This window comes from Mixophyes fleayi, chromosome 5 (genome assembly GCF_038048845.1).
Source record: "Mixophyes fleayi isolate aMixFle1 chromosome 5, aMixFle1.hap1, whole genome shotgun sequence".
NCBI classification, from domain to species: domain Eukaryota; kingdom Metazoa; phylum Chordata; class Amphibia; order Anura; family Limnodynastidae; genus Mixophyes; species Mixophyes fleayi.
Genome location: NC_134406.1, coordinates 166007472 through 166079560, shown reverse-complemented (window position 1 = coordinate 166079560; position 72089 = coordinate 166007472). Strand labels below are relative to the sequence as shown.

General features: G+C 43.2%; 1 protein-coding gene across 2 annotated transcripts; it reads left to right on the top strand.

Annotated features, from left to right (window-relative positions):
- The first annotated feature begins 30072 nt into the window (after window positions 1-30072).
- On the top strand, window positions 30073-67549 carry INO80C (INO80 complex subunit C). Of its 2 annotated transcripts, none has more exons than XM_075211313.1 (4): window positions 30073-30276; window positions 41217-41328; window positions 52032-52099; window positions 66509-67549. In XM_075211313.1, exons 1-4 carry the CDS (start codon window positions 30184-30186, stop codon window positions 66638-66640), a joined length of 405 nt encoding a protein of 134 aa, XP_075067414.1. In that variant the 5' UTR covers window positions 30073-30183; the 3' UTR covers window positions 66641-67549. The 2 variants fall into 2 exon arrangements, with proteins under 2 accessions (XP_075067414.1, XP_075067415.1); XM_075211314.1 differs by having other exon boundaries at window positions 52032-52112; window positions 66509-66585.
- Window positions 67550-72089: the final 4540 nt, after the last annotated feature.

The window sequence follows — 72089 nt, the reverse complement described above, 5'->3', positions numbered from 1 at the left end:
TTGTGGTACCAGGTAGGAAAGGGGGCCTGCCAACACATGTGCTAGAAACAGCATATAAAGAGCTCTGTTTGATCATATAATGTATTATACCAGCTGTACTTCTGGATGATCACTAGTACCTCCAACTAGTGTGTAATGATTCTTGTAAGGAGCCCTTGTGCAAATAAACATCACTGCTTGAAGATTCTGCCTGATGCCTACTGCTTGCTGCATCCTGTAACCAACAGATAACAGCTTACACTCTACTCCCTTCCCCAGTCGTCCTGTGTTGAACCCAGCATCTTTGTACCAATGCTCTGCCCGCTACCCAGCAGTCCTAATCCATAGTAAAGCGGTCAGGAGATATCAGTCAACCCACAGCAAATAGGTGCTACACCAGATATACCAGCTACCCCAGAAGTAAGCAGTTCTAGGTGCCACAAAGGAGCTTAGTGGTGGCAGCGACATTCTCCTACAACTACTGCGCAGCTGTCACCAAGTGTCTGGTGGCAAGGTGACACCAGTAGGAATGGTCAGTAACCATCTGTTACTGATTGTGAGAAAGAAAAACAGATAAACTGAGCAGGAAGAACATCCCTTCATCTTTCTTCACCCAACAGCCTGGGTGGCGAAGTAAGCCCATCCAGTCACAACTCCGCAGTCTCAGGGACTGGTATCTCTGGGATGTCTAACACCTGGCACACATCCCGTGTCAGCTCATCCACCTCCTGACAGTTAGAGGTGACTTCCTCCCCAAAGGAGGAGTCTTCCTTATCTAACCCAACAAGCACTTCACCCTCCTCTTTGGAAGAACAGTCAGAATCTGACTCATTGCCAGGCTGGGGTGCCCTCCTGCACATACCCAAGTAAGATGGCATAGCAGATTCCAACATCGTCTCCAAAGAGGAGAAAACCAAAACCAGGCCCTGTACCAAAGTCTCTAGAAATATGACCCTGCTTCCACAGGATCCGTAGGACCTTGGCCTGGCAATACAGGCACGGAAAAAAGCCAGACTCCTTGAAGAGTCAAGGGGAACGGACTAGCTGAGCAATCTAAGCCACAGAGTTGGCTAGTGTCCTAGCCCAGGCATTTAGACTTTCAGCTGGGACAGGTAAACTTCATCATATAAGTTACCCCAGCCATAGCCCTCGAGGATCTCCCCCTATCTGATATGATAAACAAAGATAGGAGAGTCATTTCACATCAAATCAACACAATTTTATAAAAAAATAAAAATCTACCTTATATTCTCTAATTTCAATTAAATTTGGTAAATTGATGCCATCGTTGTAAACAAAACCCCAAAATCTTAGGCTGATATGTACACTGGTTTTGAAGTTATAAGCCTTTAAAGCTGCAATTTTTTAACGAAAAACTTGCTTTTAATTATTTTTTAAATTACATTTCTATCTCACCTGATTGAGCTAGAATGTTTGGCAAGGTTTCATTTTAAACCTATTTTTATGGAATTTCATATGATATAACACTGCATTATGTTTCAATAAAAATTGCAAATGTAAAGTTTTGAAAATCTTACGTAAAATCCGTTTCTCTTAATCCATTGGGGGACACTGGGACCTTGGGGTATAGAGTAGGGACAGGCGAACACTGGCACTTTAACTTTAGTTAAATAAAGCTCTGGCTCATCCCCCTCTATACCCCACCTCCTGCTAGAGCCCAGTCTATGTTTAACCAAGCCCACAGAAAGGGAAATAGAGAGAAACCAAAGAAAAGAGAATAAACTTAACAACACATCATTCTCTTAACAACCAGACAACATGTCAAACAGAAGGAGAAACCAGAGCGTTAAGGGTGGGCGCCCGGTGTCCCCCAGTGGATTAAGAGAAACGGATTTTACGTAAGTATAAAAATCCCATTTTCTCTATCATCCTTGGGGGACACCGGGACCTTGGGGACATCCCAAAGCTGTCACGGGAGGGAACGCTCAGAAGAAACAGCATGAAGCACCTTTCTCCCAAAACTTGCATCCCTAGATGCAAATACATTAAATCTGTAAACCTTTGTGAAAGTGTGTACAGATGACCACGTGGCCGCTTTACACAATTGTTCACTGGAGGCACCATGGCGGGCCGCCAAGGAATTACTTACAGATATTGTAGAATGCGCCCGTAGATTATCAGGGACAGGCTCCCCAGCCCCGTTGTAAGCCTGATGGATAACAGCCGTAAACCACCTAGAAATGGTCACTTTAGAAGCTGGCCAGCCTCTTTTGTGAGCATCATAAAGAATCAAAAGATCCTCAGTTTTGCGTAATTTCTGTGATCTTTTAACATAAATTCGCAAGGCACGAACAACATCAAGATAACGAATAGACTCATCGTTATCGGAAGATGAGGAATCAGATAGAGCTGGAATAACAATGTCCTGATTCAAATGAAACTTAGATACAACTTTAGGGAGGAAGGAGGGCTTGGTTCGAAGAACTGCCCTATCCTCATGAAAAACCAGCAGAAGGCTTGCAAGACAAAGCACCAAGCTTTGAATCTCTGCGTGCCGTAGAAATGGGCAAAAGAAAAACCGTTTTCAAAGTTAGAAATTTGAAATCCACCGTATTCAAGGGTTCAAACGGTGGATACTGTAAAGCCCTCAACACCAAATTCAAATCTCATGGCGGAACCGGAGAAACATAAGGAGGTTGAACATGGAGAACACCTTGAATGAAAGTTTGCACATCAGGTATGACAGCAAGTTTTCTTTGAAAGAAGATCGAAAGAGTCGACACCTGACCCTTAAGAGAACTAAGACGCAAACCTGCATCCAGGCCATCCTGTCAGAACCTCAGTAACCTGGCCAGACAAAAAGAAGACGTAGGATATCCCTTCTTTTCGCACCAACCAATATATGTCCTCCAGACTCGATGATATATTTTGTCCGAAGCCGGTTTTCGAGCACGGAGCATGGTCTGCACCACCCGATTCGAAAAACCCTTAGCTCTTAGGATCCTGGCCTCAACAGCCATGCCGTTAAAGCCAGGCGTTGCAAACCTAGATGACGAAAGGGACCCTGGGTCAGCAGGTCTAGGCGTATTGGCAACCGCCACGACCGACCTCCTGCCATGAAGAGTACGTCATTTTACCAGGCCCTGCGTGGCCAATCCGGCGCTACTAGAAGCACTGGAACACCCTCTCTCTTCACCTTTTTCAGTACTCGTGGAAGCATGGCTATCGGAGGAAAAAGGTACACTAAGCGGTACCTCCAAGGGACGGACATAGCGTCTACCGCGACTGCCCCGGGATCTCTTGCACGGAAACAGTAGCGGGGAACCTTGTGATTCAACCGAGATGCCATCATGTCGACATCCGGCTGACCCCATTTCACCACTAACTGTTGAAAGACCTCCCGATGGAGGGACCATTCTCCCGGAAGCAGAGTCTGCCTGCTTTGGAAGTCTGCTTCCCAATTTTCTATTCCGGGAATGAAGATGACCATGAGTGCCGAAAAGTGAGCTTCGGCCCACTGAAAAATCCTGTGAATCTCCCTCATGGCCAAGGAACTCTTGGTGCCGAACTGATGATTGAGATATGCTACTGCTGTGACATTGTCCGATTGAATGTTCACTGGCTTTCCCTGCAGCAAGTGTTGCGCACTCCTCAGAGCATGAAACACTGCGCGTAATTCTAAGACATTTATTTGTAAGCTTGGATTCCTTCTGAGTCCAAAGCCCCTGAAACTGAGCATGAAGACAGACAGCCGCCCAACCTCGAAGGCTGGCATCTGTTGTTATCAGAATCCAATTCCAAATTGAGAACAAGCATCCCCCGGGCCAGCCCGCCCCTGCTGGCGGGTCTTGTTGAGACCCTGTATCAAATGGTTCGGGGATTGTCCGATCGTTTGTCCGCTCAAGAGGAGGACTCCCGGACTACACTAGCCATTTCCTGTTCCGCCGATGAACCCAAGTTAAATTTGCCGGAGCGGTTCTCCGGAACTTTAAGGAGAGCTGCAAGCTCAACTTTCGGCTGAAACCTTGGTCTTCTGGTTCAGAACTACAGAGAGTCGGGATTGTCATCTCCCTCCTACAGGGTGACCCCCAGTCTTGGGCCTTCACCCTGCCACAGACGAGTCCTATAATGCAATCTTTTGAAGCTTTCTTAAACGCATTGGGTCTGCTCTACGATGACCCAGATAGAGTTGCCTCCGCTGAGGCTCATCTACGGGCCTTAAAACAACGCCGGCGTTTGGCAGAAGAATACTGCGCTGAATTCCGCAGATGGTTGTCTGACAGTGAATGGAATGATCCTGCGTTACGCAGCCAGTTTCGCCTAGGACTGTCAGAGCAGATTAAAGATTCACTTGTGCAGTATCCTTCCCCCACCTCGTTGGAGAACCTTATGCAACTCGCCATTAAAATTGACAGGAGAATCAAAGAGAGGAAGAAAGAGGCATCTTCCTTTTCACCTGCAGTTATTCCAGTTCCCACGGATGTTGAGGAGCCTATGCAGTCAGGGGCGCATCGCCTCTCTCCTGAGGAAAGAGACAAAAGACGGTCACAAGGCCTATGTCTTTATTGTGGTATTAAAGGCCACTTCTCTCGCTCCTGTCCTTGCAAACCAGAAAAAGGAGCATGTCTGGGAAACGAGGGGAAGGTCCACCTAGGTCTGCAAATTGTTTCCTCAAAGAATGCTGTCCTGATTCCCACACAAGTCACTTTCGGTGCCAGTTCCGTGGCCCTGTCGGCCTTCATTGATAGTGGAGCTGCAGGCAACTTCCTCGACATCGGGTTTGCCCGCTCTGCTGGAATTCCGATTGTGAAGCTCAAATCTGCCATTACTGTATGTGGCTTAGATGTGAGTCCATTGCCTGGTGGCAAGATTACCTGGGAGACCCCACTACTACAATTGAACATTGGAGCTCTCCACTCAGAGTCCATAACCTTCTGGGAATCAAGGTTAGTCTTTCTTCTCCATACCACCCTCAGTCTAATGGGCAGACTGAGAGGGTTAACCAGTCTTTGGAACAGTTCTTACGTTGTTACACTTCAGAATTTCACAACAACTGGTCCTCCTTGCTACCCTGGGTGGAGTTTGCCTACAATAATTCATGTCATTCATCCACGCAAACCTCCCCATTCTTCTGCAATTTTGGTTTTCATCCCAGGGCCAATTCCTTGTATTCCCTCAAATCCGCTGGCATTACGGAAATTCGTGCTACAGCTGCCGATCTTAATGTCTTCTGGAGAAAAGTGCAATCCTCTTTAAGACAGGCCTCATTTTCCGCAAAAAAAAATTCGGATCGCCACCGTACCACCTGCTCCTTCAAAGTGGGCCAGAAAGTGTTGCTTTCTACGAGAAATATTAGGCTCAGACAGCCCTGCAGGAAATTGGGTCCTAAATTCATTTGTCCGTTTCTCATTGTCAAGCAGATTAATCCCATGGCATTTCGGTTGAAAATTCCTGGGTCATTGAGGATCCCCAACACTTTCCATTGCAACCCCAGCTTCCAAGTTCATATGGACAGAATCGGAATAGAACTAAAAAATTTGTTATCCAGAAGATTCTGGATTCTAAGAAGGTACAGGGCCAGGTGCACTTCCTGGTACAATGGAAAAATCGAGGTGTGGAGGAGCGGTCTTGGGTTCCGCGAAGACAACTTCATGACACTAAACATCTTAAAGAATTCTTTAAAAAATTCCCTAGGAAACCTGGGTGTCGGGGTTCTTTGACCCCTCCTCAAGGGGGGGTATTGTTAGACAGTCGCGGCGGCCGTGGGCACCGCCGCGACACACACTACTTCCTTCCGACATCCCGGCCGTCGCTAGGACGACCGGGACATCACTTCCGTTATTTCGGGCCAGGGCAACGGCCGGACGCCGAGAATAGACTGTAGGCGCTCCGGCAGGCTGAGTAGCCGGGCGCATGTGTGACAGGTCAGCCTGTGGGCTGATTAAAGTAATCACTACAGGGGGCGGTGCATGATTCAGAGCTAGGCTCTGATTGGTGGCCTTTTGTACTTAAGGCAGTGAGGTCTGCAGCCTCCCTGCCGGTTATAGCTTTTCTGTCACAATCTTGCTGACCTGCTTGATTCCAGTACCTGCCTTTGTTCCTGTCCCTGTCCCGTGGACACTCTATTGGATTTCCCGTGTATGACCCCCTTGCTTGGATTTGGACCCTGCCTGTTTGCTCGTGACCCTGACCTTTCTTGCCTGTATCTTGACCTTCCTACTGTGCCTGTGACCTCTGACCTTGGCTTGTCTATTGGATTCGCTGTCTGCTACCGGCCCTTGACCTTTGCCTGGACTTCACTCTGTTTTCCTGGGTTCTCCCCAGCCGGTACGCACTTCACGACCCTCTGCTAGTCTGCGGCCAAGTCTGTCCCCACCACTAGGGGCTCCAGTGAACACCTGACTGGCAGAGCAGACTCCGGGTTGTGCTATACCGGCTAGAGGGGTTCCTAACACACTAGAAGAAGCCTCAGTCGCCTAGCCAGGCAGAGAAGAGAAGGCACATGCAATGAGCCTGCTGCTGATCTCCACGGGTCAGAGGAGCATGTGATGGGCTACTCCAATCAGAGCTCAGCACATGCTCCTTTCACCCCTCAGGAATGTCATGGGAATTATTTCTCTGACTCCCTGGCAGCCCAGTCTGAGCCTGCTGTCTGGTGTTTAAATTGGTTTAAAGCAGTATTTGCAGTGGTTGGTTTTTAAATTGGTTTAGAGAAGTAAAGAAGAATACAAGTGGAGAAAATTGACAGGTACCTTATTGTTTCAACCCATTTAAAAAGGCTAATCATACTTCTAATAAGAAGGGGTTGAGAACTGTTTCAGAATGGATGTGTAAATTATTTTCTGAAGTGCAAAAGTTTGTGCCAGCTGCAGAAAACAACTTCGGACACTTTGAAAAGAGCAAAAGGGTCATTGTTCAGTTCCTCAAGATAATATAGTATCAGCTCCCACTTGCTGACATCACAGGGTATGTAATTGCTGTCTATGACAACAAATGGTGGCTCACATTTATTCTGGAGAAAGATGAAATCATTGATGAAGTGAAAGTGACATTTCTCAATCCAGCTGGTCAATCACCATCTTTTTCATACCCAAGGAAGCCAGATGTTTTATGGATTATTATAGTAGATGTTCTGTGTAAGGTGAATCCGTTAACTCCCAACAGGTCGAATGTACACTCTTTCGGAAGTGGAAATAATAAAAAATAAATGAAGCCTTAACCCAGTTCCAACCCATCAAGTAGCACCGTTCATCCAGAGCAGCAGCAAATGGTAATGATCTGTAGTAAGCTTTCTTAAAATATGTGAAAGACATAAAATTATCACAAATGTTTTAAATATTTCAGTATGGACATACTGTGTCATTGTATATAGTATACATCAAAAGGGATTGTTTAAGTTTTCATTTTCATTATTTTAATAAAAAGCCCAAAGTGAAAGCCCCTGTACCAGATGATTTCCATTATGATCCCAAAATAAAACTTTGGGGATATATTAACAACAGGAGGAATAATTTTTGAGTTTTTTAAAAATGTAAAAATATGGCTTTTTGAGAAAAAAATTGGGATTTTGAACATTTTACATTTTTAATTTTTATTGAAACATACTGCTGTGTTATGTCATATGAAAGCCCATGAAAGATATTTAAAATGAGACCTTTCCCAAATCTCTAGCTCAATCAGGTAAGCTACAAACACAATTTAATTAAATGTTCAAAGCAAATTTTTCGTTTACAAAAGTGCAACTTTATAAAGTGTGTAAATTCAAAACCAGTGCACATATCGGCCTAAGATTTGGGGGTTCTCTTTACGAACGACAGCATTTATTATACCAAGTTTCATTACAATCTGAAACGGTCAGTTTGAAACCCTGTGTTGATTTGATGCGGAATGACCCAGAAGAAAAATACAAGCAGCAGCACACAATCACAAAAAAGAAAGTAAGGCAGCCTTAGAGCCCAATAAATCTTTGGGACTAACCACTTAGTAAAACCCCAAAAATCTATTACTTTAAGATGAAGAAAAGCAATGCTGGTGATCTAAGACGCTGCTGTCCTGGTGACTGCACACAGGAGTGACAGACCACCGGAGAAAAATTGCAGGGAAATGGAAGAAGCACCTCCCCCCTAGAAATGCATTGGTAGCTGTTCAAAAAGACGCACCCTTCACTAGTCCAGGGGGCTTACATATACTTAGTAACCCCCACTTGACCCAGGCCCCTTAAGGAAACATGAAGCCTGCCCCAACAATAAGAGGTAGCTAGCTATTCCTGTGGTCCACAGCGACTTGCTAAACCTATCTTACAGCACTATGGTGGGAAAGGTTAAAACTCACAGTCTTGCCATCCTACAGAGCACTGTGAAGCACTGACTGCCATTTCTGCAATTACTGCCTGGGAACCCCTGTAGCGACTATGGCCGGGTCCTGCAGAGGAATCCAGCATTGTGAGAGGCATTAGCGTAAGCACCACCTTGCTACCTCATATCTCCCACTCTGAGCAGCGCACAGTCATCCATGCTGTGTGCTGTGACACTTCAGTCGCAGACTTTGGAGACCACTCCAGTAATAAAAAATATGCCCTGCCACGCTGGGCACTTAATCTAAACTGGCCTAACAAGAGAGAGGTAAAGAGCAGGAGGAGTGTCCGTGAACTTTTAGAATGTCTTAAATTGCCCTTACACTTTACACAATATACTCCAATGGTTCCTGGTGTCCCCCAAATAAATGCCTAAGAAATAACAAAATCTGAAGTTATGGATAAGTGAGAAGGCTGAAGAATGCCACCTAAAAATTGGGCGTAAAAAACTGGATATACTGATATTTTTGTGAGATAATTGAGATAAGTCTTTCATATACATTGTTATGACAAAAGCAATTATACTCATGATACGCCTGTAATGATAATATCATCTAACCAAAAATCTGACTAGATATAGTACGTTTAAAAAACAAAACCACATTTTCCACCACAATTCCCTCTCCATGCTAGATATGTGTTTTGCCACATTTTGATAGCTGCTAGGGCAACGTTGGCTCAAAACTGGAAAACCCCCGACCTGCCCACCCTAAACAAAGTAATTGCTAAAGTACAGTTTAGCTTCGAAATGGAGACGTGGGGGATGCCATATTCTTCATCCCCCCATCACCCTTAATAAAGTGGTTTTCCTGGCACGTGTATACTACAGAGGGTGAGGGGGCGACTAGAGCTCGTGCTGATTTGTTGCTACCCCTTTCACAGTTCACCTTGAGCAAACCCTTGCCAGAATCCACATAATTTTCTGATGGGAATATCCCATTGGGAGTGTGACCCCCTTGATGTTTCCGGTTTTCATTGCTGTATTACTGACCTACTGGCTTGTTAATATCTATTGTATTAAGTATCGTAAATTCTGATGTGATGTAATGTGTTTACCCTACTATGTACCCCCCCTTCCCTTCTCTTTTTTCTGGTCTTCCCTTCCCCATCCCCTTCATTTTTTTTCTGTATCTCTTAAACTGGAAAGAAAAATAAAAATAGTATTGAAGTTAAAAAACAAAACCACAACATCTATACTAATTAGAGATGGGCGGGTCCGGTTCTCCGAGAACCGAACCCACCCGAACTTTGGGTATCCGAGTACCGAGCTGAGCAGCTCGGTACTCTCCCGCCAATTCCGAATCCAAATCGAGGCCGAACGTCATTGTGACGTCGTCGGATCTCGGGACTCGGTTCTCGCGATACTTCAACTTTATAAATACACGCCTCCACAGCAATCCATCGCCATTTGACAGAGGGAGAGAGCAGGGTGTAGTCATAGGCTAATTAGAGCAGGGACAGAGAAAGAATACAATATTGTTCTTGCAATTGCTCTAACCAAAATCGCTAGTGCAGAGAGGAGGATAGAGGTTTATTATTTTTTCTTCATATTTGGCACTCCCCAGCGCTTTTGGGTTGTCCCCCATAATTGTGCATTAATATTTCTGGCTGTCAAAAGTCATATCTGTCAGCAGTATCTACTCAATAAATGTTAGCACTCCTCAGTGTTTTTGGGGTGTCCTCTCTAATTGTGCATTAATATTTCTGGCTGTCAAAAGTCATATCTGTCAGCAGTATCTACTCAATAATTTTAAGCACTCCTCAGTGTTTTTGGGGTGTCCTCTCTAATTGTGCATTAATATTTCTGGCTGTCAAAAGTCATATCTGTCAGCAGTATCTACTCAATAATTTTAAGCACTCCTCAGTGTTTTTGGGGTGTCCTCTCTAATTGTGCATTAATATTTCTGGCTGTCAAAAGTCATATCTGTCAGCAGTATCTACTCAATAAATTTTAGCACTCCTCTGTGTTTTTGGGGTGTCCTCCCTAATTGTGCATTAATATTTCTGGCTGTCAAAAGTCATATCTGTCAGCAGTATCTACTCAATAAATGTTAGCACTCCTCAGTGGTTTTTGGGGTGTCCTCTCTAATTGTGCATTAATATTTCTGGCTGTCAAAAGTCATATCTGTCAGCAGTATCTACTCAATAAATGTTAGCACTCCTCAGTGTTTTTGGGGTGTCCTCTCTAATTGTGCATTAATATTTCTGGCTGTCAAAAGTCATATCTGTCAGCAGTATCTACTCAATAAATGTTAGCACTCCTCAGTGTTTTTGGGTGTCCTCTCTAATTGTGCATTAATATTTCTGGCTGTCAAAAGTCATATCTGTCAGCAGTATCTACTCAATAATTTTAAGCACTCCTCAGTGTTTTTGGGGTGTCCTCCCTAATTGTGCATTAATATTTCTGGCTGTCAAAAGTCATATCTGTCAGCAGTATCTACTCAATAATTTGTAGCACTCCTCAGTGTTTTTGGGGTGTCCTCCCTAATTGTGCATTAATATTTCTGGCTGTCAAAAGTCATATCTGTCAGCAGTTATCTACTCAATAATTTTTAGCACTCCTCAGTGGTTTGCGCTCAGAATGGATTCAAAGCAGTCCACATATGATCTAAATGAGCAACCAGGTTCTGTCACCAGTCCTGATGTTAGTGTTCCCAGTACGTCATCTGGCCAAGGCGATGTCAAACAACAGAGTGTTTTCAAATTAGTGCAAAAAACAAAAACCAAAAAAAATTTACTGTATTGAAGCGAAAAAGAAGTGTAACTGAGCAAAAGTTAAGTGACGATAAAAAAAAAATTGCAAGCATGCCATTCTACACACGCAGTGGCAAAGAGAGAATGAGGCCTTCACCTTTGGCTATTAGTGGCAGATCCCAAAAAGTTACCCAGGCTACAATTGGTGCACAACTACTGTTACGCGTCAAAGCTGAGCTGCAAGATACCAGTGAGGCATTACAGGAGAATATTTGCTCTGATTCACAAATGACAACAATCCCTGTGGAGAGTCCATCCAACAGTGGGATGTCTAATCGTGAGCATTCTGCTGATGTGTGCCTTAATAGCCCGAGTGTAGCCGTGATACCCAAATTGAGGATGCCACTTTGGAATTAGAAGAGGATGAGGGGGAGATTTGTGTAGGCGACGAGGGCGCTAATGATGATGTTGATGATTATGATGCAGACAGATACCAATTGCCTTTCTCAATTTCTATTTATATTCTAGATTATATAACGGCTGAATAGTTTTCTATTTTACTCCTAGTGGAGAGAGGATCTGATGCAGACAGATACCAAACTGCCTTTGTCCATTTCAATTAATATTGTACAGTCTATAATGGCTGAATTTTTTAGTATTTTATACAAGTGGAGGGGGGCCTAGAGAGACAGAAACCAAACTGGCTTTCTCCATGTCAATTAATATTGTACAGTCTATAATGGCTGAATTTTTTGCTATTTTATACAAGTGGAGGGGGGCCTTGAGAGACAGAAACCAAACTGGCTTTTTCCATTTCTTTACATATTTAACTATAAGTGTAGGTGTAATATACATTCAAAGACGATGGCTGCATTGCCAATATGCATAGATGGAGAGGAAGACAATCTGTTTTGTGTGTAGAATAGGCCTACCAACGAAGAATTAAACTGTTTTTTTGGATGATTTATTACCTCAACAATTAGATTACTTGTCTCTAAAACAGTTGGAGCACTAAATTGGGGTTAATTTAGGCCAAAAACATGGATTTCCCAAAAATAGCAAAACAAAACCAAACAAAACCAAAACCAAAACCAAAACACGCAATGGCGGTTTTGCAAAACCAAAACCAAAACCAAAACACGACGGTAATCCAGATCCAAAACCGAATCCAAAACCAAAACACGGGGGTCAGTGACCATCTCTAATACTAATAAAGTTCTCTGTATTATCTCATTTGCTGGTAAGGCTCTACTCCTCTTTCAAATAAAAGGTGCCTCTTTCATTTTTAAGTAAGAGAGGTGTCGGGATTGAGGCAGTGGGGTATGTGAGGAAAAAGATAATGAACACGTGTCATGGGGAATATCAGAGAAAAGCTGGAGAGTGTTGTCAGGGGTTTGTTGGTTGAGGAGGGGCCGTGTGGGGAAGAGGCTTCTCCCTCACATGCCACCTTTCTGCCCTCATGCTTTACTAACAAATACCCCTGCTCTGCCCAGCACCTTCACACATGCCCCCTCTCTGCCCAGCACCTTTATCCACACATGCATTCCCTCTGCCAAGGCCCTTTATCCACACATGCACCCCCTCTGCCCAGCACCTTTAGCCACACATGCACCCTCTATGCTAAGCACCTTTAGCCACACATGCACCCCTTTCTGCCCAGCACCTTCACACATGCCCCTCAATGCCAGCACCTTAAGTGACGCATGCACCCCCTCTGCCCTGCACCTTTATCCAGACATGCACCCCTCTGCCCAGCACCTTCATCCACAAATGCACTGCCTTTGCCCAGCAGCTTTAGCCCCACATGCACCCCCCCTCTGCCCAGCACCTTCAGCCACACATGCCCCCCCTCTGCCCAGCACCTTCACACATGCCCCCTCTCTGCCCAGAACCTTCACACATGCCCCCTCTCTGCCCAGCACCTTTAGCCAAACATGCACCCCCTCTCTGTCCAGCACCTTTAGCCACACATGCCCCCCCTCTGCCCATCACCTTTATCCACACATGCACCCCCTCAGCCCAGCACCTTTAGCCACACATGCACATTCATCACACATGCACCCCCTCTGCCCAGCACCTTTAGCCACACATGCACCCCCTCTGCCCAGCACATTCAGCCACACATGCCCCTCTCTGCCCAGCACCTTTATCCACACATGCACCCCCTCTGCCCAGTACCTTTATCCACACATGCTCCCCATGCCTTGAAGCTTCACACATGCCCCCTCTCTGCCCAGCACCTTTAGCCACACATGCCCCCGCTCTGCCCAGCACCTTCACACATGCCCCCTCTCTGCCCAGCACCATTATCCACACATACCCCCCATCTGCCCAGCATGTTTAGCCACACATGCACCCCCTCTGCCCAGCACCTTTATCCACACATGCACCCCCTTTTCCCAGCACCTTTATCCACACATACAACCCCTCTGCCCAGCACCTTCATCCACACATGCACCCCCTCTGCCCAGCACTTTTAGCCACACATGCACCCCCTCTGCCAAATTCTTTATCCAGACATGCACCCCCTCTGCCCAGCACCTTTATCCAGACATAAACCCCCTCTGCCCAGCACCTTTATCCACACATGCAACCCCTCTGCCCAGCACCTTTAGCCACACATGCACCCCCTATGCCCAGCACCTTTAGCCACACATGCACCCCCTCTGCCCAGAACCTTCACACATGCCCCCTCTCTGCCCAGCACCTTTATCCACACATGCACCCCCTTTTCCCAGCACCTTTATCCACACATACAACCCCTCTGCCCAGCACCTTCATCCACACATGCACCCCCTCTGCCCAGCACTTTTAGCCACACATGCATCCCCTCTGCCCAACTTCTTTATCCAGACATGCACCCCCTCTGCCCAGCACCTTTATCCAGACATAAACCCCCTCTGCCCAGCACCTTTATCCACACATGCAACCCCTCTGCCCAGCACCTTTAGCCACACATGCACCCCCTATGCCCAGCACCTTTAGCCACACATGCACCCCCTCTGCCCAGAACCTTCACACATGCCCCCTCTCTGCCCAGCACCATTATCCACACATGCTCCCCATCTGCCCAGCACCTTTAGCCACACATGCACCCCCTCTGCCCAACACCTTTATCCAAACATGCACCCCCTCTGCCCAGCACCTTTATCCACACATGCACCCCCTCTGCCCAGCACCTTTAGCCACACATGCCCCCTCTCTGTCCAGCACCTTTAGCCACACATACCCCCCATCTGCCCAGCATGTTTAGCCACACATGCACCCCCTCTGCCCAGCACCTTTATCCACACATGCACCCCCTTTGCCCAGCACCTTCATCCACACATGCACCCCCTCTGCCCAGCACTTTTAGCCACGCATGCACCCCCTCTGCCCAACTTCTTTATCCAGACATGCACCCCCTCTGCCCAGCACCTTTATCCAGACATAAACCCCCTCTGCCCAGCACCTTTATCCACACATGCAACCCCTCTGCCCAGCACCTTTAGCCACACATGCACCCCCTATGCCCAGCACCTTTAGCCACACATGCACCCCCTCTGCCCAGAACCTTCACACATGCCCCCTCTCTGCCCAGCACCATTATCCACACATGCTCCCCATTTGCCCAGCACCTTTAGCCACACATGCACCCCCTCTGCCCAACACCTTTATCCAGACATGCACCCCCTCTGCCCAGCACCTTTATCCACACATGCACCCCCCTCTGTCCAGCACCTTTAGCCACACATGCCCCCTCTCTGTCCAGCACCTTTAGCCACACATGCCCCACTCTGCCCAGCACCTTCACACATGCACCCCCTCTGCCCAGCACCTTTATACACACATGCACCCCCTCTGCCCAGCACCTTCATCCACACATGCACTCCCACTGCCCAGCACCTTTATCCACACATGCACCCCCTCTGCCCAGCACCTTTATCCACACATACAACCCCACTGCCCAGCACCTTCATCCACACATGCACCCCCTCTGCCCAGCACCATTAGCCACACATGCACCCCCTCTGCCCAACACCTTTATCCAGACATGCACCCCCCCTCTGCCCAGCACCTTTATCCAGACATGCACCCCCTCTGCCCAGCACCTTTATCCACACATGCACCCCCTCTGCCCAGCACCTTTAGCCACACATGCACCCCCTATGCCCAGCACCTTTAGCCACACATGCACCCCCCTCTGCCCAGAACCTTCACACATGCCCCCTCTCTGCCCAGCACCATTATCCACACATGCCCCCCATCTGCCCAGCACCTTTAGCCACACATGCACCCCCTCTGCCCAGCACCTTTATCCACACATGCTCCCCATGCCTTGCAGCTTCACACATGCCTCCCTCTGCCCAGCACCTTTACACATGCCCCCTATTGCACTGCAGCTTTACACATGCCCCCCGTGCCCTGCAGCTTCCATCACACATGCCCCCCTCTGTGCCCTGCAGCTTCCATCACACATGCCCCCTCTGTGCCCTGCAGCTTCCATCACACATGACCCCCCCTCTGTGCCCTGCAGCTTTCATCACACATTCCCCCCCTGTGCCCTGCAGCTTCCATCATACATGCCCCCCTGTGCCCTGCAGCTTCCATCACACATGCCCTCTCTGTGCCCTGAAGCATCCATCACACATGCCTTCCCTGTGCCCTGCAGCTTCCATCACACATGCCCTCCCTGTGCCCTGCAGCTTCCATCACAGATGCCCTCCTGTGCCCTGCAGCTTCCATCACACATGCCCCGCTCTGCCCAGCACCTTCACACATGCACCCCCTCTGCCCAGCACCTTTATACACACATGCACCCCCTCTGCCCAGCACCTTCATCCACATATGCACTCCCACTGCCCAGCACCTTTATCCACACATGCACCCCCTCTGCCCAGCACCTTTATCCACACATGCTCCCCATGCCTTGCAGCTTCACACATGCCTCCCTCTGCCCAGCACCTTTACACATGCCCCCTATTGCACTGCAGCTTCACACATGCCCCCCGTGCCCTGCAGCTTCCATCACACATGCCCCCCTCTGTGCCCTGCAGCTTCCATCACACATGCCCCCTCTGTGCCCTGCAGCTTCCATCACACATGACCCCCCCCCTCTATGCCCTGCAGCTTCCATCACACATTCCCCCCCTGTACCCTGCAGCTTCCATCACACATGCCCCCCTGTACCCTGCAGCTTCCATCACACATGCCCTCTCTGTGCCCTGCAGCTTCCATCACACATGCCCTCCCTGTGCCCTGCAGCTTCCATCAAACATGCCCTCCCTGTGCCCTGCAGCTTTCATCACACATGTCCCCCCTGTGCCCTGCAGCTTCCATCATACATCCCCTCCCGTGCCCTGCAGCTTCCATCACACATGCCCCCCTGTGCCCTGCAGCTTCCATCACACATGGCCCCCTGTGCCCTGCAGCTTCCATCACACATGTCCCCCTGTGCCCTGCAGCTTCCATACCACATGTCCCCTCCTATGCCCTGCAGCTTCCATCACACATGCCCACCCCCCCATACTCTGCAGCTTCCTTCACACATGTCCCCCTGTGCCCTGCAGCTTCCATCACACATGCCCCCATGTGCTCTGCAGCTTCCATCACACATGCACCCCCTCTGCCCAGCACCTTTAGCCACACATGCCCCCTCTGCCCAGCACCTTTAGCCACACACGCACCCCCTCTGCCCAGCACCTTTAGCCACACATGCACCTCCTCTGCCCAGCACCTTTATCCACAAATGCACCCCCTCTGCCCAGCACCTTTATCTACACATGCACCCCCTCTGCCCAGCACCTTAATCCACACATGCACCCATGCTCTGCAGCTTCCATCACACATGCCCCCCTCTGTGTCCTGCAGCTTCCATCACACATGCCCACCCCCCCATACTCTGCAGCTTCCTTCACACATGTCCCCCTGTGCCCTGCAGCTTCCATCACACATCCCCCCCCTGTGCCCTGCAGCTTCCATCATACATGCCCCCCTGTGCCCTGCAGCTTCCATCACACATGCCCCCCTGTGCCCTGCAGCTTCCATCACAGATGCCCTCCTGTGCCCTGCAGCTTCCATCACACATGCCCCGCTCTGCCCAGCACCTTCACACATGCACCCCCTCTGCCCAGCACCTTTATACACACATGCACCCCCTCTGCCCAGCACCTTCATCCACACATGCACTCCCACTGCCCAGCACCTTTATCCACACATGCACCCCCTCTGCCCAGCACCTTTATCCACACATGCTCCCCATGCCTTGCAGCTTCACACAAGCCTCCCTCTGCCCAGCACCTTTACACATGCCCCCTATTGCACTGCAGCTTTACACATGCCCCCCGTGCCCTGCAGCTTCCATCACACATGCCCCCCTCTGTGCCCTGCAGCTTCCATCACACATGCCCCCTCTGTGCCCTGCAGCTTCCATCACACATGACCCCCCCCTCTGTGCCCTGCAGCTTTCATCACACATTCCCCCCTGTACCCTGCAGCTTCCATCACATATGTCCCCTGTACCCTGCAGCTTCCATCACACATGCCCTCTCTGTGCCCTGAAGCATCCATCACACATGCCTTCCCTGTGCCCTGCAGCTTCCATCACACATGCCCCCCCTGTACCCTGCAACTTCCATCACACATACCCCCCTGTGCCCTGCAGCTTCCATCACACATGTCCACCCCCCCATGCCCTGCAGCTTCCATCACACATGCCCACATGTGCCCTGCAGCTTCCATCACACATGCCCCCCTGTGCCCTGCAGCTTCCATTACACATGCCCCCCCCCAATGCCCTGCAGCTTTCATCACACATGTCCCCCCCAATGCCCTGCAGCTTCCATCACACATGTCCCCCCAATGCCCTTCAGCTTCCATCACACATGCCCCCCCAATGCCCTACAGCTTCCATCACACATGCCCACCCCCCCATGCCCTGCAGCTTCCATCACACATGCCCACCTGTGCCCTGCAGCTTCCATCACACATGCCCCCCTGTGCCCTGCAGCTTCCATCACACACGCAAGAAATGCAAACTGAAAGGTTAACTCAAAGTAAAGGATAATGTGTAGATATTAGCCCATGAGAAAAGTTATTTACAATTATTATTCTATGCACATCAGCATGCATTAGATATATATGAAGAGCCCCCTCTCCCTCTCTATTCAGAGAACTTGTTTTCACTAGCAGACAATTATAGTTGCCAGCTTATTTTTTTGGTGTTACTTATTATTCTCTATGTCTGGTGCATGTAGATTTGCTTACAGGAGTTGACTATTATACAGCATTTGGGGCCCCCGGGCAAAGCAGTGCACCGGGGCCCCTATATATATATATATATATATATATAAAAAAAAAAAAGATTATATATATGGGCCCTGCAGCCCAGGGGGCCCGTCAGAGGCAGCAAGAGAAAAAAGTTCCTGAAAAAAAGAAGAAGAAAATACTTACCTTGCTCTCAGCTGGCGATCCGGCTCCCTCCATGGTCTCCTCCTCCGTGCTGCGCTCCGCAATGGATGTCGGGCGGGCGTGATGACATCACGCCCGACATGCACTGCGAGCGCGACGGAGGCGGAGATTAGGGAGGGAGCCGGATCGCCAGCTGAGAGCAAGGTAAGTATTGTCTTCTTCTTTTTTTCAGGAACTTTTTTTTTTTAAGCTGCCTCTGACGGGCCCCTTGGGCTGCAGGGCCCCCGGGCACCTGCCCATCATGCCCTATGGAAGAGACGGCCCTGCTATTATACTTGTACGCTTTGTAGTGGATGCTTTAGGTTATGTTTTAATCATACTTGCCCACTATCCAGTTTTGTCTTGGAGACTTCCTAAATCTGCATAGGTCTTCCACTCCCAGGAGAGCAGTTCCTTTTCCCGCATCCTTCCACTTCCTAGTGAAGTGGGCAGGATGGGCTCCTCTATGATGTGAGTCATGGCAATCCGTGTAATGTAGGCTTTCCCACCTGGGTGATATATCTACACAGTGTTAACAAGGATCTTTTTTTAACTCCCAGCATTCCACTATTCTGATGTAATATAAAGCATTAGAAAACCATCGACATGACAAAGATTAACTGTATATAAATTAAATATAAAAAAAGCAACGACAACAACTGTGATAAACTTTTTTTATTTTATTTTGCAAAATATACAAAACTAAATGTAAATGCAATATAATACAAAGTTCCTTTCAACTAAAAATTGCAAGGTAATTTTGATTCACAATAATGACAATGTAATTAATACATTGTAGCTTATCTCTTTTTGTCTTTACATTGTGGACAGTAAAACATTTTTATTTTTGTTTTAACACATTTGTCATCCTTTGTTAAGCCAACACAAGTGAAATGATACCACTTTTTACAAAGGTCACACTCCACCATTCCTTCTTTAGGCTTGTGGATCTTGCAGAGGCAATGTGTTGTGAGTTGTATTTTTTTTTTTAACATTGTTTTGGCCTTGTTTAATTTAATATGTGGAAACATGGTCATGTTATTTTCTTCAATGCATTTGACTAAATGTTTCCTCATCTTGTGTTGTTCTAAATGTATTTTATTTAAATTGAACCCATTTGCCAGTGACACAGCATTGGCCAAGGCAAATACCCCACAATCATTTGCACCATCCTGTTTTTGGCAACATACCAAATTAATCTCAAGTACAGAATATTCACCAGTAAATAGTGGAGCATATAAACACAACATCTGTTCTTTAAGAGTCTCTGGAATTGATGGTTTTAGGGAGTCATAAACAGTCACTGAATTCTGAGACCTGTGTGACACCACCCAGTGAGCACCCAAATGGTGTATTTGCAAAATATTATCACAGTCAATCGTAGAAACACTCCCATGAGCCAGTAACACTGTATCCTGCAGGCCGTAGAGAGAAGGGAATTTCTTTGATATTAAATACTGCGAGACATTCATGACATTGTCATCTAACCGGGTGTCATTGGATACAGCTTCTTTATCAGCAGTAGTTAATTTTATCCCATTGACTGTGACCCATGGGCTCTCAGTATCTGTAGTGCCTGAGTGGACAGTGTCCAAATCTTCTGATTCATCAATTTGAGGATCTACTTCTACCGATTGCCAGACATCTACTCTAAGCATATCAGCTCTTGATCCAACCCTCTGGGACGCTGGATTCTTAGGTTTTCCATATTTTCTTTTTGGAAAAGGCTCAAATTTTTCAATATTTTTTCTTTTCTTGTGTGTTTCTATCAATGGTAAGCCTTGGTCTTTTGGGATGTTGACTTTCATTTCTTCAAATAAAGTATTAAGTTTGTTTTTCAAATTTTCCAGATATGTTTTGTTTTTCAACAGATAAACTGTGTCTGTAATATTTTTTGTGATCTGGACATGTAATAATAAGTGTTGGCATTTTTGTTCTCCTTCGTGGTTCAAAGTCCTGCAGATCTTCAAGTGGTGACATCGTGTGCATGATACCTTCAGAGGGGTATTCAGCTTCATCTCCCTCTCTTACAGTATGGTCAGAAAAACAATCTGTGTCTAGTATAAATAATGTATTGTTTGAGTAAGATGGGTTAATTTTTCCCCATCCCCATCCCGCTACAAATTTCAAAATATAACACATGTTTACAAGGTAAGAGAAATTTTCTCCAATCTTCACATGTACATCCTGGACATTCTGCTCCGAGATTTACTGTATAGTACTTTTCTTTATCGTATTCACTGTTGACTTTGAAAATGCCCCTTGTGTGATTTATACAGGAAACATGGGTTCCATCGAGGTTACTTGACAATCTCCTCATAACGTGGTGTATATATTCCCTTGGACGATTTTTTAGAAAATTTGGAACATCTTCATGGTATTTCCGGAAACTTTCGGAACTTCTCAAATTTAACTGTACATACCTATGTAAAAAAAAAATGAAAATCTATCTTACAACTAAAAATTCCATTTCTCAAAACGTTACAAATGAGGGCATGTCTGGCTCTTTTTCAGCATTTTGGAGGTGTAAGTGTCATGTGTTTGAATTTAGTATAAACTAAGGTCATTTTTGGGTAAGTGACGTGGACGTGCCCACCACATTGTGGATACACCTCCTCTGCTGGTGCATTTAATTCCAAGGAGGAGTGCCTGTTTAATTTGTACTTTGCCCCACATTTATAATGACAGCCCTGCACATGATGTAATAGAAATTACCCATGACATATTAGAAAGCAAGATGTATTTATACCTTGAAATACATTTTCCGAATATAGTTAAAAAAAAGATGTAATACACTTTTATGGCACAAGCCATTACTATAAATATCATAGCAAAAATGTACTGAAAACACAAATCTTACTTCTTGTAAGTATTAGGAAAAAAACTACTGTGAAGCACTGTAATCATGTCACTGAGAGTGCAATTCTTGTAGCCATCCAGGTATGTATATTTAAGAGTCTCGTTTTGGCGCTCAAGTCCATTGTTTGTGTTAATTGCAATATGTAGTAATCCAGACCTGAAAACATGTGCCCATTTCTGTAGTGAGGGGGAGAGAACATCATAAAGAATTCATATTAATTTTAAATTGACAAAATATTATGGTTTTTACCCCCTCAAAAAATATAACCTTTATTAAAAACATTAAAACAAACAAGTCAAGGATAGAACTGTTATTGTAATGATAAATTATCAACTTATGAGGAATGTTAACAATGATCGTAGAGTTTTCCAACGATCATATTACCTTCAACTGTCAGGATTTGTGTTTTATATGTGTTTTATATCCTGTCATTTGTGTATAAAAATAAACATAACACGTATAGGCCAGTTCTAACAGAAAAGTGGCGGTGTTGGATATAGCAGTCACTAAAATTCTAGCTATCATGTAGCTACTACTTTCTAGAAAATAAAAGATTGAAGTTTATGGGTTGCTACGGGCAATAGCTTCACCTTTAATTTTTAAATAATTGTGGAACCCCCCCTCGTTATGTATTATCCTTAAGACATTTTTTACCTTTATTTCAGGCATCCACTTGTTTGAGAACCACTGCCTTAGTGCATCACAGTTTTTCCAAACCTGACAATTAGTCAGTGTATTGAGAGCAACATTGTGTTCCTCCATGTTTGTAGCAAGTGCTACACTGCGAAGCATATTCAATATAACACTGCGACAACTGTGTACTCCATGGTTTTTTTTGGTCACCCATTCCATCCAAGCTTTCTCACGATGAAAACCACAAAGTAATATTTGTGTATCTAAAATGTAAGAACAGTGTTTTATTGCAGTGAATGTATCAGATATGCCAGTTTAAATGATACTCCAAAATCATTAAACTTAGTTGATATGGACATTTTTTCTTATTATTATTTGCTGAGATTGGGTAAATGAAAAGTTACTTATAGGGTTCACGTTTTAAAGGTAACTTTAGTTTAGAAGCTTACTAGGTTTGTAAAATGGTTGGTGGTACTTTGAGCCTAGTTGAAAGGCTAATTACAACCAAAACTAAAAAATAAGTTTTTGTTTGTGTTAGATGAGACCAATTATTTTTTTTTAGATTAATTGTTTATTTTGTATCACACTTACCTGATTTGTTTGGATCCCTAAACATTTTAACCGAGATTACTTTTATTTAATGTAATAGATGCAGTTTACAAATAAAGCTATTTATAAAAAAAACTAGATGCATAGTAAAAAATAAGTATACAGTAATCTGACTAACCTTTAAATAACAGAGATATAGCATTTATCTCCTCTAGGCAAAAGTCGACCAAAAAACATTTTGGATTCCAGGTTACGTTCCACTTTTTGAAAATTTCCAAGGCCTCCTGTATGCATGCTGATGTTTCTTGTTGTATTACGAATGCTCCAACTATTGCATAGCATACATTTGTCTGAACACAAAGAAAAAACAGTGGAAGTGCATACCTCGTTGTTCTGTATGTAGCATCTAACAGTGTGATCTGGTTTCCATACATTTGCAATAAATTTTGTTGCCATTCTGCTTGGTAACATAATATAAAACTTTGTTTATTTATCATTTCCTGTGAGGTTGTATTAGGACGACAAAAGATGTTTAATTGTGGTATTTGTTCTTTCCATTCTTTTAACTGGTTCAAAACATTTTCTTGATCCAAACTTGAGTTTCGAACTTCCTGTTTAGCTTTAAACATGAGATTGGCTAGGTCTTTTCTTGTGGGGTAAAAGCGTCTCCGTAAAGCTACAGGGGGATCATCACCAGGGAAAAGTTCTTGAGTCACAAAAGCATTAATGTGACGTATCATCTCATTTATTTTTCTAACTTCATTTCTGTTCAAACTGATTACTTTTTGTTGAACTCTTCTGTCGACCTTTTCCTGTAGGTTTGCTAACTGTAATAGATGAAAATTTTACTTTAAAATTTATAAAACACAATAAATATTACTGACGGAAATAAAGTTTAACATTAAAAGCATAGCAATAAAATTTTTTAATTATCACTAAAACAAAATAACAATGACAATCTTACCTCTCCACTAGTTTCATGGAATTTATGTTCAGATAAATGTGGAAATCTAGCATGATTGCCTTGTATTGTGTCACTTTGAAAGGCTTCTTTTACTTTCTTTGATGCATTACGTCTTCTCTTTTGTGTATCCGTTTGGATCTATTAAAAAATAATAATTATTTGTTAGGCCAGTGCGGATATGAACAGACATATCTCAATCTCTGTTTTTATGTTTATATACTATATATGTAGAGTGGGTGTGTGTAAATATATATATATATATATATATATATATATATATATATATATACATATATACATACAAACCCACACATTTTATTTAGCTTTGCCCTTTGAAAAATATATTTGCAAAATTTTATTACGAATATTTAACATTTTATTTGTCTATAACAATAAAATTGGAACAATGTAATACAATGTAATGTGCTAAACACCGATTTCACCTTAAAATCTGGGTATCTGATAATGTGCAATACATTGATTTCAGCTGGACAGACCATTTTTTTGGTATGCTGTATAATACGCCTCCTTTTTTTGAAGGTATGATCTTCTCCCTATTAATAGAATAATTGAAAACAGCACTATATTAAACAATATATGTATGTATGTTGATTTTATTGTTATAACACCTCCTGTACTTCATTAGCTATGACCATGCTAAAGAGGTTACCTCCCCCCATTACAACTGTAAGACAGAGAGAGTGGTTGATGGCACCGTAGTAGAATTCTATCTTACCTTTTATTGTACTGCCTCTGTTAGTGTTAAGCATAGTTCTTTCCTAGTTCATTGTCAGCTAATTGAATGCTTGTAAAATAATCCTCGTTTGAGGACACAAAGTCATTGATTGCAGAGCTTCAAATAAATGATATTGGACAGCACTATTTAAAGACAGGCAATGTGAGAAAAACATTTTATTATTTAAAAAATAAAAGAAATACCTGTGTGATTTCTCTTTGATCTCCATATTTCTTATTCTTCACAAGCCTGAAGTCTTTAGCCAAATGGCACTGTAGAGTTTTTCTCCTAACCACCACGTATGGAATTCCAGAAAACTTAATTAGTTTACCATGCTGGATATCATTACTTTATGGTAGTGAGAAAAAATAAAGTATTGTATTGTACTTTTTAAACATGAATCATAATGTATTAGGCTTTTTTCGATATAAATCTATATACTGAAGATAAAAAAGCAAAGCATAATTATTACTATACACAATTGCAAATAATAAATCTAGATTGTAAATTTTATGTATATTGCCAAATTCTTTACTATTCTGATGAATAATGAAGTTAGATTGTGTATTTTCCTCAAATTCACATATTGTTCTCTGCAACATGTACAATGAATGAAAGATTTCACTTTGACAGCTTTCACTATCTCCACCTTTACAATGCATATCCTAAAAAAAAATAAATGATGTTCATCATGTAAAAATAATATTAAATCCAATGCTAGGTTTTAATTGCCAACTTGGATACAGACTGTGTCATTTTAGGTTACTTCTGCAAATTAACAACAGAATGAGAGTGAGCAGGTAGAATGTCAGCCATTTGGGCATGAAAATATTGTACTGTAAGAGCATGGTTTGATAATTAAGGGGAATATAGTCATTGAACTGTGATAGTACAACAAGTTATGACTTAGACAGTCGTGTACAGGGCCGCCATCAGGGGGGTACGGGGGGTACTGTTGTACCGGGCCCGGGCTCACCAGGGGGCCCGGTACAACAGCTCAGCACAGACTTACCTGGGGCCCGCCGCTGATCTCCGCTATTCTGTCTTCAGCCTGGCTGTCACCGTGACAGCCAGGCACCAGGATCCGATCGCAGGGGTGGAGGATTCATTCCCCCTGCGATCATGTGCTCTGCTTGTGACAGATTACATGATTGCAGGGGGAATGAATCCTCCACCCCTGCGATCGGATCGTGGTGCCTGGCTGTCACGGTGACAGCCAGGCTGAAGACAGAATCCTGTAAGGTTATCATAGCTAAAAATGCAGACTAATTATATATATATATATATATATATATATATATATATATATATATATATATATATATACTTATATTAATTAAAAAACAGCCATAAGACAAGTAAAATTCCATTTTTTTTTTACCTTTTTTTCACATTGCTTTGATAATTCAATGTCTTGCATTTGTTGGATGTCAGGTGTTACTAGTTCAGGTATTTCTGCACTAGTAGCAGAATGCATTTCTACAATAGACTAAACCTATATCAAATAAGAATTATTTGATAATCACAGATAATTTTAAACAAATGTAAAAAGTTTAATTTGGAAAATATAAGCAATATGTGATATAACTTTGCATGGAATTATCATCTAACTAATGAAAGTACTTACCTTTAGACAGAAAAAAAGACTGATCTGGTCTTTCAGTTTACAGAGCTTTTTTTTTTTTTTTTAAAGTAGCTTTATTTGTATAAAGTACAAAAAACACAGGACATACATTACATTCAAATGTACACAGTACACCGTAAAACATAATCATGCATACATTTTAGTACAATACAAGATATAACATCCTACACTATACATCAAGTACTGCACTAACCATTCAAACTTAAACATCATAACATTCATCACCATCATCACCACTTCATCACCACTTATTTATATAGCGCCACTGATTCTGCAGCGCTGTACAGAGAACTCATTCCCATCAGTCACTGCCCCATTGGAACTTACAGTCTAAATTCCCTAACATACACACACAGACAGACAGAGACTAGGGCCAATCTTGATAGCAGCCAATTAACCTACTAGTATGTTTTTGGAGTGTGGGAGGAAACCCACTCAAACACGGGGAGAACATACAAACTCCACACAGATAAGGACACGGTTGGGAATTGAACTCATGAACCAGCGCTGTGAGGCAGAAGTGCTAACCATTTAGCCACCGTGCTGACCATTGCTATAAAATAACATTGGATGTGAGGGGGAGGTAGGTGAGAGTGGTAGGGTGGGGAAGTCACGATCCCGAAGCTTTATTGTGGGGCTTCTACTCAACCAAAATTTCTTTTGGGATCTGAAGACACTACAGAACATTGCAGGACAGAAGTTTTGTAGAAGGTGGGATGAAAAATAGGGGTCAGTGTGAGACAGGTCACCAGCTGTAAATTAGGGCTCATTTGTTATAGAAACAATTCAGAATGAAACATAGAAACGAAAGGAAAATTAAAAACAAATCTGAAGTCTCTAAGAGTTCCACATTCACTTTTAAGGATGTCCTAATAATCCTTATCATTCTTCAGTCGCCTAACAATTTATTTCTGTGCAGTGAAGAGGGGTCAGGTGAGGTACAGGTCAAGGGCCATAAATTAGCTCTCAATTAGCATAGGAACACATTTAAAGGAAACATAGAAACAAAAAGAAAATTAACAACAAATCTTAAGTTTTTAATAGGTCAACATTTAATTGTAAGTATGTCATAATCATCCTTATTAGTCAGCAGTTGGATCGGAATTGATTTGTGGTCTGAGGTCCATATTGACATTTTCATTGTGAACATGTATTAGTGTTTCTCCTTAATGACTACATAAAATATAGGATATTAATATTTAACATTCAAGATTGTAAGCTTGACAGCAGGGTTCTCTTACCTCTCTGTATTACCCAGTATTGTTTTATTAATGTTTGTTCTCAATTGTAAAGCGATACAAAATTTGATGGCGCTATATAAATAAATGTTGATGATGTAAGTGTAAGTGATTGACAGAGAAAGAGGGATGAAGCTTGCTATCCATTATAGAAATATAGTGGTGTAGTTCGTGTGACTTAAGCACCTTATTTATCACTTTCTTATCCCCCATATCTTAAACAACGAGATTGAGACAGGGGATGGGGTACTCATTTTTAAAACATGACACTGTGCAATGCACCACCAACACAGGGAAATAGACACTACTGACAGTGGGTAGGCAATACTGTTGATGTTCCGCTTTAAACACATGAAACTTACCTCATTATTCCACAGTAACAGAACAAGAGTGGGAAAGTCCGTTGGTCATGCCATCCATTGTCAATTTGGAAACTAAAGTTTAATTCAATTAATGGATTTTTCTTTTTTTACCCAAACACAAAACTTCTTATTCTGGATCATATGCAAAACGCTGTACAAGTTTGATATTCCGAATATAGGTGCACAATTATAGTTTATTATGCATGGGCCCTTCTTGTCATTAGATGTGGCGTTATAGACGTGGCGCTACACGCTAATATTTTTACAATTTGAAGACATTTTATAATTATTATTATAACAGCTGTGAAAATTTAATTATTGTCAGGCTAAAGAAATGTAGGCATTGAATAATACACTCTGAATGTGACACCTAGTTCTCATAATATAAAGACATACAATATTGTCTTTTTTTAAAAGATAATTAGGAGAATTGATAGATGTACATTCTTTGTTTTACAATGTTTGTTAGAGCTGCTATACCTATAAATTTTTTAACTATTTTCACATGTTTTTAGGACACAAGAGGAACGTGTGAAGGTCTCTTCTACACGGGTCGTATATACACATGTAAGAAATATCGACTTTACATGGGGTGGGTGGAGGGTTGCTTTAAGACTACTCTTCCAAGTCTGCTGGTTTGTAAACAAGAGAGAATGTGCTACATAAAAAGCAGTGTGTCTGGCCAAGGTGTGGACAGTGCTCCTATCTGTATAAGTTAATGTACATTCAGAATTATTGTGCACCATTTTCACAGACAGGCGTATGACACTCAAGACTATGAGTTTGCTGGTCCGGGCAGCCGGATGGATCAGTTAGCCCCTTCAGTGTCCTCCACTTCTGGGGCAGGGGGGACCGTCGTTGGCATAGCAATTACAGACTTGCAATACAAAAAATGCTGTTGATTTTGTAAAAGTAAATAATTTAAACTGAAAATAAATATGTAAGATTTTTAATGTTGAAATTAATAACTAGTTTATTACACATACCTCAAATACACTAAAATGCTGCTTTCAGTATGTTTTATTAATATCACATATTAAATTATTATTATAAAAGAGTGAAATATATATTACGAAATTCAGCTATATGTAGTATAACACAGTACACTCAAAATGTCGGATAATGTTCATTTACAGTGTTAGGTAATATATTCCACTTCCTAGCTCTTGACATAACAAGCGAGAACACAACTATCACTCTTTACATCAAGCATTATCATGTGGGATAATAAAATGAAGTTCGCGAGTAGAAATAAAATGTCTTCATGTTTCTTGCGTTCTCCTTTGTTAATATCGCTTGCTGAATGGATGCTTTCAAGAAGAAAAACCATAACAATCCTCCAACACGTGTCCTTTTAAAATCTGTAAAGTGGCTCTGGGAGAAACAAGTCAAAAGCAGTAATTTAACTAGTCAATAAACAGCTGAGCATTCAGCAGGATGCAGCAGTAAGAGATACTTGACAGACAGACATTCTGTTGAAGAGTTACAGGAGCAGCTTTGAAGAAGGGTCGTAGTCATGAGGGCGGAAGTAACCTGGGAGAAAAAGATTAAAAAAAAGGTTCAGCATGAGGAGAGTGTTGGTATGTACAGTGATAGTGGTCATAAATATAACAAGTGTAAATGGATTTCACAGCACCAAATAGTTTTTTATTGAAAAGAAAAACAAAAGGGAAGACAACTTGATTTTAGTTGGATGACAGTAATTAACCCTAGAGTGGTTATTCCTGCAGCAGATAGTTGGATGAATAGTAGGGGTCCAAAATTTCATTGTACATGCCCCCCTGTGCCAGCGCAGCTTCCATCACACATGCCTCCTGTGCCAGACCAGCTTCCATCACACATGCCCCCTGTGCCGGCGCTACAACCATCACACATGCCCCCTGTGCCAGAGCTGCAACCATCACACATGCCCCCTGTGCCGGCGCTGCAACCATCACACATGCCCCCTGTGGCAGTGCTGCAACCATCACATGCCCCCTGTGCCGGCGCTGCAACCATCACACATGCCCCCTGTGCCAGCGCTACAACCATCACACATGCCCCCTGTGCCAGCGCTACAACCATCACACATGCTCCCTGTGCCAGCGCTACAACCATCACACATGCTCCCTGTGCCAGCGCTACAACCATCACACATGCCCCCTGTGCCAGCGCTACAACCATCACACATGCCCCATGTGCCAGCGCTGCAACCATCACACATGCCCGCTGTGCCAGCGCTACAACCATCACACATGCCCCCTGTGCCAGCGCTACAACCATCACACATGCCCCTCACTGTGCCAGTGCTGCAACCATCACACATGCCCCCACTGTGCCAGCGCTACAACCATCACACATGCCCCCTGTGCCAGCGCTGCAACCATCACACATGCCCCCTGTGCCAGCGCTGCAACCATCACACATGCCCCCTGTGCCAGCGCTGCAACCATCACACATGCCCCATGTGCCAACGCTGCAACCATCACACATGCCCCCTGTGCCAGCGCTGCAACCATCACACACTCACACACATTTGCTCCCCTTCTACTTACCTTTTTCTACACGAATGCAGCCAGGAACTGAAAGAAATGATGGAGCTCCTTCCACCGACTATCATAGACTTTCAGCAGCCCGCCTAACACTATGTACCATGTGACCGCTGCGGTCACATGACCCTGTGATGTCATATTGACGTGACAGGGTACCTACACTGAAGGGGATTGAGCTGCTAACTAGTTGAAAGGGATCTAGCGATTCATAGTCATTTACTGGTGTATATGTTATGAGGATTATTACAGTATGAATGACAACAGAATTGTAGCTGCTGACGCCACAAGCACTCAAACAGATGCAGCTGTCCAACCGCTACCGTTTAAACAAGCACATTTTCTTGTAAGTGTCGATCTTGTCTACTCCTCTCTCGCTGTGTGAAACTTCCTACTATGTCCATATTATGTACAGTTGGCTATCGTAAATTGACTGCCATGGGCTTATTTTTCATCTAATTGGTTGTCTGTGCTACATTAAGTAGTAAGGATGCATTGTTAATACTTTATTATATGTGCAAATGAATCTGTAGATTGTGGACCATGGACATTTTTATCATAGTTTACAGTTATATTGTGTTTCATTTATAAACGTCTCAAAAATAGTGCATGCCAAAAGTTAGGGTTCATGAATTTAAATGTAATCATGTCTGGTCAACTGGTGCTACTCTTTTTCACTGCATTTTGTGGAATTATGTCAATGAAATTATGTTTTCAGAAACGTGTCCTGCACATAATAGACCATGAGAAAATCATAAATACCTGGCATTCACAGTGGGTGAATTGAGTTTAAGTAAAATGAAGAAATGGCATTGATATCTAGAGACTGATTCTGTGTTTTGTGATTTAAACAAGTAAGGCTGTGGATTAACGAGGGAATCAACTAATTAACTTGCACTGAATTTGATATTTCTACAACAATGGATTGGCTTTGAGGATTGATGCATTGGAATTTTTTTTATCTTTTTTTTTTTTTCTTCATGATTTGGTCTGAACTTGAATTCAAATAGACATGTTTTAGTTACTTGTATATTGATTTTTTTTTTCCAGACTGTGCTTTTTTTAGTAGTTCTTTTTTTTAGTAGCATATTGGAATGAAATTAATTTATTTTCCTTGATTTCCTTTTTTAATCCATTTTTTTTCCAATAAAAAGACAAACACTTTTACAGGATTATTCCCAAATTTAATATACTAGTTATCATGAATATGTTCAAGATCTGTCACAGTTATAATGCACAGAAATAAAGTTATGCATTTTACTTTAAAATGCCTTTTTTTTTTTTATCATGAAGGTATATTGTAACTGCACACAAATGCAAAACACTGTTTTAGAGTAAGTCAGGATAGGGCTTGGTGTGGGCATGCAAAATGTGGGGTGATAGTTACCGCCTTTTCCATAGCTTTAAGACCACATGCATTTGCAGAGATGTGAACCTGACCCATTTCATCAGAAGATAGTTTGCTGCTCCTGAGCTTAGCACTGCCTTTGAGAATGAATTAGCTTAGCTCAATTATATAAAACATGTCATTTATATCAATCCATTGATTAGTTAGAAAGGCCGTTTAACATTTATATTGCACTAGCATACTCTGCAGTGCTTTACATTTGTGAATAAAGTACTAAAACTAGCCTGAGTATTCGCAGACATAGGTAAGAAGGCCCTGCTGACAAACTTACAATCTGTAGGAAAACAGGAATTTGACACATGAAATTAAATTTCACAAATTGGTCCAGCAAGATAGCAATGGGAAAAAGTGCTTACAGGAACTATATGATCCACTCGCACAGCAATGTCGGTTTGGTGGTCAAAAGGTATGGCTGAGTATAGATAGAATGCAAATTAATTTTTTGAGTGAAATGAATAGATGGGTGGTAATCGGGTAGAACAGCCCAGGGCAGTGACGATTAACAGATGGCACTGGTGCCGCATGTGGCACACAGCTCCTTCCTGCTTTATGCCCAGTCAGTCCTTTTCACTTCTGTAGGCTTTCATACTTTATTAAAACAAGGAAAATCCTTTTTAGGAAGGGGTTTATTGTCAGTTGATTAGTAGTGCACCACTAGTTCTCTCATTAAGGGGAAGGGAATATGAGTAGTATTTTGTGTGGAGTTGGACATTGTGAATTTTAGGGCAATTGGTAGGTATAAGAAGCATTTGGGGTAAATAGGGGTTCAAATGGGGTTTTGGGTGAATGGGCATTTTCTGGTTTGGAATGGTGATTTGTACGTAAGGGATCTACTGTAAAGGTATCTGGTGTCTCTAACTTGTTTTAATGTACTGAGTTTATTGAAATTAAGGGTCATTTGAGATCCTTTTAAAAGTGACAGAGCCACACTTGGGGCTGTTGAAGTGTATTGGGTTGCCCATCACTGTCCTCGGAAGATTGAGAAGGAGATCTTGGCCAGAACAGAGGGGCTCAGTTGGAAGATATTTTGAGTGAAGAAATGTATGTTGGTGCAGTTTTGTTAATTTGCTTGTATGTTCGTAAAAGTAGTTTGTGACAGGATGAACCACCTATGCCAACCTGTCTGTTGTTGCTAGGAACCGGCTGGGCTTACTTTGCCACCGTTCCCTTTTGTTATCCCAAATGCGCCTTCTTGCCGCAGTAGGAGGGGCTTACACGAGCTGCCACCACTGGACTCCGTACCGGGTTTCTTCTGGGTAACTGACGCTGCTAGTGTACCTCGTTGCTGGTGTACCTGGGCTGGTACTCCTGACCTTGTACTATGGATCAGGGTTGCTCTGAATGGATCCCCCCTGGCCTATCACACTGACCAGGTCTGCATGGGTAGCAGGCAGAGCGGTGGTATTGGAAAAGCTTGGGTCCAAACCTCAGAGACAGCTGGAGAACGGATTAGATTTTGGGTCTAATCTGCAGATCACAGGAATACAGCAATATTGAAGATTGTTTCAAGCAGGTCTTGAAGCAATATGTTTATTTGCTCTCACACTAGTTGAAGGAACTAGTGTGATCAGGTCAGATGAAAATCGGAAGAACAAGTTTCAAATACAAGCTAGTGTCTTTTATAGAGTTCAGAAACAGGCTATTTTAGCATCAGAGTGTACCCTATTTACACAAACATGGATTTACATGCTTTGCAAAGCTAACCAAATTTGCGCTTATCTATGAAATTCACTCTAGACACAAGGCCACACAGTAACGACCCCCTGCTGGGCCTTTGCCCAGAGCAGGCATGATGCTTCATCACAAAACTTAGTTAGCAATTCCTGCTATCAGACTCCCTTCCACATGTACCTAATTGGAGGTTTCCACTAGCAACCTTACAAATCCCACACAATGACACTTCCATACAAAACACATCCCAATACACAAAAGACCTCCATCCACAAAGGCCTATTGTATCAGATATATACATCAGAAATAAGGCATATCATTTAGTAAGGTTAGAACAGGAAAAACGAGTTTCTACCCTGGTCTCAGAAATGACTAAGTTTTTTTGAAAGATTGTGTTTGAGGTGGTGGCAGAATATCCCAGTAAAATGGCAAAAAAACTTTCAGTAATGCAGGATAATACAGATAGTGAAAGGTTTGGTAGAAAAGATAAATGTGGGTGCCACCTGCATAGATATTATGGTGAAATCCAAAGGAGTTTATTTTTACAAAAGAAGTGGTATAGATTAAAAAAAAAAACGCAAAAGGCCCAAAAACTTGACGTATGCAAACTGGTCAAGGAAGCGGAAAGGAGGTGGTCCCAGAGAAACAAAGACTGATTAAGAGATTTGGAAAGCATGATGAGAACCAGGCTAGGTCTGTGTCCTAAACACCTTGTGAATGTAGCATTTGCATGAGAAGTCAGCGGTCAATAGTGTTAAAAGCTGAAAAGAGGTCAAGGACACTTGGAAGCAAAAGATTTAGATGTTGTCATATAATTGACCATTTTAATCAATTCAGTTTTTGAGGGTGTTGTGAATGAAAGCCAGACTGAAAAAAGGTCCAGTACGTTGTGCAAGAAAAGGAAGCATGTGAGGCGAGTGAAGGCAGGCTTTTCAAGAAGCTTGGCTCGAGACAGAATGGTAATTTTAGAGAGTGTTTAAATCAGAATCTTTTTAATTATTTGTTTTCATAGTAAAAGTAGTAACCACATGCATGAATAATGATAGAAATATACAGGGGTTTGTGAGCGTTAAGAAAGGTTGGAATGAGCACACGAGGTGATGATCAACTGATTTTGTAGGGGACAGATAGGGTACCTTGGACAGGTAGAGTGGGAGTAGAAGAATCTTTATATGTTTCATCCAGTGAAGAGACCATATAATAAAGGAATTGGGCAGGTTGCAGTTCGGGGAAGGGGATGCCAAACAAACCCGAAAAGATGGAGCCAAGTTTGGTATATATGATAAAAATAAGTAAATAAACTTAATCACTCTAAAGAGTATAAGTATGTATATAATGCACCGACACAACATTCTATGTGTAATTTGTGGTGGTTGAATTCAGAAGTGGCTCAAAAGGTATATTAAAATAATAGCAAAATGTGTTCATCAACAACCCTAAAAATCAATCAAGCTGGTCAAAAATATTATTAAAAAGCAACTAAATGAGGAACTAATAATATAAAAGAATTAGTAACAATACAATGTGTATAGATCCTGAGTCCCGCTGATTGCAATAGCACTATTAATATAAACAAATCTGATCTACTTTAAAGCATAAAAGTATCCGCTCCGTACTCAAGGGCTGAGGGACTGTATGGAACGGTAAATCAAATTGGCCCTTCTGAAGAAAACCTACTAAATGCAGAGTAAAGTGAAGCTGAGGGACTGTTTTCCTCCCAACAGAGCTTTTGGTAGATCAATTCTAATTGTATATACTGTAATTGTATATACTGTAATTAGATGGCGCCAGGCTAGCTCACCTGAATCAAAAGCATTTTATTTAAGTACTAACTAGTCTGAATTGGAAACAGAAGGTGAAATTTAAATCTTCTGGAAAAGTTGATCCCAATCAGAAGCAGACTGTAACAACAATACAATGTGCTTTGGAACGATAATCGAATGGTTGTTTATCGTTTGATTGGCCAGACAATCTGCTGAAAACACTGTAGTGTTTACCCAGCCTTACAAGTTGGATATCTGAACTTTGGTGCCAAATGCACATCTATATGAAACCATTTTCCTGCATCTGTTTGACAGGAACCTTGCATAACTGTTTTGTGCTGTTCTGGGACATTGCTACTTACACTAGGGGGTAAATGTATCATACTCCGGTTTCTTCAACTCGCGGGAGTTCGGCGAGATGACAGCTAAAATTTAAAGCGGCGCTGCTTTGTAAAGGCAAGTTTCCCTTTACAAGGCAGCACTGCTTTAAATTTTAGCTGTCCTCTCGCCGAACTCCCGCGAGTTGAAGAAACCGGAGTATGATACATTTACCCCTAAATCTCATTTTGTGACTTCCCTCTTCTCACCATTCCCTTGCCCATATCATGACACTGCCCCTGCCACATGCAACCCAGTGTCACTCCTATCACTTGAGTGGACTGAAGAAGTCATGGCATCCCACAGATCAGCACACTCATTTTCTCAATACATTGTGATGATGTGAAAATGTTGATGATCTGATTGGCCACAGGTTTCTCTATCCCATACTTGCCTACTTTTTAAATCTGTACTCTGGGAGATCGGAGTACAGATCATGTGGCAGAGGGTAGGAGGGGGCGTGTCCCTACCATAAAATACAGACATTCAAGGCATTGAATAGCGGGGATGGGGCTTAATGACTCAATTAAGCACCGCCTCCCGCTATTCAATGCCGTGAATTTCTTCACTTTACAGGGTCCGGGAGGTTTGCCTACTCTTCTGGGAGGACTCCCTGAAATTCGGGAGCCTCCCGGAAATTCCGGGAGAGTAGGCAAGTATGCTCTATCCCCATCAACGTCAAAACTGAAAATATAATAGATGTGTGGGAGATAAAGACTTAATATAAAAAGGTGGTCTTACTGCAGTTAACCACAGTTTTTATTTCGTACATCTATATGCTGATGTGTCATTGTTAACACCTTCAACATAATTCGCGATTATGATATGAACAGATGCTTCAGTTATGTACTTTACACAAGAACTCCACTTCTGGGAGTTTGGTATAGCCCTTGCTTCAACTTCTTTCTACAGGGCAAAAACACTGCTTATACTGTTTTTAGTTTTTATGTGCACCTTATGTATATTAGCGAAATAGGACATGCTAATTATCTTTGGAATTGTTGCACCTTGACAGATGTAAAACACATTTGTGGGTTGTTTTTACTAAATTCTGTTAATGCAGTTTGGCACATTGTACATGTGAGGTCCTTCATTGGGAGCCTAATAGATGATAGTGAATATCAATTTTATGTGAACTCTGAAGCTTTTGATGTCACAACAGAGTAGGGAGCCATTATTGCTGATGGCTATAGCATGGGCCATTGAGTTGGGTGATTGTGCACTGTAATTCTTTTATTCTACGACAGAGGCATATTGTCTTTTGGTTTTTGTTCTTATGTAATATTTATGGGTATAAAATAATTGTTGATTGTCTTGCAGACATTTTTCGTAAATTTATCTACAAAACTGTTATGTATTTGTCTTGGCTGCATGAGGTTAAGGTTGATATATTTCTAATACAAATAAAGGCCAACAATGTAGTACTGTCTGCTTCTTCTAAACATGGCATTAATCCTTCATTTGTGAGGAAATAAATTATTTGCTTCCTCTATGACACTTCCCAACAATTTGTAATTTTTGTCATGGAGGTGGTGGGTAATCTTTTCCATCCGGGCAATGAACCAATTATAGGACTTCCAAGCAGAAAGGCAAGGGGGGTGGGGATGGGGGGTTGCACTACCTACAGATTTTGGCAATTGCACATTGAGTGGTAGCAACAATTTGAGAGGCCAATTCTCAGAACACTTATCAGCATCTGGAAGTGGATAGCAGAGGAGAAAGGTCCAAGGATCCTTACGAACAGGACACTGGAAGAGCAAGAAGAGAAGGGACATGACCTGATTCTAGGAGGAGATTTCTGGCACGACCACCTGATGTGTAAGAATGACTCCAATTGTCCACAACCACACCAGCAAATTGAGGGGCTAGAAGGATACATTTTGGCAACTTTATCACGGGTGAAGTACCAACTATAATAAACTTTATAAGTGTTCTACTTAATCAGTGTAGAGATGGAGCTGGAGGCCACCTTTTCCCTGCCAATTTCCCAATAGTCTTCCTCCGGGGTGGAAGAGGGCCAAGGCCCCTATCCCATACTCTCTCATGACTATGCCCAGTGGTCAAAGCAGCATCAAGAATCATACCGTATAGTGAGAAGATCATGCTCATCTGAACAGGTGAGGAGATGCATAACTGGGACACGGGTGGAGAGGGGGCGCATCTGGAGAGAAGGTCATTTACAAGGGAGGGAGGTAGAAAGGCATTGAGGGAAGTCAGAGATTCCCCAGAGGGGTAAGATGTGACGGGAGAGTGGTTGGATGTTCAGGTTGGGTCTGCAGGTCTCCCAGATCTTAGCCGAAAAACTCAGGGTGTTGATTTGACAATAATGGATGTAGTTCGTTTATGTAGGCCCCATATGCAGGAGAGAGAAGTCTGTGTGAGATATCCACCCAATGCAAAGAGGATAGGGAGGCAAACGCGGCTGCAGTTTGAGTCAAGTGAGGAGCCTAGTAAAAAATCTATAATATAGATCTGGAAATCCTCTGTCACGATACCAACGAGGGAAAGCTGGATCCTGGTGGTTTAGCCGGGATTGGCGTGACTTCAGCTAGAGGAGCGGAGTCTAACAAGGGAAAGGTGTTCACCAGTGATTCCCGCAAGGGAATATGAACTTCATGGCTTCCACTTTCAGATCGCGGCCCCCTAGGGAAGTTCCCAACGAACCACAAGAGAATGAGCGTGGTGTTTGGTAGGTGGTAACACACGGGAGAAATATAGAAGAAGTAGAGCCACTGGAGATCAGTGACCATTACTACTGACAACTGGAGTAGAGATGCTCTGTGAAATACCGCTAGGGAGCGATAGTAAGGATGGTCTGCAGTGTTGCCACTAGGAAGTGGCTTGTAGGGATGGTCTGCAGCGTTGCCACTTGGAAGTGGTTTAGAAGAAATGTTCTGCAGCGTTGCCACTTGGGAGTGAATAGCAGAGATGATCTGCAGCGTTGCCACTTGGAAGTGGTCAGTAGAGATGATCTGCAGTGTTGCCACTTGGGAGTGGTTTTTAGACACAATGTTCTGCAGCGTAGAAGCCCGGAGGAGCGGGAACAATGGAATGCAGAGTATGGACCTCACAGGAACCAGGATTATTAAAGCACAGGAGCTGCTTCTAGGACAGTAGCCAGGAACTGACTGAAGAACCAGCCTAAAAACTAGGATAGAAGGGCAAGATATAGGGCTGATTCTATTAGGCAGCCAATAGGGGGCAGCAGAAGGAGAGAAAAAGGTTTGGAAGTTCTGCGCATGCGCAGAACGCCGCGGAAAGAGAGACACAGCGCTGAAGGACTCAGGACTGCAGCTGCGAGGATAAGGTAAGACAGACTTGGCGGGGACGGAGCGAGAGAGCAGAGGGTGCGCACGCCAGCTCCCGGGGAGGCACAGCGGGAGCCCGGCGTGTGACATACTCTACCTCTGCATTTAGTAGGTTTTCTTCAGAAGGACCAATTTGATTTACCGTTCCATACGAACCAGGCTCTGCAATTCTGGATGGAAGGAAGTTCTCTTTGGAGCTTGCTCATTGCAGCAGGTTGCAATCCTAAAGTGAAGCAGTTTGAATACTTAAGTGAATTGTGAGTTTGAAACAGAATCTTGCAAGTTAGAATACAGAAACAGGTACACAATTAGACACATCCAAGGATACTAACAGAGCTTAAAGGGGTGCTGGTAACACCAATAACAGAATTATTTAACCAGTCACTAGCTACAGGAGTAATACCAGAGGAATGGAAAAGAGTGAATATAGTCCCACTGCACAAAAGTTGAAGCAAGTAAGCAAGCCTTACATCTGTAGTATAGAGATTGATGAAAACACTCTTAGAAGAAAGAATTGTAAAATATCTCAAATCCAGCAACTTACAAAATCTCAAACAGCATGGTTTTACTGGCTGGAGGTCATGTCAAAGAAATCTTATTGACTTTTTTGACTGGATGACTGAAGTATTAGGTCAAGGGGGATTTTGACACTGTCCCACATTGCAGACTGTTAAATAAACTCGAAAGCTTGGGATTGGATTCTAAGATAGTTGAATGTATAAGATCTTGGTTGTAAGATAGAAAACAGAGTTGTAGCAAATGGAGTGCATTTACAGGAGGGAAGGTTACAAATTGAGTACCCAGGGATCTGTACTTGGCCCAGTCCTTTTTTAATATTTTTATTGGCGATATTGCAAATGGTATTGAAGGGAAAGTATGCCTTATTGCAGATGACTCAAAGATATGTAGCAAGGTAGACACACCAGGAGGGGTAAAACAAGGATTGACGATCTAGGTTGACTAGAGGAATCGTCAAGAGCGTGGCAACTACAGTTTCATTCCCAAAAAATGCAAAATCATGCACTTGGATCTCAAAAACCCAAAGGCAAATATAGTATTATTGGCACTATAGTGGAAACTACTGAGGAGGAAAGGAATCTATGAGTCACTATTTAAGGTGACTTAAAGGCAGGTAAGCAATGTAACAAAGCAATGAGGAAGGCAAGTCCGATGCTTGGTTGCATAGGGAGAGGAATCCGTAGAAAAAAAGTAATAATGCCATTGTATAGGTTATTGGTACGGCCTCATCAATAATTCTGTGTTCAGTTCCGGAGGCCATATCTCCAGAAGGATATAAATACATTAGAGACTGTACAAAGAAAGGCAACTAAAATGGTGAATGGCCTACATCACAAAACCTACTTATAAGGAGGGGGGGGGGGGTGGGGGGTGGAGCCCGTCCACAGAGACCCTCCAAAATGTATAAGCTGAAAACTGAAACTGGAGGGAAGTAGGCTCAGAGGAAATTTGAGGAAAAATTGCGTTACAAAATGGGTTGTGGATAAGTGGAATAGCCTCCATCAGAGGCTGTAGAGACTAATACAGTGGAGCAATTAAAACATGATTGGGATAATATTTTGACTTATTAATTACATGTTTCTACACTCCTGAGGTTTAACCAATTCAATGCTGCAGTGTCGGGTATTATCCCTCCCAGCGCCGCAGTGTACATCTAAACACATTTTAGATAATATAGCCTACGCGAAGCACCTAGCGCCGCTTATTTAACGTCTCTGGTATTGGGTATTAAACCTACCGGCACCATAGTCCATTTAAAGATGACTGCTGCACATGTTCGATGGATGGATAGTTGGGGAAAGAGTAGAATGAGTCAAGACGCCAGAGATTGAAACCAAGAATGGCGATCCGGAGCTGTGGGAAAGGTCAACTAGCAAAACAGAAGCAGGTTGTCAAGGGTGTACATCTCCTCTCTTGTATCAAAATATCTACCAACTCGGCAACTCCGTTCTGCACAAGATCTGAGTCTCTCATCCACACTCATTACATCCTCCCATTCCCGGTTACAGGACTTTTTTTGGGCTGCACCCACTCTATGGAATTCTCTCCCTCGCACAATAAGACTCTCCTCTGGTCTACAAACTTTCAAGCGTTCTCTGAAAACCCACCTCTTCAGAAAAGCTTATAATATTCCTCAACCACCCTCTTAACCTCACTACATTACCCTATTACCACCCGTTACACAATTACACACAAGACAACTACCCCCTGACCAACATTGTTGTGTGACAGGATCATTTAGCTTATGAGTCACATTTACCTTTGCAGTCTGGCTGGGCCGAAATGCAAAATGTAGACTTAACCTCATGTGTCAAACTTCATTGCCCCATAGATTGTAAGCTTGCGAGCAGGGCCTTCTCACTTATTTGTCTCTTTTACCCAGTTTGTTTATTAGTTTACTATGTTTGTCCCCAATTGTAAAGCACTACAGAATATGTTGGTGCTATATAAATAAATGATGATGATATCTCCCCCAAAAAATTGAAAAGTGATTTTGAAACTGCATTCTTTTTAATTTGCCTTTTGAATGTGATATCAATTTTGTTTTTAACTAGGGCTATTAACAGCATGTCATCATTTCAAGTGTAATTATGTAAGGTCTAACAGTAAAATGCAACAAATTGTATTTTTTTCCAGGTGTGAGTGACTTTCTGTAATATGAACAGTAATAATAATACACCTATTATAGCACATAACTTTAATGTTAATTGATTTTGTTATGCTTGTTTTTATTTTCCAGCATTCAGGAATTGGAGGAGCAGCAGCTGGTAAAAAGAACAGGACCTGGAAGAACCTGAAACAGATTATTTCATTAGAAAGAACATTGCCATGGCAACTAAATGATCCGAGCTGTAAGTTGCTGAGCATGCATTTATAACTAATAAAATCCACACAAATATCTTTCAATGAACACATGTCGACTTACACTTCTTTCTTTACGGTTTGGCTAATGGCGCTTATTTTCCTCAGAGTATCAAAAATAAAAAATAGAAATGCCAATACTGTATTTGCCATAGATATTTTTGTTAAATGAAATAGTTCAGCTTGCAAAATGATTCTGGTTGTTCAACAAGCGTTATACATTAGTAAAGATTGGGTTAGAAATGCAAATTTACAGATTCGTCAAGCAAGCAAAGCTAACAGACTTTGTCTGTAAGCAAAGTGTTACAGAACTAAAAATACTTTTAAATGCTAGCCTTTTAAAAGTACTGGAAATGATGTGTTACACTACTGGTTCTTGTACCACCTAATGACCCAATAAAATTTGCTTACCGGCCAGTTCTGTAAATAGATATTTAATGAGGCAAGTTGAGTAAGGTATTGGTATTCTTTATTGGGCACCACAGGACTACCATAGCATGAAGATTTTTGTTTAATTTGTTAGTTGTTGTTGTGTTTTTTTTTTTAACCAATATGGCTGTGTCCAAAAATGCCAATTCTGTTGTCTTCCAGTGTAAGGTTACATTGATATCGGTGCTAAAATTCTGTTAAGACAAGAGTTAAGCACATATTCCATAGACAAAAAAAACCTTATGGTTTAACATGTCTGATTAAGGTTCCTTACACTTACACACCATTTAATATTCAAGAACACTTTTGAAACTCTTCCACTCAAACTCCAAAAAGCAATGAAATTAGAACGATTAAGGCAGAAACCTTAATGGACTTGTTCCTTGCGCAATACAGACATGGTATGGCTTCACATCCTGTGGTTAGCTGCAGATTCTGCACTATCATGGAGTGAGATTGCTGTCACTCACAAAATGGTGGGGCTGCTAATTCACAGATTTGTGTGTTTACTGGTATACACACATACAGTACTATTACATTTTCTAAGTTTACCTTTATCATAGAAAAAAAGTAGTACTGCAAATTAACAAAGGCAGCATGGTGGCTAAGTGGTTAGCACTTCTGTCTTATCTGTAAGGAGCTTGTATGTTCTCCCTGTGTTTGCATGGTTTTGCTCCGGGTGTTCCGGTTTTCTCTCACACTCCAAAAACATACTGGTAGGTTAATTGGCTGCTAACAAAATTGACCCTAGTCTGTGTATACGAGTGTGAGTGTGTGTGTGAATTTATACTGTAAGCCCCAATGGGACAGGGACTGATGTGAGTGAGCTCTCTACAGCGCTGCGGAATCAGTGGCGCTATATAAATAAATTTTGATGATCATCATTTATTTATATAGCGTCAACATATTCCGTAGCGCTTTACAATTGGGGACAAACATAGTAAACTAATAAACAAACTGGGTAAAACGGACAAAGAGGTGAGAATGCCCTGCTCGCAAGCTTACAATCTATGGGACAATGGGAGTTTGACACATGAGGTTAAGTCTACATTTTGCATTTCGGCCCAGCCAGACTGCAAAGGTAAAATGATCCTGTCACACAACAATGTTGGTCAGGGGGTAGTTGTCTTGTGTGAAATTGTGTAACGGGTGGTAATAGGGTAATGTAGTGAGGTTAAGAGGCTGGTTGAGGAATATTATAAGCTTGTCTGAAGAGGTGGGTTTTCAGAGAACGCTTGAAAATGTAGACCAGAGGAGAGTCTTATTTTGCGAGGGAGAAAATTTCATAGAGTGGGTGCAGCCCGAAAAAGTCCTGTAACCGGGAATGGGAGGATGTAATGAGGGTGGATGAGAGACGCAGATCTTGTGCAGAACGGAGTTGGCGAGTTGGGGGATATTTTGAGAAAAGAGAGGAGATGTATGTTGGTGCAGCTTTGTTGATGGCCTTGTAGGTTAGTAAAAGTATTTTATATTGGATTTGGTAGAAAACAGGCAACCAGTGTAGAGACATACAGAGTGATTCAACAGAGGAATAACGATTTGCAAGGAAAATCAATCTTGCCGCAGCATGCAAAATAGATTGTAGGGGTTTGAGTCTGTTTTGGGGATGAATTAAGGTTTTTGCAGTGTCTTGCGTGAGATCTATGTGAAATGTGTGAGAATTCTGGAAATGTTTTTTAGATGTATGTAACATGATTTAGATATAGAGTCAATGTGGTGAACAAAGGATAGATGTGAGTCAAGGATTACACCTAGGCAGCGAGCTTGTGGGGTGGTATTTATGGTCATGTTATCAACAGAGATAGAAATGTCAGGTATGCTCTTGTTGGTGGGTGGGAATATTATTAACTCTGTTTTAGAAAGATTAAGTTTGAGTTTGCGAGAGGACATCCAAGATGAAATGGCAGAAAGACAGTCCGTTAAACGGGACAACACAGATGTCGAGAGATCAGGAGAGGATACATAAATTTGGGTATAATCCGCATAGAAATGATACTGAAATCCAAAGGAACTTATTAGATTTCCAAGAGAAGTGATATAGATAGAGAACAGCAGAGGACCTAGCACTGAGCCTTGCGGTACTCCAACTGATAAAGGAAACGGAGCAGAGGTGGCCCCAGAGAAATTAACAGTGAAAGAGCGATTAGAATGGTAGGATGAGAACCAGGATAGAACAGTGTCTTGAAGACCTAGGGATTGCAGCGTTTGTAGGAGAAGGGAGTGGTCAACGGTGTCAAATGCAGCCGAGAGATCCAGGAGAATTAGCAGAGAGTAATGGCGTTTAGTTTTAGCAGTGATCAGATCATTGACAACCTTAGTCAACGCAGTCTCTGTGGAGTGTTGAGAGCAAAAGCCAGACTGAAGAGGATCCAACAGGTTGTTTGCGGAAGGGAAGTGTGTGAGGCGAGTGTAGGTAAGTCTCTCTAGAACAGGGGTAGGCAACCTGCGGCTCTCCAGGTGTTGTGAAACTACAAATCCCAGCATGCCTTGCCACCTATCTGCTGGTTATCTACTGGCAGAGCATGCTGGGACTTGTAGTTTCACAACATCTGGAGAGCCGCAGGTTGCCTACCCCTGCTCTAGAAGCTTGGAGCGGCACGGGAGCTGAGAGATGGGACGGTAATTTGAGAGAGTTTGGGTCGGAATCTTGTTTTTTTTATAATAGGAGTAATCACTGCGTGCTTGTATAGTGATAGAAAGATGCCAGTAGAGAGCGAAAGATTACTGATTTTAGTTTAGAGGTGAAATGAGCACAGGAGACAGGGATCTACCAATTTGCGAGGGAATAGGATCAAGAGGACAGGAGGTAGAGTAGGAAGATAAGAAGAGAGTAGAAATTTCCTCTTCATTTGTGGGGTCAAATGAAGAGAGGGTGTAGTGGGAAGGAATTGAGCTGATTGCTTGTCGAGGAAGAGGATACCATTTCTAGTCTGATCTTATCAATCTTGTCCTTGAAGTAGGAAGCAAGATCCTGGGTAATGATAGTAGACGGAGGGTTTGGGGTGGGAGGATTGAGAAGAGAATTAAATGTGTTAAAAAGGCGTTTGGGGTTAGAAGCCTGAGCATAGATAAGAGATTGGAAGTATGTTTGTTTTGCAGTGTCCAGAGCATTTCGATAGGAGCGGTAGATATAAGTATATGTGAGGAAGTCATTAGAGGTGCGAGATTTACGCCAGTAACGTTCTGCTTTACGGGAAAGTTTTTGAAGATTTCGCTTTGCTGTAGTGTGCCATGGCTGACATCGAAGTCGACGTGTAGTATGTAGTGTCGCTGGAGCCACTTGATCGAGGGCTGTTGTTAAGGTTTGGTGAAAATGAGGTACTGCCATCTCAGGAGAGAAGAATGTAGAAATAGGTGAGAGAAGGTGTTGGAGAGAGGTGGAAAATTGTTGAAGATTAATAGAATTAAGATTTCTGCGGTATGAGGAGGCTTGGTAGAGTTAGACAGTAGAGAGGTTAGAGCAGTGGGGGTTGAGTGTGTAGCTAATAAGGTGATGATCCGAGAGGGGGAAGGGTGTGTTAAGAAAATTAGAAAGTGAGCATAGTCTAGAGAAAACAAGATCAAGGCAGTGGCCATCCTGATGAGTAGATGATACAATCCACTGGGAGAGATCAAGTGAGGAGGTTAGAGAGAGTAGTTTGGAAGCGGCTTTGGAAGGTGGGTTATCAATAGGTATATTGAAATCACCCAGGATGAGGGTGGGAATGTCTGAATATAAGAAGTGAGGGAGCCATGCAGAGAAATCCTCAATAAACTGTTGGTGTGGACCAGGGGGGCGATCGATGACAGCAACACACATAGAGAACAGGTTAAAAATCCTAACAGCAAGTACTTCAAAAGATGTGAACGTGAGTGATGGGACATTTGATAGAACTGTGAACATGCACTGTGGGGAGAGAAGTAGTCCAACCCCACCTCCTTGTCTGCCTTCAGGTCTGGAGGTGTGGGTGAGATGGAGGCCACCATGTGAAAGTGCTGCAGGTGAGGCAGTGTTTTAATTGCATGAGCCATGTTTGATGATGATATTTCAAATACATGTAATTGGTGTAGAAGCCTCTACTTAGTTTGGTTTTCAGTAAGCAACGTTTGCATTACCTTCCCTTATAAGGCTTACGCTGCCTTTTAACAACAATTCAAGGATACATAAAGCCAACAAGAATTTACTAATAAATTATTTCCTGGTAAACTGCTCAGTAGTGTAAACCGAGGGCACAGGGGGCGCTAGAACAAAGCTGCAATACATAAAATTAGAATATGATCCCACATTAAATGTAAAATGAAAGCTAGTTTATTTTAATATAATAATAAAGCATATCAGATGTATTTATTAATATAGTAAAAACTTCATGCGAATGGTGTGCCAACAATAATACAAAGTATGTTAAATATGCAGTAAGTGCTCAAATCAGCTTTTACAGGTAGACACAGATCTTATAATTGCTCAGAAAAAATTAAGGAACCAAAATTAGTCCAGCTCTGGTAAAAATGAAAGGTTCTCCATAGGATAAGGACTTATTGCAGAAGTAACCAGCTGGTTTACTAATTCCTCAGTTAACAAGGGAGAGTACTGATGCTCAAACTTGAATTAAGCACCAGTAAATTCTCAATATGGGGCTCTGTTCAGCCAAATCTCAGTATATTCAGAAACCCAGCTCTAATATGTAGCTCCATATTTGCATACACTCTTATATAAATTACCATCCATAAATCAGGACTAAGGGGGAGGCTGTGGGGACCATTATCTGTGTATTCCAGTGAACACACAAATCTGGGAATTAGCAGCTTCACCATTTTGTGAGTGACAGCAGTCTCACTCCATGATCGTGCTGAATCTCCAGCTAACCACAGGATGTGATGTCACGCCGTGTTTTTATTGCGCAAGGAACACGTCCATTAAGGTTTCTGCCTTAATCGTTCTAATTTCATTGCTTTTTGGAGTTTGAGTGGAAGAGTTTCAATGGTTTTCTTAAATTTTAGATGGTGTGTAACCTTAATCGGACATGTTAAACTGTAAGGTTTTTTGTCTATGGAATTTCACAGCTTTTTGTAAAGTGATAATATTTATAATTTTCAAATTCTATGTATCTAAATGTGAAATCACCAAGCAACCCACTAATCACCCACCCTCTGCCCACCAACATTTCTCTCACATGCCATCCTGCCCCCTAAATTATTTCATGCCCAACCCACTGCCAACCAGGTTGTCTGACATGACACCCACTTTTCTCACATGCCATCTCCTGCTCATCAGCTTTTCACACATATGGGCCCTTGCTGACCAGCTACTTTTTCATATGCCACCACCTATCAACTAGCTTTTCTCTCACATGCCATTCCCTTACCATAAGCTTCTAATATCTGCCCTGCACACCAGCTATTCTATCACATTCCACCTCATAACCAACAGCTTTTAGCTCACGTTACCACATGTCTACCAGCTTTTCCCTCACATGCCACCCATTTCACCAGCTTTTCCCTCACATGCCACCCAGTTCACCAGCTATGCTCTCACATTCCAACCTCTGCTCTGCCAGTGACACCTTCACAATTCAAAGAGATTTCTCCGATCTCTGTACAAAATAGAGTCTTTTAGTGAAACCTGCACCATACAAAAAATCTTCTAGTGACCCCTACACATGATAGAGAATCCCCAAATAAACCATAATAAAGAGAATCTTCATCTGACTGCTGCACAATAGGTAGAGCCTTCACTTATCCATATACACAGAGAGCCATCCTCTGACCCTGCACAATACATAGAGCCATCCTCTGACCCCGGCACAATACATAGACCCATCCTCTGACCCCTGCACAACACAGAGAGCCAGTCTCTGACCCCTGCACAACACATGGAGCTATCCTCTGACCCCTGCACAACACATGGAGCTATCCTCTGACCCCGGCACAACACATGGAGCCATCCTCTGACCCCGGCACAACACATGGAGCCATCCTCTGACCCCGGCACAACACATGGAGCCATCCTCTGACCCCGGTACAATACAGGGAGCCATCCTCTGACCCCGGCACGATACAGGGAGCCATCCTCTGACCCCGGCACGATACAGGGAGCCATCCTCTGACCCCGGCACGATACAGGGAGCCATCCTCTGACCCCGGCACGATACAGGGAGCCATCCTCTGACCCCGACACGATACAGGGAGCCATCCTCTGACCCCGGCACGATACAGGGAGCCATCCTCTGACCCCGGCACCATACAGGGAGCCATCCTCTGACCCCGGCACCATACAGGGAGCCATCCTCTGACCCCGGCACCATACATGGAGCCATCCTCTGACCCCGGCACGACACATGGAGCCATCCTCTGACCCCGGTACGATACAGGGAGGCATCCTCTGCCCCCGGCACGATACATGGAGGCGTCCTCTGCCCCCGGCACGATACAGGGAGCCGTCCTCTGCCCCCGGCACGATACAGGGAGCCTTCCTCTGCCCCCGGCACGATACAGGGAGCCGTCCTCTGCCCCCGGCACGATACAGGGAGGCGTCCTCTGCCCCCGGCACGATACAGGGAGGCGTCCTCTGCCCCCGGCACGATACAGGGAGGCGTCCTCTGCCCCCGGCACGATACAGGGAGGCGTCCTCTGCCCCCGGCACGATACAGGGAGGCGTCCTCTGCCCCCGGCACGATACAGGGAGGCGTCCTCTGCCCCCGGCACGATACAGGGAGGCGTCCTCTGCCCCCGGCACGATACAGGGAGGCGTCCTCTGCCCCCGGCACGATACAGGGAGGCGTCCTCTGCCCCCGGCACGATACAGGGAGGCGTCCTCTGCCCCCGGCACGATACAGGGAGGCGTCCTCTGCCCCCGGCACGATACAGGGAGGCGTCCTCTGCCCCCGGCACGATACAGGGAGGCGTCCTCTGCCCCCGGCACGATACAGGGAGGCGTCCTCTGCCCCCGGCACGATACAGGGAGGCGTCCTCTGCCCCCGGCACGATACAGGGAGGCGTCCTCTGCCCCCGGCACGATACAGGGAGGCGTCCTCTGCCCCCGGCACGATACAGGGAGGCGTCCTCTGCCCCCGGCACGATACAGGGAGGCGTCCTCTGCCCCCGGCACAATACAGACCGTAGGAGCACCGCAGGAGCTGCTCTTTCAAAGTGGGTCACAAGGTTTGGCTCTCTACCCATAATATCAGGCTCAGACAACCGTGTAAAAAGCTTGGTCCTAGATTTATCGGTCCCTTTTCCATCATCAAGCAAGTGAATCCAGTGGCCTTTAGATTGAAACTCCCGTGCTCCTTGAAAATCTCCTTAATTTCCTCCAGTAAATTTAAATGTATTCAGCCTCGGAGGTCTCACTCTGTTAATGTGGAAGGGCATTGGGAATTTGTGATTCTGAAGGTTCTTGATTCTAAAAAGGTTCGGGGCAAATTCATTTTTTGGTCCAATGGAAGGGCCGTGGTTTGGAGAAACGTGCCTGGATTCCACAGAACCGTCTTCATGCTGACAGACTCATTAGTAATTTCTTCACGCAATTTCTCAGTAAGCCAGGGTGTCTGGGGGGGTACTGTTCCCCAGCGCCCCGGCCGTCGCCTTGATGACCCGGACGTCACTTCCGGGCCTGGCTAAGGCAACGGTCGGACGCTAGTAATTCAGCGCCCCGTCCCGGCAATGTAAGGAAGCCGGGTGCGTGCACAAGCATCCCCACCAGCCTGCGGGCTAAGTAATTTAATTAATTAGTAGTATTCTGGGGCTGTGGATACTTTCAGAAATAGGCTCTGATTGGCTGCCATTAGTATTTAAGGCAGGGAGGGCTGAGCCTCCCTGCCGGTTATAGCGTCCCAGTTGTGTACTATTGCTGACCTGCTCTGGATACTTTGATTGTTGGATATCTGTTGTGACCTTCTGTCTGTTCACTGGACCTTGCCTGTGACCCTGACCTTTTGGCCTGTACCTTGGAATCTGCTGTTCTGCCTGTGACCCTGACCCTTGTCGTGTTTTCTGACTATTCTACCCTGCAAGTGACCCCTGACCTCGGCTTTCGTCTGACCATCCATCACCATCTCCGCTGTCTCCGGGCCTGCAGCTGTGGTTTAGTATAACGAACCTACACTACATTGGAGTTAAGTCCAGGGGGCATCCGATACCTGTGAGCGCGTCTAGCTCTACGGGAAAGGCGGCTGCTATAGGTGACGACCTCCGCCTATCCGTTCTGTAGGTTCGTTATCTGACCAGACAGCCTAACAGTTACATACATCTAAAAAACTTTTCCGGAATTCGCACATATCTCACACAAGGCCTTGTTAATTCAGGCACTTATCATCTCCCGAATTGACTATTGCAATTCCCTCCTTACTGGTCTTCCCCAAAAGAGATTCAAACCCCTACAATCTATTTTGCATGCTGCAGCAAGATTGATTTTCATTGCAGATCGTTATTCCTCTACTGAATCACTGAATCACTCTGTATGTCTCTACACTGGTTGCCTGTTTTCGACCGAATCCAATATAACATACTTTTACTAACCTACAAGGCCATCAACAAAGCTGCACCAACATACATCTCCTCTCTTTTCTCAAAATATCCCCCAACTCGCCAACTCCGTTCTGCACAAGATCTGCGTCTCTCATCCACACTCATTACATCCTCCCATTCCCGGTTACAGGACTTTTTTCGGGCTGCACCCACTCTATGGAATTCTCTCCCTCGCACAATAAGACTCTCCTCTGGTCTACAAACTTTCAAGCATTCTCTGAAAACCCACCACTTCAGACAAGCTTATAATATTCCTCATCCACCATCTTAACCTCACTACATTACCCTATTACCACCCGTTACACTATTTCACACAAGACAACTACCCCCTGAACAACACTGGATCAGGAGGTTTCTGAGACAGCTCCATCTGGCTTCTGCGTGGATCCAGTACAATCAATTCTCCAAGCTATAGAGAAGAGAGATGTTTTTTTTCCTTGCATCAATAGATCAATAAGCGGTATATAACCACATTCCTATTTTACCTCTATGTCATCAGTTCCTCCAATTCTTTCATTTACTGTAGGTGTTCTTCCTTGGGCAAGTTGGCATATGTGAGATCATCAAGTGGGCATACTCAATCAGTGGGATCACAGTCCAACTTCCCTATATCAACACATCGGACTTAAAAATGTCGCAGAGTTTTCTGTTGGATAAGTTCAAGACTAAAAGCTCAGGCAGTGTCCCTTTCACAGCCAGAATGGACTGTACTCGCCACAGAATCCAACTTCAAATCTTGGGGATCTCATTTACTCACAGAAGTGGCTCCAGAGTGAAAATCAATTGCATGCCATACTGCCCTCATTTCTAGAATATTTCCATGTAGATATTCTACAAATGAGGGCAGTATGGCATGCAATTAAATCTCTTTTAAGACACAAATATCTAATGATTTTTTTCCAGAAATTGGAAAGTAGTTGCTTTAATAACACCATGGTGGAACAAGAAGCAAGACCGGGATGGCAGAAGTGTCAACAGTCATGAGATGGGCAGTAGAAAATATAAAATCCTTCTCTGCACTACACATAATAGGCAAAACAAAACTGTAAACTGTCTCTGTCGATGCCATCTGGAATGAATGGGTCATGCACAAAGAGAGTTTTTTTTTTTTTAAAGTTTTATTTTGCAAGGTCAGTATAACAATAAGAGACGTTTGACAAAAAGAATACAGTTGAAAGAAATAGACAAAAAGTAATCAAATCATTGTTCAGCAAAGATCCAGAGAGAACAAAGAGATTTTTCAACTACTAGTACAGACATTTGAAATCCCTCAAATAGATCTGATGGCGACATATTCAAACACCAAGATAAAGCAGTTCTATTCTCTACGCATGCATTCCAAAAGAAAGGGGATAAATACTGTCAATTCCATGGAATTTTCAGTTAGGATATGTCTTACCTCCATTTCTTCCCACTCTCTCATATTTTCGATGGGTATATCCCATATGTTACACCTGCCATGGAGTTTGAAAGGAAATAGAAGAATTATTACCGTTTGTTTTATTTCCTTGAAATACTCCATGATAACCAAATATTCCCACCTGTGTGGTCTGTTTATGTTTTTAGGACCTCTTCTGAAGAATCTCAGACAACAAAGGGAAGGAGGAGACACATTAAATACCTACCGGGGTGTTTCCTTTTTTTCCTGTCTCTAGTCAGCTGACTAAGGAATTAAGCAATATGTTATATGTAATATCTCTATTAATTATTCTACTGATGTTGTTTTTGTTTGTTTTTATTTTTTTAATTATTTTTATTGCAGATTTTAACATTGATGCACCACCCTCATGCAGACCATCAAAGAAATATTCTGACATATCAGGACTTCCTGTAAGTAAAAGTTGTAAGTGAAAATAACCATTTATGAAGTATTTATTTAATTGTTTCACAGAATATATTTACAGAGCACCCCAAAAAACTAAAACATTCATTTTATAACTGTCACACATCTGTTCAATGTGGAAGTTATGAGGATGCATGCTGTTGCTTCCTCACTACCATATGTTAGTGGGTGGAACTTATTCAATACCAGCTGCCATATATTCTTTACTATGGCAAGCCCTGGTTAGCAGCATAAGGTTAAAATAATTTTGCTACATTTCTAAACAAAGTGATACATTTGATGTTTTTACAGATTTTAATAAATTCTTCATTTTCATCTCGTGCTCACTCGAAGCTTCCATTTTTATGTCTCTCAAGCAAGCTGAGAGAAAAGACCGTTCCACAATAATGAAAATATGTCACATGCCGGTTCCATAGATAAGTGCCGGCGTTGTTACCTCCTTCCTGGAAGCGCTGATCCAGGCTACTGCTTCGTGTCAAGGCTCCTATGTAGTTGGTTGTGCACATGTGCTGCCTGTTGCCCTTATTTGTTACCTGCTACTGGTTCCCATTGGTGCATAGGATTATGGAGCGCTATTTAAACCTCCCATGGTCCCTCTGTTAATTGCCTGTTCTTTGAGTTACATACTCTTCCTAATGCTCCTGTTGGTTTATCCCCTCCGTTGTGCTTGCTTCGTTTGTTTGTTTCAGCCAGCTCTACTCCGCTACTACTTCCACTCCGGGACTGCCGCTGTAACAAGCAAACTCACCTGTTACCAAAATCTCTATTCACCGATCAGCCGGTTCAACTCCACTACTACTTTCGCGCTGGGACTGCCGCTGTAACAAGCAAACTCACTTGTTACCAGAATCACTATTCACTGATCAGCCGGTTCAACTCTACTACTACTACTTTTATGCTGGGCCTGCCGCTGTAACAAAGAAACTCACCTGCTGCCAGAATCGCTATCCACAGATCAGCCAGCTCAATTCCATCGCTGCTTCTACGCTGGGACTGCCGTTGTACAAGTAACTCACTTGTTATTGGAATCACCATTTACGGATCAGCTAAGTTCTCCTTCCTTATTATGTGCATATTGAACTGTCGCTGTAACCAGTAACTCACCTGTAGTTACAATTATCATCTATGGATCAGCTAAAGTTCTATTCCACGTCTGCCTTGTTTGAACTTCGGCTGTATCAGTGATTTCTTTGCTATTACCCTGAGTTACCAATTGCAAGCCAGCTAGTCTTATCATCTTCATTGACTATTTGAACTGTTGCTCTATCAGTGATTCTCTTGTTGTTACCCTGGGTTACCAAATCTAAACCAGTTATTTCTAAACCATTCTCATTGATTGTTTGAACTGTTGCTGTACCAGTGCCGATACCTTGAATTATCAAAACCTGTAGTTTCAAGCTCCACCACTTCTCTGTCACTCATTTGGGAGACCGCGACCTGCGGGATAGGGGCAGCAAAGCCCATATCTCCTTGCAGGGGTCACTGCTGAAAACCCTCTACCTGACTCCGCGCTCCTGAATGAGTACCATTCATTGACAGAGAACAGGGATCCACTAAATATTCTACAGATTCGTGACAGTAAGAACAGGCCATGATGTCTGATCCCCCGGTGGAGCCTTCTGCTAAGGATATGCTACAGCACCTCTTAGGCCAGGTTGAACAGCAAGATAATACCCAACGTCAACTCCTTCTCTACACTTAGATTGCCTACTCCAAATAAATTTGATGGGGACCCAAAATTTTGTCGTGGCTTTGACAATCAGTGTACAATTCAGTTTGAACATCAAAATTTTACCACTGATAGAACCAAAGTTGCATATGTGGTTACTTTATTAACTGGCCAAGCTCTAGCCTGGGTTTCTCCACTCTGGGGGAAAAAGAGGACCCTCTCCTTAGTAATTACGCATCTTTCTTGCTGGCCTTTCGCCAAATTTTTGTTGAACCTGGTCGAATATCCTCTGCCGCTGCGGGCATCCTCAGGCGGCGCCAAGCGAACTGCTCTGTAGCCCAATACGTTATTGAGTTTTATACATTGTCTTTTGAACTATCATGGAACAATGATGCATTGGTGGCTGCTTTTTGGCAGGGGCTATTGGATAGTAATAAGGATGTATTGGCATCTCCTGAGCTTCCTTCTACCTTGGATACTATCATATCCCTGTGTAACAGAGTAGACCTGCGTTTCCGGGAGAGATCAGCAGAAAAGGATGTGTCCCGGCATCTGACTCATAGACCAGTACCCCATTCTGTGTTGCACCCTTCTATGGTTGATGAGCCTTTGCAAATTGGGAGATCTCGTTTAACCCCTGAGGAACGTGACAGGAGACACCAAGGCAAACTGTGTATTTATTGTGGCGAGACGGGCCACTTCTTAAATTCTTGTTCTAAGAGGCCGGGAAACGCCAAACCCTGATCTGCTCCGGGGAGGTCAGATTGGGGCTCAGTAAAACCTCCTCTTCTACAGCTTGCACTATTCCTGTGGCTTTACAATATGGCTCCTCAGTTCATCATTCTCAAGCTCTAATAGACTCTGGTGCCGCTGGAAATTTTATTTCACAGGATTTAATTACTCAGTGGTCTATTCCTATGATTCCTCTAGAATCTTCAGTCTGCATTACAGCCATTGATGGTTCTCCGCTTCCTCGGAGTGTGATTCATACCCAGACTAAACCTCTTACTCTTAGTATTGAAGCATTACATTCTGAACGTATTTCTTTCCTAGTGTTACCTTGTACTACTTCTCCAATTATTCTAGGCCTTCCATAGCTTCAGTTCCACTCTCCACAACTAGATTGGAATACTTTGGAGGTCTTAGCGTGGGGCTCCCGTTGTCATTCTGAGGGGCATATTCAATTTTCGGCGGAAACGGCGAAAATCTCATGGTCCGCGCATTATTATCGTTATTACAGTAATAATGCGCGGAAAAACCGTTAATATGGTAATTTTCTCACTGGATTTCAGCTCGCAGCTTCCTGAGCCGGGAGCTGAAATACAGCTAACTTTTACCGTAATATCGGTAATAGTTTTTACACATCGCGGGAACGGAAGAGTTGAATATGCCCCTGAATGTCTAAAGAAAGGGAGGCCGCTTCATTCTTCTGATATTGTTGCGCTATCCAAATCAACTTTGCCTCCTCAATACCAAACCTTTGCAGATGTTTTTGAAAAAAATGTGTGCTGAGATTCTACCACCTCATCGTCCAAGGGATTGCCCCATAGAGTTAATTCCAGAAAAGATAACACACAGAGGCCGAGTGTACCCTCTCTCTCAACCTGAGACTGAAGCCATGTCTACCTATGTTAAAGAGAACCTTCATAGAGGTTTTATTAGACCTTCCGTTTCTCCTGCTGGAGCAGGCTTCTTTTTTGTGAAAAAGAAAGACTGTTCTCTACGTCTCTGCATTGACTATCGCAGGCTTAATCTAGTGACCATCAAGAACCGCTACCCTATTCCGCTCATTACGGAGTTATTTGATCGGATCAAAGGAGCTAAAATCTTCACCAAATTGGATCTCATGGGAGCATATAACCTTATTCGGATTCGATCTGGAGATGAGTGAAAGACAATCATCAACACCCGTGATGGTCATTATGAGTATTTGGTAATACCCTTTGGCCTCAGTAATGCCCCAGCAGTATTTCAAAGTTTTACAAATGATATTTTTCGTGACCTTCTCTATTCCTATGTTGTTTATCCGGATGATATTCTTATTTTTTCTAAAACCCTAGATACTCATAGGGAACACGTTTCTGAAGTACTTACCAGGCTTTGCAGGAACCATCTGTACTGTAAATTAGAAAAATGTTCTTTTGAAGCTACTTCTATGCCTTTCTTAGGTTTCATTGTTTCCGGATCAGGTCTCCAAATGGATCCGGAGAAGGTTCAAGCCATTTTAAATTGGCCGCTTCCATCTACCCTCAAGGCTATCCAACGTTTTTTTGGGTTTCGCTAATTACTATCGACAATTTATCTCAGGCTATTCCAGTATTGTGGCTCCTATTACTGCCCAAAAAGGGTGCTAATTCAAAAAACTGGCCAGATGAGGCCTTGGTAGCCTTATTCGTTTATTAATAATGCCTTCTCGTCTGCACCTATTCTCCAACAACCAGATCTTTCAAGACCAATCTTTTTGGAAGTGGATGCTTCTGCCGTTGGTGTCGGAGCAGTTCTCTCTCAACAGTCATCATCTAACCGATTATTGCCATGTGCTTTCTTTTCCCGGAAGTTCTTACCTGCAGAGCAAAATGACACAATTGGAGACAAGGAATTACTGGCAATGAAGTTAGCGTTATCTGAATTGCGTTATCTCTGGGAAGGAGCGCAACATGTAGTGACGATTTTTACAGATCATAAGAATCTGTTGTACTTACAAACTGCACAAAGTCTTAATCCTCGACAAGCTCGGTGGTCACTCTCTTTTTTTTTTTTTTTTTCTGCCGTTTTAATCTTCATGTTACCTTAAAACCAGGTCATTTGAATAAAAGAGCAGATGCACTCTCTCGAACCTTTGATGGTAATTTTGACCCGGATACATCTTCGGCTCATCTCATCCTGGATCCTAAATGTCTTTTGGCTACCACTACTTCTCATTCTCCCCCTCAGGGGAAGTCCTTTGTTCCCAAGACACTGCGAGAGAAATTATTACGTTGGCATCATGCCTCTAAATTCTCTGGTCATGCAGGATCCCTTAAGACCTATGAATTAATTTCACATTCTTATTGGTGGCCTTCTCTTCGTACAGATGTTAAAGATTTCGTTGCCTCCTGTAATGTTTGTGCTCAGCACAAGTCTCGCCTGGCTCCCATGGGTCCGCTGTTGCATCTCTCCATGCCATCTAAACCCTGGACGCATATCAGCATGGACTTCATAACTGACCTTCCTACTAGCAAGAATCATAATACCATCTGAGTCGTGGTAGACCGTTTTTCTAAAATGGCTCATTTCATACCGCTTGTGGGACTGCCTTCTTCATCCATCTTGGCACAACATTTCATTCAAGAAATATTTTGCCTTCATTCATGTCCACAAGAAATTGTTTCCGATAGAGGAGTACAATTTACCTCTAAATTCTGGCGGGCATTGTGCAAGGCCTTGGGAGTTCAACTCAATTTTTCATCAGCCTACCATCCGCAATCTAACGGCCAAACGGAGAGGGTGAACCAAGACCTGGAGACTTTTATTCGTATGTTTTTCTCTGCTAACTAAGATAATTGGATGGATCTTCTGCCATGGGCGGAATTTGCTCACAACAATTTACTTCATGAATCCACTTCCTCTACTCCATTCTTCGTTGTCTACAGTTTACATCCACTCCTTCCCAGGTTCTCAGCCCTCCCACTCACCCATGTTCCTGCTGCAATAGAACTTTTACGAAACTTTTCATCTACCTGGGCCCAGGTTACATCTCAGCTCAGGAAAACTTCCGTCCGTTATAAAGCAGCAGCAGATGGGAAACGTCGGGCAGTACCTGCTCTCAGAGTGGGCGATAAAGTGTGGCTATCTACCAGAAACATTTGTCTCAAAGTTCCTTCAATGAAGTTCGCTCCTCGATTTATTGGTCCATACAAAATACTAAAAGTCATCAACCCAGTCTCCTTCAAATTGAAGCTTCCATCTTCACTTCGCATTTCGAATTCCTTCCATATATCCCTTCTATTTGAGCGTTTGGAACCATTTGAATCAATAATGGATTTGTTCTGGTTGCAACCTGCAGTCCCCTCAATTTCCTTGCCAACAAACGCTGTATTGCCTGCCACATAGAACTTTTGACAAAGCTTAGATATAAGCAAGGGTTCGAGTTATAAGTAGTTTTTGCAGTTCGGACCTCACTTGGGAGTTATCTGACTTAAGGGATTTAGTAGGGTTTTGTTTATTCTGGGATTCCAAGAGGGTAAGTCTGGATTCTAACTCTTGCTGGTGGTGAAGATTTGTCTTTCGTAGCCTAGAGGCAACCTGGGTGGCCGCTCCCCATAGTACCGCTTTAAGGGCACACTAGTAGGTGAAGCTGGAGGTCTCAGCAGGGTTGTTGGTTTGGTTAAAAAAAGGTGCTTCTTTAATTGATAATTTAACCTCCAGGGAAGAAAGTAAATAGGCAGGTAAACGCCATGGGCGTGGAGGAGGGAATGGGCGCACTGGCTTCCAGGTCCAAACAACCGGTGCATGGTCAAACAATGTCATGGGAAGGTTCTGGACTCTGAGTGTATTCTGCAGTACCCACTTATCAGAGAGAATGAGATCTATCCTAGAATGTGTTATGCATAGAGCAGAAATACATATAATCTCTCTCATTTGGGCCAGCCACTCTTCACACAATATAAAGGCCATGATTTGCTAGGAATCTCCCAAAAGCCAATGAGGAACTCAAGGGAGTAGGGGTAGAGGAGGGGCGTTGAGCGGTCGATCTGTCCAACTTCGTATCCACAACCATATTAAAGTCCCCCATAACAATTCAACTACCCTTTTTATGTTTGTTTATTGATGCTAATGTAGATTTTAGAAATGGGATCTGCCTAGTGTTGGGGTCATATAAAGAGACCTGTGTGACCCACTTTCCCTCTAGCTGGCCTATAATTATTAAGAACCTACCATTTGTCACTCACCGGACTGTGAGTGCTACTTCTCGTGTGTTTAGGAACCGTGGTCGTCCACCATCCTGAGGGTCTGCGCATGTGCAGCCCTTTCAAACCTTCAGTACATGTTCCTTTTAGTTAATTGGCTGATCAGGACACTCCCTATTTAAAGCACCTGAGGTCAATACCTCGTTGCCTGATCTTGGAGTCTCATTCCCCATGAGCCTCTGAAGGTGTTCCTGTGTTTCCTCGTGTGTTCAGCTCCTGCTGATTCCTGTTGTTCGTTTGTGGTTTCCAGACCACTTCAACTCTCCTGTGTTTCATCGTGACTGCACCAGCTGATTCCTATCCGCTGCCTCCGTGTATCTACAGTATCCTGCTCACCTCAACTCTCCCCAGTTTCATCGTGACTGCACCAGCTGATTCCTATCCGCTGCCTCCGTGTATCTACAGTATCCTGCTCACCTCAACTCTCCCGTGTTTCATCGTGACTGCTCCAGCTGATTCCTATCCGCTGCATCCGTGTATCTGCAGTACCCTGCTCATCGCAACCCTCCAGTACTCCTCGTGTCTGCAGCCAGCTGATCCGCTCTCCGTGCTTCTACAGTGTCTCCGCTTGTGTCAACTCGCCTGTCTGCATTGGATCAACGCTCCGCTGCTTTCATCTCGTCTAGACCATCTCTACTCTTCTGTGGTGTCCAGTTCTATATACTACTGCTTCCTGAGTATTGTTTCCATCCCTGCTGGTCTACCTACCTGTGCGCTGCATCTACTTGATTACCGCTTCCACCCTCCTGGGACTTCGTATCCTGCCGGCCTCCAGCCGTTCAGGTATCCCTGCACTTCTGTCTGACAGCCTGCTCTCCTGAACCACGGTATGCATACTTCTCATTGACTGTGCTGGTGTATTGCACATCTAGCTGGACTGAGTTGTTCTCCTCTGGAGTTTCCTATCCGCTGAGACTATTGCCATCATTTGACTGTGTTACCTTTTAGCCTGGATAGTTCTTGTGACTTTGTATTATTGTGCAGTGCTGTTCAGTCATTACTATTTTGTGCATATCATCGTGGGATCAAGTTCAGTGTGCCCGTGTATACTTTGCATTGCATTTATCTCCCCGTGCTAATCCTCACATATATATTTCAGTGGTACAACTTGCTAGAGGCAGACCACTGTTCCCTGTTTCCTGAGTCACCTGTTTCCAGTATCCTTTCACATAGCAGTGGTACAACTTGCTAACGCAGACCACTGACTTCCCGGATACCTTCACCTGGATTCCATTCCCTCACCTAGACAGCGGTACCACTTGCTATACGCAGACCACTGACTCTCATCACCTCCTCGTTACTTCTGGACTTTCCTCCTCACTATAGCAGTGGTACAACTTGCTATCCGCAGACCACTGACTACCCTCACGTTTCCTTGTCCATCCAGTTCCTCGTGTACAATTATCTATATATTACCAGTGCTGCTAGTCATAGACTTTCCACGAGCATTCTCTTACCATCTGCTGTCTCCTGTTCCGTGATCACCCCGCTACCAGAGTACCATATTACCACCTATACTGCTCTGGTAAGTCCATCATCTGGTGATACCTGGGTAAAGACTCCTAGTGCCCGTGACACCATTCTTATCTTCAACTTTCAAGGTAAGAGTAAAGAGGCACTGGGAACTGATTAACAGAGCAACACCGCTACGTCTGTGCGGTTTATTAGCTGTATAACAGGTGGGATAGTGATGATTCTTTAGTATCCGAGGGGCCTGAGCAGCAAAATGTGTCTCCTGAAAGGCGAGAATATCGGCCTTGGATTTGTGAAAGGAGGTTATAGCCTGCTATAGTCTGCTTTTATTTAGGGAATTTAGACCTCTAGCATTGAAAAATTAACCATATTCTAAGGGTGAGGACATGTAATAAAACAGATATGGTAGTATATATTAAGAGCTGATAAACAGGATAGTACCCAGGCGATAAGATATGAAAGACTGACGGGGACTGATGTGTTCCTTAGAAAGGGAAGAAGGAGAAAGCGGATTGAAACTAACCCCCTGGGGAGCGGGGAAATAAAATAACCCTGTATAGGGCTTTTGCCAAGGGGCTGGAGAACCGGCAAAACACGAATCGTGGGCACATGGTTTGCCGCCACCAGCACACTAGTAAATATTTAGTCAACAAAAGGTAAGAACAGTGAATCTACAAAAATTATTTGGCAGTACTAGCATCAATAAGGACTCAAATCTACCTAGAAGAACCCATCTAGCTCTAACCTGCCAAGTGTCTAAGCAGTAGCTCAATTTCGCATATTCCAGTGACGAGAGTACCCCACCTTCATCCGAGAATGACGGTCCTCTAGAAGGGCAATATCGACCCTGCAGTTGCCACCCATAAAGAGTACATGGACTTTGAGGAGCGAAGAAAAACAAAAAAAACACACCAACATAAATTATGCAAAAACACAAATATTGATAAACAAAGTGGATTTTGACTGTCAAGCACCTGAAAAGACAACGGCAACATAAAATAGCACTAAAATTTTAAGGCAGAAGCATAATTGCGAAACTCCTAAAGCAGAAGAGCGAGAGAGACAAGGCATTCAAGACATGGATGTGCAATAACTTGTACAATTTGGTTTGGGGTCTGACTGAGACAATAGATTCCAGGTCTCCAGAAGCTTGGTACCCTCTTTCACTGTATATATAACATGCACAGTGTTGTTTCAATGAACCAAAGGTTTTAGCGGGAAGCCGCACTGGTATGGAATGTCTTTGTCCCTTAGAATCCTCATAACCGGTTGTAAAGATTGGCGTTTCGCCACCTTAGTTGGGGAGAAGTCAGGTCTTGAAGAATAGCGGTGTCCTCATTTTCCCATGCTGCTCGCAGAATGTGCTCCTTCACATGAAAAAAATGTAGTCGCAAGAGAGTTTCTCTGGGTTGGGTGTCGGGAGTAACCCGAGATCTGGGCAATCTATGGATGTGGTCGATGAGTAAGTGATGTTCAAATGTCGCTGGAAAGAGCTTGCAAAACAGGTCTGTAGTAAAAGGAAGGAGGTCAGCTTTGGAGACGTGGTCCGGTATTCCTCTAATCTTTGCATTGTTCCTGCGGGACCTATCCTCCAAATCTGCCAATTTGTCTTTTTAAGATGCCCACTTCAGACTCCAATTGCTCATGAGAGGTAATTAGCTCGTTGTGGAATGCCACCATCTCTTCCATTTTGTTCTCAAAATGGTCAGTCCTACCTCCCAATTTTGCCACCTCGGTTTGAATGAGATTGAGCGCATGTCAGAGAGCAGGTCTGCTTTCAAAGTTGACAGCAAATGTTCTATAGATTTAAAGGTGATCGGAGCATCCAGATCTATCTGAGGCAAAGTGTCCGCAGGAGATGCAGGATCTGAGTGTTATGCACCAGCCTGGGAATGTGTCGCTCCAGGATAATTGTCACCTCTAGAAGAGGAGGATGCTGAGGCCAGTTTTTTAGGTTTGAAGTGGGGAAGCTGCGAAGCCGGTTTCAATTTGTTTATTCTTTTTAGGACCCATAGTTCTTCCTGTAGGTCCAATAAAACTATCGTCTTCAAAAGTTGCCTAGGTCAATATAGGTTCCTGAATATCTTGAGAAAATTAGCAGTATGAAACAGTTGATGCTATTACAGAGGCGGCTACAAGATGACAGTGATGGCGCTCTATAGAAGGTTTATATGAACAGCAAAAGTGGAATAGTAATAGCTGGAGACTGTGTTCATGTACACTGGTGTAAGCTGGGCTGGAGAGAGGGCAGAAAATGTTTGTGCATCCAGCTCCCGAAACAAAGTAACCTATGGTACTTTAAACTGAGGGTTTACTCTAAGACAACAGTCCCACTAGAGGCAAAACAGAGTGGTTCCTAACAGGGTAGGCTGGCTCAAGCAGGTAGGTATGGTACAGAACGAAGGAGAAGGGTGGTCCCAGGGCACTGACCTGAAGATAGAAGTTCCAGTATAACAATCTCGGACAGAGGGTGAGAGCAGAGCAGAGTTCTGTCGCTTTCTGGAAGTTGACTCCGGTGCAGCAATGCTTTCCCCCTCACTCATCTGTTCGGATCTATGGGAGCCACCTGGGTATATACCTTATTTCCCCATGTATAAGGCACTCCCATGTATAAGACGCACCTTAATTTTGGCCCCAAAATTCGAAAAAATATATATTTACTGTCAAAAAGTGTGCGGAGATTGCAGGGGTTTGCTGCCGGTGGCTGCACACTGTGTGTTTGAAACACAATCAGAGCAGCTGGCCAGCACACTCTCACTGCCTGTCTCTGCCGAACGGACCTGCATATTGTGCAGCCGCCGGCAGCAAGCCCCTGAAATCGCCCCCCCCCCCCCCGTTTCCACTGTAATGCTGCCCTCTCCTCCTGGATCCGCTGCTACCACTGTATAAGATGCACCCAGTTTTTAGACCCAAAATTTTTTGAAAAAAGGTGCGTCTTATACATGGGGAAATACGGTAACTCTTCCGTGAAGTGCAGTAATATGCTGGTGTGTTCACTAGAAGCAGGGCAGTGATGGCAGCTCTGGGAATTCCGGTGCTACCAATCCACAGGATCTTCGGCCAGATAGACAAGGAAGCTGTCCGGGAGGGCAAAGGACCCAGGAGGTAAGTGTATATCCCACAAATGTATTGGCGAGGTCCCCTGACATCAAGGGAGCAGTCTTGTTTCACTGGCCATCCGTGGCCGCAGGTCTTAAGGTGAGGAGACCAAGTTAACAAATGCCGAGGGCCAAACACTTCAATTGTGGGCTCCAATCAGAAGGCAGTCAGGCAGAAAAATCACAGCTACCGGTGTACTTCAGGGCCATTCCAAGCGTTACAACACAGGTCTCACGATTGTAGATGGGAGCTGGAAGAATTTGAACCCCCAGATATGTGGAGATTGATGTACTCCACAAATTGTTGTAAGCAGAGGCCAATTAGCTTGCAGAGAAACGGCGATTACAATAGATGTTTGTAGCAAGTGAAGAATCTGCAAAATCTCTGTCTTGCCAGTATGGATGTCAGGCCACGCTCCTACTTTACTGATTGTTTGACATTTTATTTTCTTATTCTTGTTGTTGTGCAATTTTTTTTACTGTCTTCTCTCTCTCAGAAACCACCTCCGCAATCTAGAAGTATGCCTAGATGTCCAAAAAGGTGGAAACTTCCAGCCTCCTACTTTAGTACCACTCCTTTCAATGAAAGAAGCATTTCTGTTCAACTCCTAATATAAGTTCTGCTCGATTTAGCCTTATTTATGGCTATTGTAATCATGATTGTTGGGGCAAGAAAACTGTATTTATTAAAAGTGCTAATTTTGCATGTAAAGTATTTATTATATTGCCCGGAGTGCGACTGGATATGTGCTTGTCTTGTGAAGTGCAACATGGATGCGCCAGGGTTCCATTAACAGTATAGGATAAGACCCAATCTCCACCAGCTGTGAGCCCATTAATCTTGGTTCGTAATCTAAAATCTTATTTATGCATTTCTCCGTAAAACAATGTGCACTGGTGTACTACACTAGAAACGCCCCCATCTCCCTTCTTCGTCCTCGTACACTATAAGCCTATGTGCCGCAGTGGAAATCTAGGTGTACTGTGAGTCCAAACCTGTATTGTGCAGTGGAATCACCATTTTGCGCTTCAGAAATTAACTTAAATATAATAGATCTTTTCCAGCTGCATTATAAATGTCTGTCCTCATCTAATCCTTTCAGCTATGACTTCATATTTATGTAAGCCAGAAACAAGATGGCAGAAAAATAGACACTTTAGTTTGTGAAAAGAAGGATATACACAAAAACAGCATATCAACATGAAGCTAAAAACATTAATACAGTTTAATGTTCCTCTTCCCATACATAACAGTAGCTGTTCATTGTAGTTTCCTTTGCAATTATTGGTAGCGTTCCTGATTATCATTCCCTTATATGCTATTACTTTTTTCCCTCACATAATAATAAGCAAACCAAATATTTGCAGTAGTTCCACAGGAATCAGAGCTTCTTTTCTTATAGTTTTCATTCCTTCATGATTTTTATTATTTACAGTTCTTTAGCTTGAGGTGTGGCTTTTTATACCATTTTTGTCTCTTACCGTTTTGAGTCTGTTCTATTCTTCTAGGGCTCCAGGTTTGTAAAGAATATGTAAAATTAAATAACATATATTGAGCGCTCAAAACCCAAAAGTAAATATATGCTATCAAGCAACTAAAAAAATAAATCAAAATTTCCGTTCCTTGTTGCATACCCAATCAAGGGTGCCACTCCTTGCAAAAAAGAAACCAAATAAATACAAAACCAGGTGCTGGACAAATCCTGCAGTAAGTGGTAAGTGAAGGCCAGGGTGGGTGGTCTATAGCCCCAGGTTAGTATGGATTAATGCAGGCTCATAATAGGCTGCTCCGCTGTGGGCTTTTTCATAAGCAGGCTGCACACAGTCTCCTCCCAGTGGGCACTAGATCAGCAGCTGGTTAAAGGATGTATGGGAACCAGATCAGTGATCACTTAGTGGAACCAGAGTTGAGCTGGGGTAATGGGTAGGAGTGCACAAACACAGTATGCGTGCGCCAGGCGGGAGGCAGAAGGCTGTCTCTGAATTACTGCTGGTTGAGGGCTAGATGGTCCCCGCAGCACAATTCCTCCTCCGTGGTTTAAATTGAATCCCAGCAGACCCAGCAGTGGATCCACCCTCATGACTTTTGATATATGATCAACATCAGAATATTATGTAGTCCTGTGGTTTGAATTCATTTGGAGACTGTGTATCCTGTTTGTACTGTTCAGACATGTTAATGAGATGTATATATAATTTAATTGAAAACCTTATGTTGGAAATGCATACTTTTTCGAGAATTAACCAGTCTCTTCAGGTTTATTGCTCCGAGTATTTTAACGTCTAGATTTGCCATTTTGAAATTACATAAAAATGTAGGTATTCTTTTAAGTTTTAGGTAATATGCCCATAATTTTACTATGCTATCAAATGTTTTTAAAACTTCCCCATGAAGTTACATGGTATGGTTGTCTATTTAAATTAATGAAATAAAAAAGATTTTTTTTTTCTTAATAACTTGTAATTATGAATTTTGTGGACAGTAGTGCCTTTCTAATTTGTGTTTCCAGCACTGGTCTTTATAAATTAATAATTTAAATATGTGGAAGAGCTGATACCCTGAAACATTAATACAGAGGTTGGTCCTTCCCTAGTGTGATATAAAAAAAAATTTTTTTTTTTTAATCCACATTCCCTACCCACACACACACAAACTAGTGTCTGTGTGTGTTTGTGGGAGGGGGGGTAAGGTATGTTTTGAGGAATGTTTTTGGACAATATGTTTTTGTATTGTGGAAGGAAACCCACACAAACATGGGGAGAACATACAAACTCCACACAGAGAGACAGTTGTTGTCAGTGCTTATCTTTAACACTACGTATCTGTGTTCATCTAGCAAAATGAAAACATGAGGATTTTAAAGGATGGTTCATTAAAGTGGCTCGTAGTAATGTACTATTTCTGGCCTGCCCGTCGGTGGATGAATACATGCCCTGTGGTGTAAGGAAACCAGGAGTGTTATGAATGCATCCAACTTTCCTATTTTTTTTTAGTATACAAAACAAATTAATTTAGTGTTATTTGTTTACAGCATAATGCAAATCAGGAAAATTTCCTTTGAACGATTTACCAAATTATTTGATGCCCACAACCACTATTGTTGGACCATGTTTTCCTGCTTTAAGAGCTGAATTAGAAAATAGTTTATAGATGGAGTATTGTCTGTTTTGTTTGTCTTTTTACTATTTTTCATTTGTGTTTCCTAGGCCAATTATACTGACCCTCAAAGCAAGCTGCGATTCAGTACAATAGAGGAATTCAGTTACATCAGGATGCTTCCCACAGATGTTATCACTGGATATTTGGCTCTAAGAAAAGCAACCAGCATAGTATCATAGCAGTGTATTTAAACCTTCTAGCCCAAAGACCAAATTTTATTCGTAATATTGTCTGTAATTTATTATTTGTAAATAAAGCAAAATGTTCAAGCAAATGTACAATTTAGGTGTAGTTCAATTAATTAAATTGCTTTGTGAAACATGTTAAACATTTACCCATGTCTTTTTAACATTAAATTAAAATTTATATTTATGCAAGTATAGTAAAACACTTCCAACTCTAAAACTTGTCAAGTATGGAGTGTATCTTATTCATTATGACATTGCCTGAATTCAACCTTAACATAGATACACTTGTACAGATCTCTTCTGGTTTAAAATTTTGAAGAAGTGTATAATTTCTATTGTAATTGTGCCTGCACCGCAGCTCTGTTTATCCAGACTGAGCACAATATTGTAACGTATACTTTTATTGAAAATACACTACTTTCAGGTGTGTGTGTGTTAAAATAAATTTAATGTTTCCAATTGTCATACACACAATTTATTATGGTAGTATTGACTCATCTTTGTGTATGTCTATTGCCATAACATTTGCAGATTACAAATTATCCAACTAAAAGGAGCCACGTCATAATCCACTGAAAACACAGTAGTGTGTACACAGCCTTCCCAAGTAGAAATGAGTGAATTATTTAAAACTGTGTAGAGCAGTGGTTCCCAAACTGTGCGCCTAGGCTCCCTGGGGTGCCTCGGAGATCTCACAGGGGTGCCTCGGCCAGTGGTAAGCAAGGCGGGGGACTACTTGGTAATTATTTTGGCTTAGGGGTGCCTTGAAAACATGTTGAAGACCCTAAGGGTGGATGCCTTGAACTGAAAAAGTTTGGAATCCACGGGTGTAGAGGATTCTTTACTTAGTTTTACATTTCTACAGACCAAGTTGAAAAGCCCACTTTTTCAGGCTGATTTGTACGAAAAGACTATTGTTTCAGACTAAGTGGTTTGAAAGTCTGCTTTCTTAGGCCAAGCAGTTTGGAAAACTCACTGTGCTGGGCCAAGTTTTTAGTAGAAGTCCTGTTGAGCCTGAATTCTCTGTCTACGGGAGCGAGATAAATCCAGGAACTTGTGCAAAATTTCAGTTTGCCCTATTAGGAGATTTATATAAGTGAGGCATTGCAAAGCTTTTGTAGAGACCAAAACATCACCCCCCTCCCCCATTACAAGGCAAGATCTGTCCTAGCTGTGTGAGAGCTACAGTCTGTCTCCCCTTTCGAAGACAAGGCAGGTGGGCAGGAGGTGCCCTGGTTGAGATGCGTAGTCCTGGTGCCTCTGTAGTTGTAGGGCACACAAGACGACATAAGGTAAGTGATCAAAAGCAAGGACTTTCTGGTCTCCATGCTGCTATAAGAATCACCCGAGGGTGACTGCCAAGCCCCCAGATACTTTTTCTGCGTCCTGCATCATGGCAAATTTATTTTATCTGAATGCCTCAGACACCTCCATGGTTATGGTTTGAAACCGATATAGGACAGGGACTGAAAATATTTTTGAAGAGGGCATGAAACTGTTAATAGGTAAAGTGGCTACCACCTCGCATTACAGCCCCCCCAGGCAAGAGTAGTTACCTGACATCTGCCTCATAGGCCCACGTTGAACTGACTCGGGAAAGCACTCTCCTGACACTGCTGGCAACCAGGGTAGACTTTCCTCGGATAAAAATATGGTCGAAGTCAATGCTGGCCTGAGGTCATGGAATGTTAACACCCAGTGGGCCAATTTCGGTAAGCATAACACTGCTGGATGAACTGAAAGCAGGGTTAAGGTGCCAATAAGACCTCATAAAACATGTTGGTTAATATAGGACGCAGGATGGTGGGCACGGAGGTCGTAATCTCCCAAGGAGTGTGTAATAAATCTTTCGAATCAACTAGCCCTGAAAGTGGATGGATAGACAGGGGGACTCCTCAGGCCCTTCCCTTGGGTGAGGAGACCCCACCTCGTCTAGTGCCTCATTGTTAATTTAAAATATGTGCAGACCAGCGCAATCTATATTCATTAAAACAAAACAATTTAAAAGCCCAAGGTGAGTGTTGATATGCAATTTCTACCCCGTGCTCTGCATGTTAGCGAAGAAATTCAATGAAGCATGAGTAATTGACTGGATTAACTACGACTTGTAAGGTAGCCAAATGCTTTGTCATCAATTAAAGGTGTGCATGAATAGATAAACAAGATTCCCACTTTCCCTTAGTACTGTCTAGTGAAGCCAAATAACAGACATGCTGTTAGGGCCCATGACCACCTAGATGAGCTTTTAGAATAGTTTAGAGTAGAGATCTTCACCTTTAGCAGTCACCTTTCCCATAGAGCGTTATGTGCTCACAGGTACTCGGATGCCCCCAGGTCTCAGGCTCAGTGTAGTAAAAGCTCATCAGAGATGGCCGCAGCGCAGATGGAACTTGGGGCGCTAGCCCAGGCTGGAGCGGGTGGTCAGAGGTCCGTAGCGAAACAGCATAGTCCAGAATGCAAGCCAAAAGGTCAGGGTAACAGGCAAACAGGCAAGGAATACAGGAATCCAACTGCAGGTCAGCAACAGTGCAGGACTGGAACGCAAAATCCGGTAGGGAGGCTAAGCCCTCCCTGCCTTAAATACAGAAGAGATCCAATCAGGGCCCTTGCCCAGTAAGTACCTCCTGGGGCTGCTTATTAAATTACTGCCTGATTAATTAGCCCACAGGCTGTTCACTACTCTGCGCACGTGCCCGGCTGCTCAGTGTTGCCGAGATGCGGCGCCGCTTAGAAGGCGTCCCGACCGTTGCCATGGAGACGGTTGGGATGAGGTGAACCGGAAGTAACGCCCCGGCTTTTGTCATGACAGCCGGGATGCTGAAGGAGTAAGCAAGCCGCGAATTGCCGAGGCTCGTGACACATGGTAGAATGTGAGGTGAAAGAAGAACCTGCTAAGGTTTTCAATTCACAAGTCCAAGCTGCGTTGTCTAAAGAACTGGACCAACAGTTTCCTCCAAGCAATAAGGTATTTGTGAGGATGCACAAAAGGAAGTTCTTTTTGGAAACCAGGTAGAAAAGCCCATATCAGACACTGTTGACCACAGCTGACAAGTGCTACAGTTTTAATGCCTGAAAACTTCCTTTGGACACGCTGGTAAAAAGGGATAGAGTTTTGTGCAGTAGGCTGCACCTTTCACAGGGCACATAATTAAGTGCCTATCCTACCTCTACTAAAGTTGCCACAGTGTTTGGTGCCTAGAATTGTGTGAGGAGGATGCCTGCGAGTTATTTGTAGCCCGCTATATCTCATTCCTCATATTTGGAGTCGATATAACTGTCAGGGAATTTAGGTTATCTGGAGTACTAGAAAAGGTTAGCAATTACAAAAAAATGAGGGAAATTTCTGCTAGTAAAATTTTTATCTTGCAAAACAGGTTTTCATTAGACTGCCCAGTAAAGATTTAGGGCGTTATTAATTAACAAATACAAAAGGAACGCAATATATGTTTTTTAAAAACGGACGGAAAAATAGATACTACCAGTGTGAGTATTGTGCCTATACAACACTTGCCATATGCAGACAGACACAATAAACTGCAGGATATAAAGTCCCATCAGAACGCACAGATTTTTTTAAAATTAAATACATTAACACCTGTTTATAATATCATTAATGTAAAACATTTTTTTCCAAAAGTTGTTTTTTTCCATTTTTTAACAGAAATAAATTTACCATGATATTATTAATGCTACTCAACTGCCCTGCAGCTGGTGCAAATGATATGGCTGAAAATGACATCCCTGAGAGATGCCCAGAGCTTGAATCGGAAGGATATGCATGTGCTCAATCTTGGCGCGCCCTTACTGTACATTGACTACGTGCATACTCCACTCCCACCACCCATCCCTTCCTTGAAATCTTAGGCTGTTGGAAGTGCATTCAAAGGTGAATTGCATACACTTGTGTTCACTGGTGAATAGGCCATTTCTCAGCATGCGCATAAAAAGTTTACACAAAATACAATACTTATTGGCATTTACATTCCTTAATGCATCAGGCCCTTAGTGTGTGTCTTAATTGGAAAATAATGCTATGTCTTCATTCCTGATAACTCACAAGAGATATATAATCATGTTGAACACATTAGAATAGAAGAAGACAAATGACATCAAGATAAATCATGATCATTTGTTTGGTTTAATAGCTCTGGAGATACAAATGTTTGTTGGTAACTTGTTATATGTATTTGTTTTCTCATACATTCATTTGTCCTATTTATAAAATACTGTCTTACTTGTATGTGTAGAGAAAATGACTGAAGATTCTGTACCCTTTAATTTTATGCAAACAAGATAAAACCATTTACTTTATCATCAATAATTTTTATTAAGGTTTTAAAAGTTAGGAAGGGAGGGGGGCAGAAAAAAAGGGGGGGATGAGTGGAATTGATAGTGGGGAGCAGACATAACAATGTACATCACACCATAGAACATGCACCAAAACATGTCAACAATATCTTACCAAGTTGGGAGAAGAGACAAAGTGCTAAGGCTTAGCTCGGGGTTGGAGGTAGCTCTGGGGGGGTCGGAGTAAGAAGGTTATGTGTTTTTAGGAGGTGGATTAATCTAGAACCTTTGCCATCAGTCGTAAATTCATGCCAAGCCTTCCACTTAACAATTGGGGAAGACGGTGACATAGAGTAAGGAGCATCTAATGTCTCCATAAAGTGGATCTTCGTAATAACTTTGTGAAGGGTAGGGGGTAGTGGCTGTTTCCATAGTAGTGCAATTGCCGCCCTAGTTGCTACTAAAATATGGCCCTAAATATATCTGTAATGTTTGCGCAATTGATTTGGGTATAGGTGAAGGAGAGCAGCAAGAGGTGTCGGGGTTAAGGATATAGAAGTAGCTTTCCGCACAAGATCGAATACCTCATGCAATAAAGACTGAATAATAGGGCACAACTAAAACACATGTACTAGATCCTCTACACCTCCACAATTGCTCCAATTAGATTGGTTAGACCATATCTTCTGGAGACGAGCTGGGGTCAGGTAAGTACGATATAACAATTTATATAACATTTCCACATGATTGGTACAGTTAGATACAGTAGACAAATTGCTATATATAACTTTCCACTGAGCCGAGGAAAGGGAGGTATTGAGATCCATTTCCCACTTAGCTTGGGAGGTGTGTTTAGGAATAGTAGAGAGAAGAAGAAAGGTGTTTATACCAGAAAGTAATTGCACCCTTATTGTTACCCTTAGTCAGTTTAGAATAGAGAAGAGAAGGGGTGGGTGGAGTGGGCCGTTCTGTCGATGGAGGACCCCTATCCAATGCCTCAGCCACAAGTACTTATAAAAATCTTTTTATGAGAGGGCAAACGTATCCTGCAGCTGTGCAAAAGAGCAGAGGCCCCCAAGGCCAAACAGGTGCACTAGGGATGAGAGACCCGCCTGGATCCAGGTAGTGATATCAAAATCAGGAAGAAGTGTAG

Coding starts and splice junctions, on each gene's coding strand:
- INO80C (XM_075211313.1), top strand. CDS start 30,184: ATGAATGACAACAGAATTGTAGCTGCTGACGCCACAAGCACTCAAACA. Junction 30,277..41,216: donor TTAAACAAGCACATTTTCTT/GTAAGTGTCGAT, acceptor TTTATTTTCCAG/CATTCAGGAATTGGAGGAGC. Junction 41,329..52,031: donor GCAACTAAATGATCCGAGCT/GTAAGTTGCTGA, acceptor TTTTTATTGCAG/ATTTTAACATTGATGCACCA.